Source organism: Coptis chinensis, chromosome 7 (assembly GCF_015680905.1).
Source record: "Coptis chinensis isolate HL-2020 chromosome 7, ASM1568090v1, whole genome shotgun sequence".
NCBI classification, from domain to species: domain Eukaryota; kingdom Viridiplantae; phylum Streptophyta; class Magnoliopsida; order Ranunculales; family Ranunculaceae; genus Coptis; species Coptis chinensis.
This window is the reverse complement of record NC_141462.1, coordinates 22,838,493-22,910,581: the sequence shown is the minus strand read 5'-3', so window position 1 is coordinate 22,910,581 and position 72,089 is coordinate 22,838,493. Positions and strand designations below refer to the sequence as shown.

At 36.0% G+C, this 72,089-nt stretch overlaps 3 protein-coding genes, 2 long non-coding RNA genes and 1 pseudogene across 11 annotated transcripts; 4 read left to right on the top strand and 2 right to left on the bottom strand.

Annotated features, from left to right (window-relative positions):
- Positions 1-23,139: 23,139 nt before the first annotated feature.
- On the bottom strand, positions 23,140-26,439 carry LOC147486666 (uncharacterized). The gene is made up of 4 exons (XR_015202071.1): positions 26,308-26,439; positions 24,854-26,115; positions 24,598-24,721; positions 23,140-23,468 (listed from the first exon to the last, which is right to left on the bottom strand). It is a non-coding gene; the product is annotated as an uncharacterized LOC147486666 (long non-coding RNA).
- An 11,749-nt stretch (positions 26,440-38,188) lies between these two features.
- LOC147486665 (uncharacterized) lies at positions 38,189-42,553 on the top strand. 6 transcript variants are annotated; one of them, XR_015203186.1, is made up of 6 exons: positions 38,348-39,433; positions 39,521-39,571; positions 39,668-39,780; positions 40,245-40,434; positions 41,936-42,020; positions 42,152-42,553. It is a non-coding gene; the product is annotated as an uncharacterized LOC147486665 (long non-coding RNA). The 6 variants fall into 6 exon arrangements; XR_015203183.1 differs by adding an exon at positions 38,189-38,293 and having other exon boundaries at positions 39,293-39,780; XR_015203184.1 differs by having other exon boundaries at positions 38,346-39,433; positions 39,521-39,780.
- Positions 42,554-43,091: 538 nt separating this feature from the next.
- Positions 43,092-43,664, top strand: LOC147486664 (uncharacterized). Its single transcript, XM_086573808.1, has one exon. The coding sequence runs from the start codon at positions 43,092-43,094 to the stop codon at positions 43,662-43,664; it is 573 nt and encodes a 190-aa protein (XP_086429934.1).
- Positions 43,665-50,523: 6,859 nt separating this feature from the next.
- On the top strand, positions 50,524-55,851 carry LOC147486663 (glycosyltransferase (DUF604)). Its single transcript, XM_086571374.1, has 3 exons — positions 50,524-51,728; positions 54,863-55,408; positions 55,501-55,851. The coding sequence occupies exons 1-3, from the start codon at positions 50,874-50,876 to the stop codon at positions 55,600-55,602; spliced, it is 1,503 nt and encodes a 500-aa protein (XP_086427500.1). The 5' UTR covers positions 50,524-50,873; the 3' UTR covers positions 55,603-55,851.
- A 1,801-nt stretch (positions 55,852-57,652) lies between these two features.
- Positions 57,653-59,878, bottom strand: LOC147486662 (tyrosine--tRNA ligase, chloroplastic/mitochondrial-like). Its single transcript, XM_086571373.1, has 2 exons — positions 58,163-59,878; positions 57,653-58,070 (listed from the first exon to the last, which is right to left on the bottom strand). The coding sequence occupies exon 1, from the start codon at positions 59,813-59,815 to the stop codon at positions 58,271-58,273; it is 1,545 nt and encodes a 514-aa protein (XP_086427499.1). The 5' UTR covers positions 59,816-59,878; the 3' UTR covers positions 57,653-58,070; positions 58,163-58,270.
- Positions 59,879-67,021: 7,143 nt separating this feature from the next.
- On the top strand, positions 67,022-69,603 carry LOC147486661 (AT-hook motif nuclear-localized protein 20 pseudogene; annotated as a pseudogene). The gene has a single exon (XR_015200680.1). The product of XR_015200680.1 is annotated as an AT-hook motif nuclear-localized protein 20 pseudogene (transcript).
- The last annotated feature ends 2,486 nt before the right edge of the window (positions 69,604-72,089 follow it).

Sequence of the window (72,089 nt, the reverse complement as noted above, 5' to 3'; positions counted from 1 at the left end):
TTTGATAAGAGCCCAAAACTGTAGTTTTAACCCCTCAATAATCATACTTTTAGACCAATTATGCGAGTAATAAATAAGAGTTAATGCTGATTACGTGTTTTTATGTATTTCAGGCAGTGAAGTCAATTATGTGCAGAAATGTGCCACTTTGGCAAGATAAAGGAGCAAGGGTTGGTTGCTAAGAAGTTCTGTGATAAAGGCCAAGATTCAAGGAGACAAAGCCTTTGTAAATCCCGGTCAAAAGCTAAAAAGTCAACACGGGCGTAAGCTTGAGGATTGCACAAGTCGGCAGAACTTCCGAAGACCATATCTTTGGACTCAGACCTCGGAATTGGGCCTACCTTACATCAAAACGACCGGCTCGGAAAGAGATTTCCAATGGTTTAAGCCTTGACCAAATCAGAGGAGTAGAATTGAATGAAAAGTCAGCTGAAGTTGAAGCCAGCTGAAACGGGCTCTGTGGACTGAAGAAATTGGGATTTAGGCTCGATTTTCCGGCCCAAAACATGGCTCCTCAGCCCATGCAAGAAATTGTGGATCTGGTCTCCTCTTTTGTATAAAATAAGACTTAGCTCTTAAGTTAGATAGGTTAAAGTAAAAAGTAACCATTAAAATAGCTTCTAGATCTAGTTTTATTTGAATTCAATTAGTTAAATTAATTAGTTTCAATTCATTGTTTTAGATTAATCCTTTGAATCATTATTCTTCATTTAGTTAGATAAATAAAATAGTTATTCTTGTCAATTCAATTTTTGTCATTTCAATTTATTAGATCTAATTTCAATTGTTGTTATTCAATTCTTAGTCATTAATTAGATTTGAAGTATTGGTTAATTAAAAGTAGTAAAGTTCACATCTTTATATATGTCATTTTTCGTTATTAAGTATCTTGTCGTTCGAATTCACGTCGTAGTATAAAACCTCCACCATTGCTCTCATTAAACTTTGGATTACTAGTCAATTGTAGAAAACTTCAATACTAAGGAACTGAGAGTGGAGCGAACTTTTTACTCCACTCTATTTCGATAGAATTGAGAGTATAGAAATCTTTGATAGCTTTTCGTAATTTAGTTTAGTTTTCTTGCGTTTTGAGTTTAACGTTCATTTCGTAGGTAAACTACTCTTTTTACGTTTATCACCAAGTTCCTAAAAGATCTAGTAAAGAAGAATACCAACATTCCAAAAGAAGCTTTTCTCGCTCAAAGATGTTCATCGTACCTACAGAATCAAGCGGTTGTGAAACTGAAAGATCCTGGAAGTCCAACTGTTACATGCAGAATTGGAGATTCTTTGGAGGAGCAAGCTTTATTAGATTTGGGTGTCAGTGTGAATACTCTACCATATTTCGTCTACGAGAAGTTAGGCTTGAAGGATCTAAAACCGACTGATGTTACTTTATAGTTCGCAGATAGATCAGTAAAGATACCTAAAGGAATCATTGAAGACGTCATAGTCAAGATCGAAGATTTCTATTATCCAGTTGATTTCATAGTACTCAACACAGCACCTACATCTGGTAGGCAGATACCAATCATTCTAGGCAGACCATTCTTGGCCACTGCAAATGCACTCATCAACTGTCGAAACAATAATATGACGTTATCCTTTGGTAATATGAAAGTCGAGACCAATGTTTTCATATGTTACAGCAACCACAGGAGGTGTGTGCTGTGAACGAGGTATGCATGATTGAAGCGTTAGCACAGGATTATCTGACTCATTCATATCCTGCTGAAGAGTTGTTGAAAGCTCTAACAGACTTAGATTGTGAGGAACTTAATGTCGAGGCAATCAATGCGATTTCGGAATCATCACCTGTCATGGATGACAGCAAGTTCAGAGAAAAGTTTGAATCGCCTATGCCTGATGGACCATCTAAAGAGCTTAAGAAGGAGTTGCCTAAGCTAGAATTGAAGCCTTTGCCGTCTACACTCAAGTATGTTTTCTTGGGAGATTTGGAAACCTACCCAGTAGTCATTGCATCAGATTTGACTGAGGAGCAGGAATCCAGGTTAGTAGCACTTTTAAAGGAATACAAGTCAGCCATAGGTTGGACAATTGATGATATCAAGGGGATCAACCCTATAATAGTTCAACATAGGATTCATTTGGAAGAGGATTCCAAGACTTCTAAGCAACTACAGAGGAGGCTTAATCCGAAGATGAAGGAAGTAGTTCGAGAAGAGGACGTCAAACTCCTTGATGCCAGCATTATCTACCCTATTTCTGATAGTCAATAGGTTAGTCCAGTTCAAGTTGTGCCGAAGAAGTCTGGAACCACAGTAATCGAGAACGAGAACAATGAGTTAATTCCAACCAGGATTCAGACTGGATGGAGAGTTTGCATCGATTATAGGAAGTTGAATAGCTCATTGAGGAAAGATCATTTTCCATGGCCTTTCATCGATTAGATGTTAGAAAGATTAGCTGGACAAGCTTGCTACTGCTTTCTTGATGGTTACTCAGGATATTTTTAGATCCATATTCACCCTGAGGACCAAGAGAAGACCACATTCACATGTCCTTTTAATGATTGTCTGTACCATCTCTCCTTACTCCTTAAATGCTGTTGCGATACCAACTTAGTTCTGAATTGGGAAAAGTGTCACTTCATGGTAAAGGAAGGGATAGTGTGGGGCCACCAAGTTTCAAAGGAAGGAATTCTAGTAGATCAAGAGAAAATGTCTACAGGAAGTAAGCTAGGTTGCTGTAAGAATTCCCATTCTGAAACTTGTCCTGGGTTACAGCCATTAAGAGAAAATTATTGGTACAAGATATACTTTTGTCAATCACATGCTGAGAGAGATCAGAAGAATTCCTACAAAGTGGAACCTAGCGGGTGGGAATACTAGTCTTGAGGATCTGACTATAAAGGACTCAAAAGTCTTGAGGATCTGACTTTAAAAGACTCACATTACGTCTTGGGGATCTGACATAAAAAGACCTAAAAAAATTGTTTCTTGAACTAATTCTGATATTCGGCATCAATGGTAATATCCTACCTTTTTCTCATCCATTTCATTTACTTCTTTATACATTAAGGTCAATGGATGCATAATTAGGGGGAGGGTGTACTTGAGAAATGAATTTCGAAATTAGTTTTCAAAAACAAAAATATTTTTGTTTCTATATCAATAGCATGAGAAAAATGGATTTTAATGATGAGTCTAGGATATATATTCTATACTGCTTAGTGTTGAGTTTGATAGATAGTTGATATTGTTGATTTCATTACCGCTTAGACTATTTATTATGCTCGGACATAGTTCTTGTTGATAGAATTCTTTATCAAGGCACCACCATAATACTTGGTCAGTTTTGTGTACTTTTGATAGAAGAGAGATTTAAACCCCTAGTAAACTGGAAGTAAAATTTTTAGACTTAGCCCGTGAGACTTGAGCTTTATACCCATTCTTTGGAGAGTTCTTATTTAAAAATCCGAAGTCTTAGTGACTCAACATCTTTCAGTTCTTTTTATATCGTTGTAATATAGTCTCATTATTCGTTGATTTGGTTAATCCGCAGTATGACATCAACTGGGGAGATAGCCATTAGGTCTTGTAGTCTATTCGAAACAGAGTATCATATTGATAAGTCAAGTAGTGAACCCATTCAGCCTTTATCCCACCTAGTAGGACCATCATGTTAAACCCTTTTGAGCCTTACAATAACCCATTTTCTTTCATAAAACCCTTTACCCTTTACCCAACTCGGACAAGGTATATAGCCAAAATCTTTATCAGCCATACCCATATATTTCTGAGAATACGAGGGGCACAAAGCGGAAGAAATAGCACAAAAGGAAGATTACAAGGAAATACCATAGAGATACAATGAAGACCGTCATTCTGTTCTAAGTGAAAGAAGCTAGTGGAAAACAAGCATATCCAGTACTAATCAAGGATATACCACTGAGTTTAAAAAAAAAAAAAAAAAAAAGTTGAACAGAATGGATGGAAAAGCTAAGACAAAAGAAGAATTTTCTCTGCAATACAGAATTTGAAGAAATCTTCCAAAGAATGAAGTAAAACCCTTAGTGTTTTTCAGAATCAACCTTAGAATCCTTTTTATCTTTCCTTCATAAACCAATACCCAAGCCAAGTTACAACCCATGACTTATCACTACAATATGGTACAAAGTCTAGAATAGGTGAGAGGATGCTAAAGTGAAGGACCCGACACTTCATATGTGATTGACATTCTTTCCATGAGACTACTTTTATTTAAGTCCATTTTTTCAAGGTAGTATGTGGGATGTTCGTATGCATTATTCTTTTCCCCACATACATGAGGTAAAATAGTAGACCATCTTTTGAGAGATTCTTTTATGAGAGTATGACTGGTGAGGATTGAAAGAAGAGATTATCTACCTATGGTAAACTAGGGATTCCGTTTCTTGGATAGGAGAGTATAGGAGATTGACTAAGTACACACATAAGCCTTGATTAAGAATTTTATCAATTTTTACTATCTCCCATCATAATTTATGAGTCTTTGCAGCAATGTAGTTAGCAATGGAGATTGTCTATTGGAGTAAGCACTAAGTCGGTAAGGAATTTTTCTCTCTGAAAAATACTATCATTCTTGAACATGCTATTGATTGATTGTGGGTATATCACCTGAAAACCCTCATGAGACTATAACTCATCCTTTTTGGGGAACTTAAAAGTTTAAAGCCTTGTTGCATATGGTAAATGCAATCGCGATGCCTGCGAAAATGAGTTAGGATTTTATTTTTGTTATTAGGATGTGATTTTGATCACTTATCTATTTTTTTATTTTATTTGCTAAGAGACTAGCAAAAGGCTAGTTGGGAGTTGTGATAAGTGCTCAAAAAGTGCTATTTAACCCTCGATTATGCCTCTTGTTTAGCCATCTTAGTAGACTAATAGTGTTTGTAAGTTATGTTTTATGATTCTACAGGTCAAAGAGAGAGTTTTGTGGAATATTAGAGAAAAAGGGATTAAAAGGAGCAATTCGGAGCATTAAGGATCACATGGGAAGCTCGTGGACAATCATGGAGAAGGCCAAGGAATTGGAGCTATTAAAGATGCGACTTTGACCTATTTTAAAGCCTATTTGGAAGCCCAATGCCAAAGGATTCGTTGCTTGGACCAAAGCCCAAAAAAGAGGATAGAAGGATAGAGCAGAAGAGACAAAATCGGCTTATGCGTCTGGGACACATGGATCGAGCATCCAGATGCATTGATTATGTTTGAGACGCATAAATAGTGCATCCAAATGAATGAATCAACATTGTAGCCAATTCCTTCTTAGTTTTGGAGACGAAGTTGGACTCTGAAAGAAGTTTATTTGTATTAGGAAACAAATGACGGTTTGGAATGCTTCTAGTGCTTATTGTAACCTCTATAAATAGAGGACCTAAGTGCCTCATGTAATTTTCCAATTTACGTATACTCTTGTCTCCATAACTTGAGGCAAAGAAAGATTAATAATCAAAGATCGGTTTTAACTAGCTGAGTCTTAATAAATTAGTCTTTCTAGTCTTATGTTCTTCAACTCTTCTTCTTCTCGTTCTTCGTGTTCTTCTTTCTTTATGGAAGGCTAATCTTCTCCTTCAAGGGAGGAGATGAAGCCAGTGCTTAAGGTTTAATGATTCTTCTGGTTCATGGTGTTCTTCAATCAGGTTAGTTCTTTATGTTTTTAGTTATTAGTTCCATTGCCCACACCAGGGGATGGAAGTATAGAATAGGGTTTATGTTTTGCAATATTAATATCATGCTAGTGTTCTTTATTTTTCTTCTAGTAGTATAGTTATTTTTAGAGTTAGGAAGTATTCTTTTGTGTTGCCTTAGAATGGGTAGCTCAGGGAGTGGCTGCCTAGGGGAAGTATTCTTTGTGTTTGCCTTAAGTGGTGATTCATTGAATGGCCGCCCTATTAGGAAGTACTCCTTGATGTTGCTCTCGGTAATACATTGAATGGCTGCCCGAGCTTACATAAAAGGAAAAAAAGATATTAATAGCATAAACATAGAAACAACCTTAAGTAGAGTTAATTGTTAACGATGTTTCATTCAAGAGGGCATCGGCACTATTTCGATTGCCTAATTGTAGTCTACTTGTAAGAACAACCATGAAGCAGAAGGTCATAGATTAAAAGTATTGGTGGATTCTAATCTCTTGAATTCCCTCTCTTATAAATTCTCAACAGTTTAGTTAATTTAGTTTAGTTTAGCATTAGAATCTAAAATCTCCACAATCATAGTTTTTAATCCCTTAAACCCCCTTTCCAGTCCTGTCCTTCACATAACATACACTTAAAAGTGGAACGATACCCTACTCATCCTTTACTTATTAAAGGATAGTTAGGTTTTGATACGCTTCTGTTTTGTTCAACGACCATACACCATCTACATACACAAAAAGAAAGATGGTCAACAACACAAATTAATGCAAGAACACAAAACAGAACAACACTACTACAGAAGAACTACTACTACTATTACTACTTTCCATTTTCCTTCTTTGTTTTTTCTTTCATTTATTATTAGGGACCCTTATTATTATTATTGTGAAAATAAATTAGTCAGTTCAACAGCTCAACACCAGTATCAATGAAAGAGAGTTTAGGGTAACTTACAGGCTTGGGCCAGTCTCTTGAATCTTCCATTGGCTTGATGTGTCCCTTGTAAGCCATTCGATATGTAGACACCCAGAAGTAGGAACTGCAATGCTCTCTCCAATCAGCTCTCATTTTGTATAAAATAACTACTGCATGCACACAAACAATCCCAGAGAGTTTCCATCTCCTACAACTGCACTCTTGATCTACTATGTTCACAGTGTATCTATAATCAGACTTGACATCCCTGATACAATACTGACTGCTATTACTTGCTTCCAAATCCCAGTTAGGAATGTCTTCTATCATCTTCTCTTCACAACTGCAGGAACTAACCCATTTATATCCCAATCTTTTGCCTTCTCTCTCCTCTTATACAAAAAGGACATCAACAATGTATGATACTTATCTAAGAAAGGAACAATGGGCATATCCCTCAAGTCCAAAATCCAGTTGTTAAATGATTCAGAAAAATTGTTTGTGATATGATCACATTTTGTATAATCATCAAAGTGTGCCTTTACCCAACTCTCCACTTTCTCTCTCATAAGCCAGGCCCTAGCTTCTGGACATTCAGCTTCTAGTTGAGCCATACACCTATCAAAATCAGTTATCTTATAACATTTTGCAGCACCCCAGACTAGCAACTCCAAATGTTTTGCCTTGAAAACTTTCTTAAAGTTTTTGTACATATGCAAAACCTGTGGGGATTGTTAGGGAACATAATTGACACAGCTTCAATTAATCCCTTTTGTCTATCAGACACAAATGTCAACTTGTACATATGACAATCTGATCCATTCCTTTTCATTGTTTGTAAAAAAATTAGTCCAACTCTCTTTCCCCTCAGATCTTGTGATATAGACTGCTATAGGAAACAAACCATTGTTCCCATCCAATGCTACCATGCTTAGACATTGTCCTCTATACTTACCCTTCAGAAAACACCCATCTAATCCAATAATGGGTCTACAAGCAGTCAAGAATCCTGACAAAGAAGTAGTAAAACACACACATACATCTTCAAACTACAAGGTTTGATCATTTCTAGAACAAAAAGCAATTGACCCTGGATTACTTCTCATTATCTGATAAAAAATGGAGTACACGCAATATATAAGTAACAATAACAATATATAAGTAACAATAACAATGCATAAGTAACACACATATAGATAACAAACAATATATAAACACAAAACCAACATTTAGGGTTTATCTGATCACATAACACAAGTACTAGTTTGTAACTCTCTACAAAATCTCCATGAATCTATTGCAAGCATCTAATTCTTGCACTCCATGCAGTCTAGTAAGAGATTGCCACATGCTGCTTCTGCCTAATGTCATCAATGATGTTTTGTGGAGTACAAGTCTTGTGATGTACCTTCATATGTTCCAACATAACAATGGCCACCCAAACTGCATCAGCCATCCTATTCTTGTGGTATGTATCAGCAACACATCTATGTTCATTGTTAAAGGTGCTCAGTCTCATTGTAAAACCATCACTCTTCTTCTTCCTCCAGTAAGCTCTCCAAGGACACCCACTAGCCTCACAGATAGCTAGAATTCTGTATGACTCATTCACAACCATCCTACCCTCAAATCTATTCTTAATGCAGTAATCCTTAATCTCCTGCTTCAATATTTTGATATTAGGCCATTCCATACCTCTTTCACACTCATCTTCACCAATGTGTGGCCTAACATCATTGGCCTCAGTTCTATACACATCTACAGTCTCACCTTCATAGTTATAGTACTCTGCAGAACTTGGAATCATATACTCCAATTCATCTTCAGATGAGTGTGCACTGTGATACTCCTCTTCAAGTTCCAATTCTTCAACATTTGGAGGTGGAGGCTTTGCTGCTACTTTTCTCACAACAGGAAATTCAATACCTTCATCATCATCTATCTCGTCTTCAGACAGGACATTGTATGTGTTGACATCAAAGGTCCCCACATTAGACCAAAACGGGTCATCTTCATCAACAATGACACCCTTTCCTTTGACTATTCTCCCACCCTTTCTCTTCTCAGTTGTCTCTCCAGACTTGGCATACTTAGTTGGTTGTCTCTTTGCTGGTGTGGACTGCTTCCTTTTTCCTTTCCTACCAACTTTTTCTTGCACAATTTCTTTTCCTTTTGCATTCAAAGCTTCAACTGTGGGGTCTTTAACTTCTACTTCAGGTATGGCTTCAGTCATGTCATAAACTTTATTTTCAACATAAACATCACAGTACCCATCTAGATTGCTAACCAACTGTCTCCACATCTCCAATAAATCAGCATCAGTCACTACACGAACTACTTTACCACCAACAATGTAAGCCAGCTTGACCTCTTCCATGTTGACATCCAACAATAAATCCTTCAAGTCTGATTGCATGTCCAACATATTTAGTTTATCACCATCTACATTCATCATCCAAACTTCCTTTTTACCAATGAAATATTTTTTTGACAGTGTTAACCTTCTACGAGGTGTCTTAAAGAAACCCCCATAGTGAATCAACAGGTTTCTCACTTCATCAGCAGCCATGACTGTACAGAATGAAGAAGAAAATCATTGTTAAACAACTATTTTAGAAGCAAACAAGTCTAAAAGCATTAATAAATCATGAATTTCAATTGATTACCTTCGGATCTAAGACAAAGATGATGCCTTGTAGTTGATAACACCTTCAAGTTGATGAGGCTTGCACGGTTCTACTGAATAATGTATATAACTACATCTTCTTTGACAAATTAAAATGCCTACAACTTTAAACATACAGTTCTATAACAATAATTAAGTGTTGTTATGATGTTCTAACAAGCACGCTCAAACACTAGATCAGTGATAAATCCTCACAACAATGGAGAAAACAATGGAGTTTCTTCCCGCTTAAAAAAATAGACTTAGCTCTTTATACAAGGTGATTGGACGTAAAACTGCAGTTTAGTTTCGATCCATTAGATAGAATGCACTGGATGACTCCACGTATCTATCTACTATGACTGAGAAGTAATTTCTTTGGTAATCTATTATGACCGTTGGATTACTTTCACAGGATGGCGACACGTGTTTCACAATTCAAGCTTTGGTAAATAGTCCGGTGGCAAAAGAGTAATTACAAGAGCAAGGGTAGTTGGTGTCTTTTTCTTTGGATCAATTCTGACCTTTGATTTTTTCGTTGGAGATCGTGACACGTGTCTAATTTGACCTGGTGTGATGACTCAAAGTCAAGGGGTTTTTTGCGTCATTACTCATGGCTAAGGGTAGTTTGGTCTTTTCACTACAATTGACTTTCGAGATAACAGTCAAGACTTGTTGACTTGGACGGCACGTGAAAATGGGGGGGTGACCCTAATATTTTTTAAAATGGGGGGGTATCCCTAGTTGGAACTAGTGGGGGGGGTAAGTCTAACTAACCCTAAATTTAATTCACATTGATTATTATATACTGGCTAACCATCTAATGCTGCGTGTTAGAGAGTGCTCACAGGGACGAACAAGTTCTTTATAAGACAGAGAAGGCATACGTGCTTGTTAAGACAACTTTAACGTGCAGCGCATTCTGATTGCTACATAGCGGTTCCTTAGCTATGTCTTTTAGTTATAAATTAATTTCTTTTAAGTTGTTTTGTAATAATTTAGTTATAATGTTAGTTGTTTGTAATTATAAATCCATGTTAGAATGAACTCATTCTTTAGAAATTATGACGTTAATTAGCGTCCAAGGGTGAAATACCAATCTAGGGTAAAAGATCGGTTTCGGGGTGCTACCGCTACTTCATTTAACTAGCATTTGTCGAGATGGTTAAGTAGTCGGTGCCACGAATCAGTATCTTTTAGTAGTCGGGTTTACAGCTGAGGTTTTCATATATTAAATGGAAGTATACTACAAGAAAATTGAGCTTTGGCCACAGGTACACGCAAGCTTTGGCCCCTTGCCAGGGTCCAACGGCCCATAGCCATGGCCAAGTTTTTCAGTGGCCATGGGGTATTGTTTGTGTATTTGGGTTTCACTTCCCATTTTGGCCACGGTTGTGTCTATTGTGAAAATAAAAGATGTAAAACATTTATCAAATATTGAAGGAGAGCTCCAGAAAAACTCGAAATTTAAGAAACAACAAGGTATGGTCTTCCATCTTTCTCGTCTCTAAAATGAAATTATCTTCTCTTCTCTCCTCTCCTCTAACGAATCTTTCCTCACCCTTCGTCTCTTACTCCAGGACAAGTATATATTCTTTCCCTCACACACGCTAAGGTCGCATGGACCAGGTTCAATTTCTCTCTCATATCTGTTTTTCTTAGTTTTTTTTTTCGATTTTAGTTGCTAATTTAGGGTTTTCTAATTTTAATTGTTGTAAGAAACATGTGAAAGTTTAGGGTTTGGTCACTTTTAGGGTTTTAAGACCGCAATTATCAGATCTAGGGTTCAGGGAATATCAATTGTATGTTTTGCAAAATAAAAAATTGTTTTAATCTATAATTTTTACAAAGGAGGAGTTTATAGTAATCCAGAAATTAATTAAGGGAAATTTAATTTGACTAGGATATTGTAGTATTTTTTTATTTTTTACTACATCCAGCTCATTTACTATACTCATTTTAGCATGATAACTATTAATTTTAAAGTCTCGTCTCTGTTAAATATTGGTTGCACCAAGGTTGTATTGGTAATTAGTTCTTTTAGAAACATTTCGATTTTGTTTCGTTTGCTTGGTTTATGGTTAATTCAGTATACTTTTGTTAAGTTGTATTATTGCGGTACACTCGATCTGTTTATGCTTGTGTTTAGTATTAAATATTTGGGTTGCTTGGTGTTTGAGCACCGCGTATTGGACGCCCAGTAAGTATAATAAATGGTAGATACGGTGACATGGGTACGGGGTTGTGTGGTGTGTCGAACACCTCAGTCTAGTACATAAGTAGAAGGTGGCCATGGATGTATGCAAGGAAGGAGGCGGTGTCTTAAATTCTGGATGTTGAGAAAACCTTGAGTATAAGCTAGTGGTGCCTAAGCTTAGTGAGCACATTATAGCTTTACACTCTATAGCTAAGACCACTAAATCCCGAGGTATTGTTTTACATAGTTTAAGAGCTTGAGAATATTATATCAAGGTTTATTAATTCTACATATAGATAAGTGGCCGATTACTCATCTTTATGTTGTTTTAGCATATGACGACTAATACGTTAAGTGACAAGTATCAAGCCTTGTTGGACAACATCAATGGGGATTTCTTAGAAACCCTAAGTTAGAAATCCTACACTATCCCATTCATCAAGGTACTCTTCTATCTCTTAATTTTTATTATTTTGGATACACCGACTAACCTAGAAATTAACCTCTAGATGGTCGTCCTTTTACTGGTTATTATTGTTTGCTTTTAATGCGGTTATTTGTATTCTTTGCAGGTTATGAACACTGGTCCCTTTTGTTCATTGGGGGGTTTTACTTCTTTTGAGATGCTTTGTGGTTTATTGATGAAGGTATATATCCGTTTACTTATAAAGTTATAAATGCTTAATTCTCTGTGAACTGAAGTTTGACTTCAATTCTAAAATTTCCTTTTAGCTTGATCTATACGACTATACTACTAACTTCACATGCAACTTACCATGTGGTGAAATTAATCATTCTTATGCGGAAATAACATTTGAATCATCATGGATAGGTTAACAACATTTCACCTTAAAATCTGTTCTACTAGGTTTACATTTTATACATAGGATGGTCCTTAAAAAAAACTATAGCATTGCAAGGAAACAATTGGTGGTGGTCCTTCTTTGTGTAGTGGTGAATTGCCTTGCATCTATTGGGTTTATTTTATAAAATTTTCAGTAACAAGTTAGCTTATTGGATTCAACTATTATGAGTTTTTCCATATAGTTTTGCTTATCTACAAAGTTTAGGGATGTCACTTGGAGGGTTGTATATATGAACTACAACTTTGGTTAGTTTGATAATTACTAACACTTGAGTCGTTGTTTAGTTTAAGCTCAAAATGGCAAAAGGAACAATCTGAATGCACGTCCATGTGCTTGACATGCTGTTGTTTGAAGGAAAATAGTTCTTCTAGGTATTTTTATTTATGGATTCGTTGACATTGAGGTCGCCATTTGAATGAGTGGGTGCGCCCTTTCGTTTAGCTATTTTGATTTTGGCTTTTAATGTTATGAACAAAAATGTTCTGGTTTAAAGATTGTGAGGTTCACAAAAATGGAAGTTGAAGCGCACACCACGTCACTTAACTTTATTGGCGTTTAATTTTTATTGGATTAGTAGGTTCTCTTTCTCTTCTGCTATACTATATTTTTAAGTGTGATTTTTCATTTCTGCTAATTATTTGTTTTTTGTTTAATTGGTTCATTTATGGGGAATCAGCATGGTGTGTTCTGTGTTTACTGAAATCATCTCAAATCCTTGGTGCATAGCTAGTAAATTCGCATTTAATACCCATTTTATACATGTTTTATACATTTTTACATATAATACGAATAATAAGGCGAATGTTTCAAACCTAGGGATTGATACACGAATTCTATGATCCAGGCTTATAATTGCCAAATAATAAGGTCCGTATTTTTTAAATGAAAAAAACGTACTATAAAATGTATGATGAAACTTCAAAATGGAAGGTTTTGAAAATCCACTTAAGTTAGAACCTTCCATACCTAAAAAATATCGAAAAACTAAAGTGTTAACAAGTAAATATAAATGAAAATTTGAGTTATGTATGTGTAGTTAATGAGCAATTATGACAAATTATTACATTCTAAACTTGTAATGCAGCAAAGTATGCCCGATTTTTTTTGTATTATATGGGTATAAAAGACGAATTGTATGTTTGGCGTTTTTTTCGTTTTTTTGGCCGAATTTTTAAACGTATTATTATTCAAAATTTTGAATTTTTAACGAATAATTTCCGTATCGAATTTTTGTCGTCCATGAATTTACTAGCTATGCCTTGGTGTGGAATAAGTTCTTGGAATAATTCTTTTGGGAGTGTTGGTCCAAATATATATGGGTTTAGCAACATAGATTCAAAGATACATTTAGACACATCTACTGACCTTTTAAAGTACTAATTTCGTTAGACACATCTGCCCACCCCTTGTACACATTAGAACTCACCACTTTGCAAATCTGCTATGGACTTAATAGAAATCATAGAAATGTATTGACTGTTGCTATTTTGTTTGATGAATATGATTCAACACCTTAGCAGCCAATGAGCTTTCTTTTGATCCTTTGCTCTTGTGTGTGGGATGAATTCAAATTGTTACGGGATCTTTTAGTGCAGCTAATAATACTAGCCAAGGAATCTGGTCTAAAGCATGTGCTTCTGTAAATCGGAATACAACTTGTACCGGAGCCATGCACTACAAGTAAGAAAAACAATGAAAACCAAACACTCAATTTGGTTTGGTGCAGTTAGATTGATAAGGAGCACCTAAATTGTTTTTCTTCGTTCTGAATTTTCAATTGTGCATATTCAGTGGTGCATATGTATTTTTTTATGCTTAGTAGTACATTAGTGGTGTTGTATTCTCTTGATGTGAAGCAATTCGGATGAGTTATGTATTTTCCAAATACATGATATCTCTTGTGGCTGTGTTAAGTTTGGTGGAACCTTGACACTAATGTTGCCTGAAGCTCACATTTACACCTAGGAATCCGAAAAAGCAAATAGGTACAATGGTTTGCATTATAGTATGATGCATGTGTTTGGGAATTTTCATTCATTCTTAGGTTAGTTATAATGATGTTAGTATAGTTAACTTACTACTAGAACTAACCTTTCTAGTAAATTGCAAGTGAACATATGAGAGCAAGTCAGGTCTATTAGATATCCCCCTAATTCAAATGAGAACTCACCAAAGGCAATACCATACCTTGGTTGATGTTGTAACTGCCTAGGTGAAATATAAGATGAAGAGTATGTACCTTTGAACGATACCTGCTAGTATGGTATTGTAACAGAACTTGGATTGAATTCTGCACATTCATTTCCTCTCTCTCAACTGAAACTATAAATAAGGTTGGCTTTTACAGTTTTCATATTCCATGATTTTGGCTTTTATTATATCTCATTTAGATTTACTCACCCAGGCCGTTTGAAATATAAGTTGAGCAAAGAATTGAAGTTGGTGTCAACGACTGATTACAATTATGACTTTGGCAATGGTTACAACATGTAATGGTTAGTGATTTTTCCTTGTATTTGAATTGCTATATCACACAATTTTCTATGAGAATATATGTAGTTCAAGTTCTAATGTTTGCTTTTATATGGCTGTAGATATATTTTCAAAGCCTACTCTCTAAGGCAGGATACATGATGAGGTACAGAGAAGTGAACCAAAATATGTAGATTTTGATCAGAAGTAGTTGATGCATTGTGTATATATGGCTGGGAACATAGTCCAACGAGTTTAGGTGCCATTTATGGTGAAGTTTTCATATTTTTTGAGAGTTATTCTTAATAGTATATTTCCAATTTCTTATATTTGTTCTTTATTCAAGTTTCGATTGTTGATGGGTTCAATGATATGTACAATGTTTATGTACAATACATATTGTGTATGAAACCCATGTTTAATTGTTGAGAATTATTGTTCCAGTGGGTTTGCTTAGATTGTTGTATGAACAGCAAGTGTCATAAAAAAGTGTGGGACCAATTATTTTTTAAATAATTTAAAACATTTGCCACAGCCTTAAACCGTGGTCAAACAATACACTCAGCAAAAAATAAATACCCATGGTTCATGTAAGGATTAGCCACGGGCATCAACTGTAGCAAAAGGATTATTTACCACGGCTCTTGGGACAGTTCAAAACCGTGGGAAAAAGGCAAGCTTTGGCCACAGCCATTAGCCGTGGCAAAGGGTTAGCCACATGCACATTGGCTACGGTCGCGTAACGGCTTTTGACTGTGGCAAAAAATCTTTAGCCACGGTTAATGGCCGTGGCGAATACTCAGTATTCTTGTAATGTATATTATGTGATTTTCAGGTTAAGACAGGTTGTAAATTTATGAAATGTTGGAAATGCAGAGGAAATTCTGTTGAAATTTCTTTGAACGCAATGTTCAAAGAGGTTGTTTATATTTTAGTTCTAGTTTGGACTCGTGTGAGTCAAACCTGCTCACGTCTTGGTTTATCAGACGGTTGAATAATTGAATCAAGCTCTTTTATCTAAATATTCGATTGTCTGGAAAATTGGGGCGCTACACCTTTATATAGGTATACATAGAAAAAGGTGAGAAAATAGACTTTGGGCCGAAATTTAAACTGTCAAAATTTCGGAAAGGTGGAGTGCGGGCGCGCCGTCTTCGTGTCCAACCTCCAGTAGTTTCAGCGCATGCACCCCTTGGTTTTAGCTATAGTCAAGCGCATGCACGCTCTCTTCTCCAAGTTGAAAAACATATTGAAGGCAACATGGTCAGACATCGGAGCAAAGCTCGATGGTTCCACAAACCCAACAATCTCTATGTCGGTAGGTCACTCAAGATCTATCTTCAAGATAAATTGTATACTTATCTCATTTAAGGATTGCAAGCGACTTGATGGTTTTAGCATTTTACGATGGCATTCAACGTCTTGATAGGTCATTCCTTTCCGAATGTTTATTTCATTGATGATGAAGTTTTGTGAAATTTGGTTGCTTTTCTCTTCAATTACCACGCTTCATGAGCTTGGAACAAAAAATCAAAATTGGATATTAAGATTTCTCCAAAAAATTGAACCGCAAACGACGCCAATGTAAAAAAATAAAACTTTACGTATAAACTAAGGTCGTGATAATGAAAAAGTGGTTGCACTCTTCCTTGGGAGAAGAGTTGCCTACGTATCAAGTCTTTTTGCCATACTCGAATCAAGTCAATCGTTGTTCCTACTTCCCTTTTATGGTTATAGGATTGTCCTTTCTTTTTATGCTTTTTTTTTTTTGTAACTAAAAACACACAAACTTTTTTTTTGGTAACTAAAAACATATAACTTTTGCTTTGGGATTCTTACTACGCAATCATATATTGCACTAGCAAACATGCACACTCAATGAGCGTGGTATGTGATAAGAACACAAAACTGTAATATTAAACCCCGAGAGACATAACATTTTGATCAATTATGTGTTTAATAATCATGTAATAATTATATTTTCGTACTTTTACAGGTTTCCGCAGTTAACATGAATATAATGATAAAACATGCATAGAAGTACGGGAATACTGGAATATTTGAAGTCCTCCCACTCAGCCCAGTGAAGCCTAACAAAGCCTGACTAGAGCCGAAGTTTCCAAAGGAACAAAACCAGTGCAGAACGGGTCCACATATAAAGAAGCTGCAAACTTCCGAAGCTCATATATGATAAATCTGGATGCCGACGTTAGCTAGTGAACTGCCAGAGCGACCAAGGCGACAAACTCTACGCAAAGACAAAAAGTTGTAAAAATGCCAAAATTGGCGCCGCCACTAGACATACCATGTGGACCCACTCTACAGGCCCAAAGGCATGACGAGTCAGCATAGGCAGGTGGCAAGTGATAGTCCCAATTTTGTGCCACCTCACAAAATGAAAGACAAAACAAAACTTAATGTTTGGTTTGATATGGAGCAACAAGACAAAAATGAAAGGAAACAAGTTTGAGACAAAACTTTGTATTCCAAAATTTTGAATGTCTCAAATTAACAAAAAGACAAAACCAATTTAAAGGCTTCACGAGAGACCAGCCTATATATATGTAAAGGGAGTCTTCGATATTCCTCCTTCAGCATTTTTATGCTTTAGCTTCCGCTCAATAGTTAGTTAGCTTTCATTCCAGCACTTTACATTCCGTCATTTTCTCTTCCAGCAATTTAAATACTGTAAGTTATTTCTTCTTAATAAAAGTCATTTCTTTTCAAGTTTAATTCCTGTCCTGTATTTATTTATTTAATGTATACAGCAAGTTTAATTATTCCTTCAATGACCATGAGCTAATCCCCCACCCTCAGGGGGAGGGTTATGCTGCTCGTGTGAGAATCCGGATTGACACTTTAATGTTCTAGAATCACTGCTTAGGAATTAGGTGTAGATTAGACATCCGGTTCCAAAATGACTGGGACTGTACAAATTTGGAGTGTTGATACTCCATAACAGTCTCGGGAGAGACCCAAAATATCTCGCGCGCCACTTTATGGTGTCAGACAGCTCTCCAATTTGTCCAGCTGATGTAGAATCGAACCAAGAGCTGAAATGATATTCCAGAGATGAAATATTAGTTCAACTCCTTATGCTAGTGCAATGCGACTCAGAGATGTGGGCATTTCGCTAGGAATCAATACTCGACGTCGTCTCGGGTTTGTCTATGAACTCGAGACGAATTAGAGATGTAGTGATGTGGTAATATAAACTATTAAAAAAATGATTCTTGCATGAGTATGATTAACCCTCTCCCTGTTTCTCTATCTTTGTTTATTTACATCGAAATCACCGTTAGTAATTTACATTATTTACATTACCGTTTATTTAATTAAACCAACTAAGAAACCTAAAATCTTACTCACAAAAAGTTGTAATTCCAGTTGTGAACCTTGCCGAGCCCTAAGGTTTGGACGATCCCTTACTCGACCTATCCTACCAAACCCACGTGAGTAAGGTAACTTGACTAAACGGATGACTATACGGACTTTGGACTTTGGTCTTCGGACTTCGGACTGTGGACCACGGACTTAAGTATAAAACCAAAACGTGGATTTATGCGTTTATCAGTATGCATATAGTTACAAATTTCAAAATTAGCAGAATTCTAAAAGGTTGAAAAATATAAATTTCATTTCCATTCAGAATTCCAACAGCAGTATCTAAATTTGCAAGGTATTAAAAACAATTGGAACACGTCTTGATCGTCAGATTTTAGATATTATCATTGTCCATCCATATGAGTTTAAGAGTTTATAGTTAGGGTTTTAACATAACAATGGTGGCTGTTAAGATGGAGCAACAGTGGTGGCTGTTAAGGTGAAATTGATCGATGGTGATGACGAAGATGAAGTTTATGATGAATGATAATCTCCATTTTCCATCTACCTTCTTCAATTTCATCATCTTTTTCTAAACTATTCTTTAATTTCATAATGTATCCTCTATTTGTTCTTTAATTTCATCATATATCCTCCAAGATCAGTGAATTTGGAGCTAGGGTTAAATTAGACAATTTGAGGAGAAGTATGCGTATGTTGATGTAACTAGAGCATCTTCGTTGGTAGGGCTTGGGAATGGAGTCTTTGAGGCGAGAGATTTTTATGGCTAACCAGCATTGTTTCACTCTGTTCAGTTTCGACATTTTTGTTTCTTGGCACAACGGTCTATTGAGCTCCTTAAGAGGTTGCAGAAAGTTATGGACAGTAACGTAATGATAGTTGGTTCTAACGATTTTGTATTTATGAGGATAGGATTTGTCATTCAGAAAGGACTTGTGGCATAACTTGTTGCACGCTTGTCTTAATTATTTGTAAAACTCGTTATCATTATTAATAAAATTTTCCTCTTTAAAAAAAATTGAGGAAAATGTCCATGGGCGTGACGTAGAATCACTATTCCTCGCCCCCACATTTTTTTATATAGTAAAGATATATACATGCCACTCACTTAAAAATTAAAATACACAACTTTAATTTTGTACGTACTGAAACTCTTACAATCAAGTACTTCTTAATCTAAAAAAATCACGAAAATCAAACTAGATATTAGAATGGGGACCAGTTTAGGGGTGACTTGCAGCGAGATAACTTAGGTTGCATTTATGATCCTGTGCTCTATTCTCTTTCCTTAAACAGCATAATATATTAGGTAGAAACTTCTTATCCAAAACCCTTACATGTTTCCTTCTACTTTTGGTAAAATCCTCCTTCACAGTGAGAGTTCATTAGTGGAAGCAAACAAGTACCAATTCGTATGTGCCTTGAGATCTATTTGATGGCGTCTACACCATTTGGATTTGGGGAAGGCAGGCATCAATGTCGCTACTCTAGGGATATTCCTTCAAGAGAGGAAAATGTTCAACAACCAGCTCAGACTACACAGTCTTATGCTATGGCAGCTCAACCCAAGGTGGGTAGAGATATTGATAGCGCAACTCTACCTACACCAGGTTGGCATGGTGAGTTTCCAACCATCAAGCTACCTAAAGCAGAAGTTCATAAAGGCTTGGACTACTGCAAGTTTGCATTGGTGGGCAGAATCGATCTTCAACTCCTGAAGTTTGACAGAGTTCGTGAGCTAGTTTCACAAAAATGGCCAACTAAAGGGGAGGTAAAAATCACATCCTTAGGAAGAGGCTACTTAATGTTTAAATTTTCATATAAGGATGATTTCAATCTCGTTTGGGGACAAGGCTCTTGGCTTTTTGACAAACAGGTGTTGCGCCTCAACAAATGGAGCCCAAATTTTTCTATCAACAAACAAACTTAATCTAATGCTTTAGTATGGGTTAAATTCCTGGGCTAAGCATGGAGTATTGGAAGGTCAAAACTCTAATGGCTTTGGGCAAAACGGTGGGTAGACCATTACAAATCGATGATACCACTGCAAATAGAACTAATGGGTTATATGCCATAGTCCTTTGTGACATGGATCTATCGAAGCCGGTACCTGAGAGAATCTGGGTGGAAGTAGAGGATTCTGACATCCAATCCTGGCAAAAAGTGGAAGTCAAAAAGATGCCCAAATTTTGTTCACATTGTAAGTGTAACGCCCGTATTTATAATCAGTATTTATTTATTTATTTATTAATTTATTTATTTTTATTTATTTAAAATCTCTTGGATTGGATTTGGGATATGTGGGCCTGATTTCTGGGCTCGAGTCTGTGTTGGGCTTAGGTTTCAAACCCAGGTATATATTCATATTTTTCTAGAATAGGGTTTTTGGGATAAAAATAAAATAAAATGGAGGGGGCTCGTTTGCTAGAGAGTTGGAGTGCAACGATTCAAACTAGGAAGGATTCGTGGAGCTTTTAATTAAGGTAAGTAGATTAGTTTTTCTATTTCACGTATAACTTTACTGTTCAAGGTTTCCGATCATGTTTTCTGCTCATTCTTCTGTCATTATTGTTCGTCTTGTCGTTGTTAAAACTTGTTAAATTGTCATTGTTAAAACTTGTTAAACTGTCATGAAACTCGGATATTGAAATGGAACTATCAAAGCTTTATGGGCCCGTTAATGGCGGCTAAAGCCCAAAGAAAGTAGCGTCCAGTAAATGGGTTAAACTAGTATACAGTTTTGATGTGTGGTTGATGTCAAGGTTTAGGGATGGATGTTGGGTTGTGGTGGTACATAGGTTAGGGAGCTGTTCAAGCTCTGAAGGGACGTCATTGGCGATAACCGTAAAAATAGTAGAATCCTAAATATTAATGTTAACAACACTAATACGTAATTCTACCGTTCTTAAATCAATTCTTCTTACACTCAAAACATAATAATGCAATATAATGAGTAAGGATTCGTTCCACTCTTAACTGTCTAGACTTAAATTGAATTCAACTAATCAAACCCAAAAGGAACAATGGTGAGAGTAATGATTTGATGTGAAATTTCTATACTACCATTCCCAACACAATAACAATAATAAGAACATGTCATTATGGAATAAGTAATTAACTTTATAAATCTAATAGAACAATAAGAACAAGATATGATTGAATGAATAACAACTACTTATTAATCTAATGAACAATAAAAACAATGATTCAATACTCAAGAAATAAACTAATCAATTAATGTAAAACTAGATCTGGATCTAAAAACTAATCTCTAATGGCTACTTTCTACCTAACCTAATTTAACTACCTAACCTCCCTCCCTACCAAAGAGTCAAACTTTTGTTTTTATACTTTCATATCCAAAAATCGTGCATGGGCTTGGAGCCATGTTTTGGGCCGGAAAATCGGGCCCAAAATCCAATTTCTTTAGTCCAAAATGGGCTTTTCAGCTGCAGTTGGCTTCGACAGATATTTCATCCACTTTTGCTCCTCTAATTGGGTCAAGGCTTGGACCATTGGAAAGCTTTCCGAGCCGGTCGTTTTGACATAAGATACTCCCAATTCCGAGGTCTGAGTCCAAAGATACGGCTTTCGAAAGTTCTCACGACTTGTGCAATTTTGTTTACGCCGTGTTGACTTTTCAGCTTTTGACCAGGCTTTACAAAGGCTTTGTCTCCTTGAATCTTGGCCTTTATTCACAGAACTCCTTAGCAACCGACCTTTGCTCCTTTATCTCGCTAAAGTGGCACATTTGTGCACATAATGGACTTTGAAGCCTGAAATGCATAAAAACACGTAATCAGTATTAACTCTTAATTATTACTCACATAATTGGTCTAAAAGTATGATGGTTAAGGGGTTAAAACTACAGTTTTGGGCTCTTATCAAACCACCCCAAACAGCATTTTGCTTGTCCTCAAGCAAAGATGAGAAATTAGAATAAGTGACCAAAAATGGAGTTCTATCTACTCGTTTATTTGAGTGCGATTGCATTGACCATATGCAACAAGGCCTTAAACCACTAGGAATTCCCTAGTGGACGAAGTTATAACCTCGTGAGAGTTTTTGATGAAGGTACTCACAAACTTCATCTATACTACAAACGACTAAGAAATAAAACTATTGTTTCCTTATTTATGTCCCAATTATCTATACATCTCACTAGCAATGAATACGGAATAATCATGTCGAAACCTAAGCTAATATATGCATAATAATCAATCATCTACTTAATAAACATATATACAATGAGTAATGCTATGAAATGCGAAGCAGTCCGTTTCGAAACTTTGGAATAAGCGTCCTTAAGTAGGTTCTCACATAAAGTCAAGACAAAAATCACTCTGATTTTTCCACTCAAGTTTTGCTACTCCAGTGTGCAGTGGGCATACTTTACCTTACAATCTCAATGACACACAAGGAAGCCGAAGTTGATCAAACACATCTGCCACCACTACAACAGAACATATTTTTAGCAGCGCCATACCCCATCGCTAAAGATGCCTTTGAGCGTGGCAAAAGATCTGTCGCAACGTACTAGATGGCATTGCAAAGGCGTGGCTAAAAAGTGCGTTTCAAATACTCAAATGCAACGCCAAAAGTGGCGTGGCAAATGTTCCTAGTTTGTTGCGACACCTATGGGCGCTGCTAATACACTAATTCCGTTGCTACTTCATTTATGAAAATTTAAATTAATTACAAATTTATTTCAGACTATTTGCAGCGCTTGGCGTCGTAAAAGAGAGCTTGTAACAACTAAGCTGGCGTTGCAAAAGTGATACCTTTAGCTGCACAACTAGGCGTCACAAAAGGCAACCTTTTGCTACACTATTTTCGTTGCGAAAAGTTTGAATTTTTAGCTGTACATTTGGCGTGGCAACAGACATCCATAAATTTAGCGACACACCAAGCAAAAGGTGTCTACGTTACGGTAGAATCAAATCTTTTAGCTACACCAAAATTGTTACGAATGATATAAATTCCAAAAAAACACATGCTTTATTTGGGACGCATTTAGCATTACAAATGGTGCAATTCATACATATACCTGTACATTTTCATTTACATAATCCTGCCCAAAACAAATTTTATAGAACACAGTAACCCTATAACAATTCACCACAAATCATAACAAAATGAATTTCATTACTAAATCATTCAATACAAAAGATCTTAAAGAATTCACATAACTATTTTTGTGAAAAAATATCATCTCACATAATCTTAACAACATTCAACTAAATTTAAACGAATTATTCAAAACTAAAATTTCACAAATAATGTCTATAACATGCTAATTTGAGCAGCATCCACTCGGAGCTTCTTCTTGATTCTACTACTTCTGGCAACCAATTGACCAATCTGGCACAACAAATTAAAAAAAAAAAAATCAATTTAGTAAATTTATTAGAAACATTAATAAACCTAATATACACAAGTTGGCAATGCATGTGAAACTATGCACCTCCTATATGCGTAAATTGGTGCCTATGGCCAAAAGCTTAAAAAGAACTTATCAAAGTTATAACTCGATCATATTCATGAAAGTACAGATCAAATAAGAAGACAAAAATAGCCAAAAGCTAATGGATTTTGAACTAAATTGTACATGTAAATGCCAAACTTGTTAATAAATAGCAACCTTAAAATAGCAAAAATAGCAAAACTTAAAATAAACAAGAAACAATATGATAGACAGTTCATAACTTCACAACCTTAAAACTTGTTAATAAATAGCAAAAAGAAACCCAATCTTCAAGTTCAATTATGATAGACAGAAACAATTAATTGAAATAATGAATAAAAATTCAATATTTTTTTTTTGGTTGGTATAAAAATTCAATATTTCAGTTCATCTGACATGAAATCTTTACTGAATCACAACAAAATCGATAGAAACTCAAACTTTACACACCCAATTAATCAAAAACTTAAACAAAGTGCTAATACTCTCAAGTACCCAAACAATCTGCACGAAACAATAAACAAAAAAAAACAAAACAAGCCACTCACCACTTCAATTAGCAAGATATCCTATGTGAACTATATCTAGTAAAAAAAGGATTCTGTCCTTTATTAAGAAGTACGGAAAACTAATACAGATGAAAACAAAAATATATAATAAAACAAGTATTAATGTGTAAAAATATGAAGAACATAGAGACAAGACATAACTAAATGACATGAAATCCCAATAAAGTTGTCAATGGGTATTCCAAAGGAGCGTTATGCTGGTTCAGCCACATATACAGTGATACAGATGGTGCTTCGATAGATTAGCCATGTCAAAATCATAGTCATGGAAGAATTGGATTTGTGTTGGATGAAGAGGGTGTTGAATATAAGTTTTAATATATTTCGGACCAACCAAAAAGAATGGAGGAATGTGCCTCGAGAACCGGACATGGATGATGGACTGGGATCATTTGCAAGAAGTTGCACATGGATATTTAAAATAGGTAAACAGAGACATGTGAGCCATTCAATATACCTATAGCAAGATACTCAGGAGCAGCATATCCATATGTCCCCATTACCCTAGTAGAGACATGGCTCTTATCACCAGTTGGTCCATCCTTGGCCAGCCCAAAATCAGAAAGCTTTGCATTGTAGTTCTGTGAATGAAAATTATAAAAAGTTTAGAAGTTAATAGGAGATTGTGTGTGTCTCATGTGTTTGTGTGTGTGCGACAGAGAGAGGGAGAAATGTATGACTGTACAAATAAATTATGCATTAAAGCCACATACCGAATCCAAAAGTATATTAGAAGTTTTAAAATCCTAATATATAACTTTTGTTTCAAAGCACTGTGAAGAAATGCAAGCCCCTTCGCAGCCCCAAGTGCAACCTTCATACGAAGGTTCCAGGATAATGGTTGGAAATAAGAACCCCCGCATTCACAAGAAATTGGATATTAATGCCATATAAACAATGCCCATCCGATTGCGGTTTGTTTTGGACCATTTTGTCCAGAGTGCATTGGTCGAGTTGCACTCCTTTTTATATGAAAGAACATAAAAAGCAAGTAAAGGGAATGGTGGTTTGGTTGATCTTTGAAGAAAGTGGAATGGAGAACAAGAACACTAGCAACCGCAGCAAAGAATAGCCGGGATCTTGTTCCAAGAGTAAGCGTTAGTGGCGTTCTTGTTAAAAGGAAAAAGTGTACTCTTAGGGAAAGACTTTCTTCCATTGGTCACTCCACCTTTGCTCTTCCCGGTGGTCACCGGAATTCGGAGAAACTTTGAGGATCGTGGCAAAGAAGAGAGGTGAAGGAAGAAACTGGGTTAGACATTCAGAAAATTGAGTTCTTAACAGTTACTAACAACGTCTTTCTCGGAAGAACCAAAGCCATATCATTATGTCACCATTTTTGCGCGTCGTCTTTGAAGGATCCTCTACAAACTCCTCAAAATCTGGAGCCTAACAAGTCTTATTTGGTTGGGATTGGTATCAATGGAATGACCTCCCCGCCGCTTCTCTTTCGATCCTTGGAAGTAATGGTGCAAAGTGTTTTCAATCCTTTTCCAGAAAGCCTAGTAATGATGCTGCGAAAACACTAATATGTCCTATCTTTAGTATTCATTCTACTTAATCAGACTACATTGTGACACTAGTGCTTAAGAAAATCTTTGCCGTTTCTTTCAGAAATATTAAGTATTGACTATGTGGTGTTCTGATTTGAGCTTTGGCCATGAATCTGGTTATTATGGGAATGGGCATTCTCTATGTAAATGAAACTGTTATGCCTGACTAAAAAAAAAACAATGCCCATCTCCAAGAAATAACACACATGCAAAGGAGCAGAGCATATGCTGATACATTTATGAAGCATATAAACTGGGAATATCAAAATGTGACAACGCGGTAACCTACTCCGGAAGAGATGATTCTCCAAGCTCCCTCTAGGCATGAACTCATAGACTAGTAGGCGGTGTTCATCCTCTAAGCAATATCCCACCAACCTGACAAGATTAGGATGGTAGAACTATCCCAAATAATTAACTTCCGCCTGCAAAGGGATGACAAATATTGAGTAAACTTCCAAAACACAAACACCCTCAAAAAGCTACTATGAGAAAATTTTGTTAAAATTATAGTAGGATGCCAGTTTGGTCCATCATCAATCATTGCATCCAGCTTCTAAACTCACATGCATTGCTAAACATGAATACGTCATAGAAGCAGAGTAAGCGGTTCTTACCAACCATTCTTTGTGTCCCTGGAACCCTTCTTGGTTAAGCCTTTTAACAGCAATAACAATACCGGTCCCAGGCTTGGTAGCAGTTAGCAAATTTTCATCAATCCAGCCCTTAAACACACTCTTAAAATCTGAAATAAAATAAGTAAAGATTAAAATTTGAACTTTTAAAGACGAAATGAAGATGAAATTAAGTGAAATGAATATGAAAACGTATAGAAAAGTGAGTAGAATCTAGTGGAAGGTAGATCTGATGGTGTATGTGAATGTTAGTTAATCTAAATTAGATATTGTGTATGAAAGCTTCGTTTACGAGCTCGTTGAAGGAATGAAGCGAGATTGGGAGAGATAAGATTGCGAGATGTGGAAAGAAAGAGGACGTGTAATGGAGATGGAGGAAAGAAGTTTTGGTTGAGATAGAAGAGGGAGAATGGAATCTAGGGTTTTTTTTGTTCTTTCTAATTTTATTTTCTAATTTTTGAGGAATTTGGAAGCGGGAACATGAAAACTCTAGCGGGCTGAAAAATATTTTCAGCCAAAAACTATATGTCCGGCCCAAACCAAAGCCAATTAGCAACACCCGAAGGTCGCAAACAAAGGGACTACACCAAATGGCAATGCCCGGTCGGTCGCAATAGGGATTTAATTTATAGCAGCACCACAGTCGTTGCCAACAACAAATATTTTCAATTTAATTATCTTTTTAAATTTAAGTGCACATTTTTGCAACGCACAAGGTGTCGCTCTAGGTATTTTCCAAATTGAAAATTCTATTAAGATGGATGATCTTTAGCAACGCCAAATGGTGTTGTAAAAGATGGTTTTTTGCAACAAATTTTAGGCGTGGCAAAAGAGTGCGCTGCAACAGACCCCTTTTGTTGTAGTGCACTTACTATCCCACTAACCTATTCCTAATTGAGCTAGAGGTCTTTATTAGGTGTTGTGGGGATTAGGAGATGGTTTAAGAATGAAGGAAATGGATATTCAAAAAGACAAGTCTGAGATAATAGGGTCTTCATATTATGTAACTAGAAAAAACCTTGTTCTTTTGCTTCTACACTTTGTTTCCATCCTTAGCCTTTTTCTTTTTTGCTTTTTTAGACTCCTTTTATTCTATTTTTGGAGTTTTTATTTTATTTCTATTTTTCTTTTTCTTTTCTTTTCTTTGGATGGAAACTTCTTTTCTTTTTCTTTTCTGAAGCAACTAACTAATTTCTGTTTACACAGGTTTTTCTCTTCTCTTTTCTTCACTCATCCTATTCTCAGACTTATTCTAAAATGGGTAGGTTGATTTTTTTATTTTTTTTATATATTTTGTTTTGTTTTTGTAACAGGGTAAAGGAATTGTGGTTTATGGAAGGGCTAATGAAAGGCTCATTGGGGCGACTAGCGGAAAATATACTTAGGTCAGAATTTCTAGCTATATTGATCCAAAAAGGGCATAAATTCTCTCTTAGGACATGGTATAGTGGTCAAGCAAGTGGACGTGTGATTTCTCTATTCGGAATATACTTCTCCCTTGTGTCATTTCTCAAATGTTTCACTCATATAAGGCTTTAGGCTATATTCTCACAGGATTTGTAGAATAAGTACTCGAGCCTAGATTTCAGAAACTTACTGCCAAACAATCATAGATACTCATGTAATATATTTATAGATAGATGCAAAGATTATTACCTACATATTAACCAAAGTTTCTAAAAACTATTCCAATGCAAAAGTTACGTGAGACTTCTAGATTATTAAGAGCATAGAGAAAGAAACAATACCAATATTTCTAAGTGTATAGCATAAACTTTTTATTTTTATTTTTATTTTTATTTTTATTATTTTTAAGACAAATAATACATAATATATACAACCTAATATGTGCTTAACATTTACATCGTGTTTCTATACCACCCTCAAACAATTTGGGAGAAGGGGGTTCATGAAACAATTCAATAGCACAATTAAATTATGTAACTAACTAATTTTTATAATTTTTAACATTTTATAAATAAAAGTGCATAATTTATATCCTAAAAGTGTCTAATTTTTTGCAAATGTTTCTATCCCACCCCCAAACAATCGAACGCTTTGTCCTCAAAGTGTAAAGAGATAAGGAAAGAATTTACCATAGAAACGTGGCAAAAATTTGCGATTACTGTGAATGTAAATATTGTAAAGATGATATGATAATATGAAGCACAATTAAAGGGTGCGTACATTAACTAACACAAACTCTCTTTGGAGTAAACATGACAGGCTTAGGGTGGCAACATGATTTGAAATGAATACCAAAAATCATGCCACCCCCAAACAAAATTGGAAAACTCTTTTTAAGTTTGAAAATTTTTGTTTGGCCTATACTCCGTAAAGTTGGTATTGTGTACGAAAACTTGGGTCTTTTTAAAGTCGATTCCCTAGACTTACTAATATATGTTTATGTTTTTATTTTATTTAGTTTTTTTATATGTTTGATTTTTAGAAAAACAAAACAAAATTATGATAAAGAAATAAAAATGAAACTCACTCCATAGAGAAGCACTACTCAATCCACGAGAAAAAGTGCAAGAGATAAATCGTGAGTCACATGAAATGTGTAGACTAAGAATCTAACACTTACAACCACTCACTCCAAAAGGAGGGTCCGGTTGTTTTTAATGGTGCACTCCCATAACATAAGATTGGAATGGAGTACAATCAAGAATAAAATGAGTCTTTTATAGTTAGATACTCGAGACTTTATCTAATATATATGTATTAAAATGCAGTTTACTATATATCAACAATCAAAAAAGTTGTGGGTCTTTCCACAAATAATTAACATGGAATGCACCATCAAACATAATTAAGCACCAAGATTTTCTATGACGTAGCTTAGTGGAATGAGAGCAAAGCCTTATAGATCTAAAACCTAATCGAGCATACAGTTTCTTCTTTGTCCTCCTACAAAGGGGATGCCAAGTAAATGAACGTGGGAAAATTGATGGTTGTGGAAGATACGTAGGATGTGGATAATTTTGAGAAGGAAAAAATAGAAAAAATGAAAAAGTGTCAGGTGGCTTGTCCTTGGGTATTACTTCTTCACCAGTTGGTTTTAGATAGTTATGAAGCATAGGAGAAACGCCAAGGTCAAGTACAAACTCAATGGTTCTTTGAAAAGGTAGAGGGCGAGGAACATTCGTGATGGAAGGTGAATGAGTGACATGAGGATGTGAGGTGGGTGAATGGTGTTCAACTAGTGTTCTTAGGTCTATATCATTAGAGGCCTTGAGATATGCAAGACATTCCTCAATAGGTGGGTAAGAAGAATCACTGGGATAGAGGGCGAAAAATTCTTCTTCCGTCATGGCGTCAAGAGATGAATGGATGTCAATAGGAGAGAACTTCTTGAGGTGACAAAAGAAGGGTTACAAAAGAGTCGAAAGAAATCCTCTTTGATGTTATCTACGTCTAGGGAGTAGAAATTGTGATCATTGTCTTCTTCTATAAGAGGGGTAACTACTAGTGTGGGGACTAAAGTGTCAGCCGCACTAATGTGAGGTACAAAACTCTCAATGGACTTCACTTCCCCTTCTACAGGCAAACCTAGTTGTCCCTATTTTTGTCTAAACATGTTAACTTCTACAGAAAGATTTCCAAAAGAAAGAGTCATTGAGCCATCCTGACAATTGATTTGGGCATATCAAGGTTGCCAAGAAAGGGCGCCCTAAGATGATGGGAATGGAATCATGAGCAACTTCGCGGTCAAGAATAACAAAGTCGGCTGGATAGTAAAAATCCTAAACTTTTTGAGAATATTTTCAACTACACCCTTGGGATACTTAATAGAACGATCGGCTAACTGCAAAGTCATTTTGGTTGGTTGAAGTTTTGTTAGACCTAGTTGTTTATATAAATAAAAATGGAGTAAGTTAAACACCGCCCGTGTCTAATAAAACAGTTGTTATGAAGGTATCACCTAAGGTGCATTGTCTGAAGAGGGCGACCAAGGTCCTTGTACTTAACAATTCCGTTATGTTCGGATAAAGAGGGATATTGTTGGATTAAGAATGCTTTGTGGGGTATGTTGGTTTTCCTCTTCTTGGTGCACAACTCTTTTAGAAACTTAGCGTGTCCAGGTAGACTTTTTATAGCTTCTAGAAAAGGTAGGTTTATAGTCAAATTTTTAAACACTTTCCTAATCTCATCAAAATTCTCGTCCTTTTTAAACACAACTAGTCTTTGGGGATATGGTGGCTTTTTATCTATTATTTTTAGCGAGAAGGGATAAAAGTATTATTAGTCTTTGCTTTATCTCTAGCCGTTTTCCATCTAGGTGTCCATATTGCAACCTCTACAGGTGTTGGGTCTTCACTTTCTATTATTGGGTCTTGTAATGTTTTCCCCCTTTGATTGTGGTTTAACCGGGTACTTCTACGGTTGTAGGGTCTTCAATTTCTATTATAGTATTTGGTATGGTATCATTTTTAGTTTGGGGTAATCTTTAGGCATAGTCACTTGGTTATCAACTACTCGCCTACGAAGCGAAGTAGCGAGTGCCTGTAGGTCCCCTTTGGTTTATATTACCATTACAAGAATATCTTGCTTTTATTTCAAAGGCGGTGTTTGTTGACTTAGGATTAGGTAATCGCTTGACTTGGAAAACACGCCCGGTTTTGGTTATTATTTTGGTTAGAAAACATGTCAATAACCTTTTGGCACAAAGACGCATCATTTGCATCGTTTGTTTCATCATATTAGAGTTTTGATCATGCCGATCTTTCATCAAGTTAGAGTTTTGTTGCATAATTTGATTTTGTTTCTCCAACAAGGTCACTACTACTTTGTCTGTAGATGGTTGTATTGGAATTAAAGCTTGTTGAGCGTTCATGTCTTGATGTTGATAGTTTTGGGTTATGGGTACTAAACCTCTATTCTGGTCACCTAAGTTCCCTTGTCCTTGATGTTGAGTTAACTGGTTGAAGTGTGATGGTTATGGTGGTGTTTGTGCATAGACAAGAGGACAATAGAAGTCGGAATGCTCAAGACTACAACAGACATTACAACGAGTAGAGTTAATGTTCATGACTGGAGTGGGTTGTTGTTGAACAGAGATGGCATCTACCTTTTTAGTGAGGGGCATCGATAAGAGTTTTAAGCTCGGGATCATATTTAACCTCAAGAGAAGAAGGAGAGGAGCAGGTGGAATCGTTACCTCCCCAATTGTTGTTCTTCTTAGATTGATCTTCTAAGAATTTTTAAGCCTCCAAGGCTCCTTTACTAAGAAAACTACCCCCAGTCATGATATCTAGAACCTCCTTATGATAATGTGAAAGCCCCTTGAAGAAAGCACGAACAAGCGTGTCTTTCACAAGATTATGATGCGGGCATTCAATGAGAAGATAAGTGAAACGATTCCAGGCCTCTGAAAAGGATTCATGAGGATTCTAGCTGAAGAAATGAATCTTGTAAAGCATTTCATCTACCTTCAGTGGTGGGTAAAACTGTTCCATGAACAATTGAACAAGTTGAGCCCATGAGTCCACAAAGTTTGGCGTTTGGGCAGTTAACCAAGACGCCGCCTTATCGGCTAAGGTGAAAGGGAATACCCTCAGTTTAATTTGTTCCGCACCAACCGTGGGATGGTGGAATGTTGTTAGAACTTGTTCAATCCTACGCATGTGCTGATAAGGTTTTTCATGGTCTAAACCATGAAAAACGGGTAACAAATTAAAAACATTTGGGGGATTCGAAATCCCCTAATCGGGTCTGCTAGAACGATGCAAGATTTGGGGCTATCGCTCAAGGCTTTGTAGAAGTCAGAGAGAAGAGTCTCTCTTTCTTCAGCCATTATATCAGGTGGTGTGTGTGGAATAGTAGCTAAAGGTGTAGTGATTGGTATACTTGATAGACGTGTTTGTCGACGTTGCCGTGTAATTACGTTAGTTGTTTTTCTTCGACCAGACCTTAATCTCATGCAAGACTAAGTCAAACTTAACTAAACATGCAACACTCCAAACAATTCTGATATACTAGTAGAAACCTCTAACTGGAGATGCGAGGTATGGAAGAAAAAAATACTTGATTGCGTCCTTGCTTCGCTTATGAATAGCGCCTTGTTTTACGCTGTTCGTTGTATATATAACAAGTTAGAACACTGAAAAACTTAAAAATCGGGTTCAAAACAAACCCCGTGGAAATCCGACAAAATTCAGCTTAGGACGCGGGTGCGCTCACTTTGGGCGCAGGTGCACTCAGTGTAAACTTCGAGTTACAGTGTTTGAGCGCGGGTCGCGCTCAGTGTAAACTTCGAGTTACGGTATTTGAGCGCGGGTCGGTTTTCGGTTTAAGGTGGTCGCTCGGCTTCCAAGAACTTTTAGCGCGCAGGCCCGCAATTTTTTTTTTTTTTTTCGAGGAAGTTTAATGCTTCACCGCAGTGTTTTTCTCTATGAATCCGCAGCCCCTATGCCTAAAACAGTGAACAGTTCCGAAAATTCAAAAAATAAGAATGAAAAATTAAAAGGGTGGGTGGGTAGAGAATGGGGGATTGCCCCTTGGATTTAAGTAATTGAATTCTTGTCTTGAACGAGATTAAGATGGCAGCGGTGCCATTTGATAACCATAAAAATAGTAGAATCCTAAATATTAATGTTAACAACACTAATACGTAACCCTACCGTTCTTACGTTTAAATCCATTCTTCTTACTCTCAAAACATAATCATGCAATATAATGAGTAAGGATTCATTCCACTCTTAACTGTCTAGACTTAAATTGAATTCAACTAATCAAATCCAAAAGGAACAATGGTGAGAGTAATGATTTGATGTGAAATTTCTATACTATCATTCCCAACACAAGAACAATAATAAGAACATGTCATTATGGAATAAATAATTAACTTTATAAATCTAATAGAACAATAAGAACAAGATATGATTGAATGAATAACAACTACTTATTAATCTAATGAATAATAAAAACAATGATTCAATACTCAAGAAATAAACTAATCAATTAATGTAAAACTAGATCTGGATCTAAAAACTAATCTCTAATGGCTACTTTCTACCTAACCTAATTTAACTACCTAACCTCCCTCCCTACCAAAGAGTCAAACTTTTGTTTTTATACTTTCAGATCCAAAAATCGTGCATGGGCTTGGAGCCATGTTTTGGGCTGGAAAATCGGGCCCAAAACCCAATTTCTTTAGTCCAAAATGGGCTCTTCAGCTGCAGTTGGCTTCGACAGATATTTCGTCCACTTTTGCTCCTCTGATTGGGTCGAAGCTTGGACCATTGGAAAGCGCTTTCCGAGCCGGTCGTTTTGACATAAGATACTCCCAATTCCGAGGTCTGAGTCTAAAGATACGGCCTTCGGAAGTTCTGCTAACTTGTGCACTATTTCTGCCCGTGTTGACTTTTCAGCTTTTGACCGGGCTTTACAAAGACTTTGTCTCCTTGAATCTTGGCCCTTATTCACAGAACTCCTTAGCAACCGACCTTTGCTCATTTATCTCGCTTAAAGTGGCACATTTACGCATTATAATGGACTTTGAAGCCTGAAATGCATAAAAACACGTAATCAGTATTAACTCTTAATTATTACTCACATAATTGGTCTAAAAGTATGATGGTTAAGGGGTTAAAACTACAGTTTTAGGCTCTTATCAATTGGCGTCGCCCAGCCAAAGGAACGGAATAGGCCTAATGGATTTGTTTGAACTCTGTTTTGTTGTGATGTTAAATTGTTGTATTGTGTTATGGGATTGGTGGTGGTGGAAGGTTGAGTGTTGTTTAGAGTTGGAAGGACACGTTAATGGGGGCGCGAGTGTGATACTGTGATACTGTTGTGGTGGTGGTGGTATATTAATTGAACTGTTATATTTGTGTTATGGCTTGGTTAATTTATGTTTGGTGGTATGGGGTGATGGAGTGCTTGAGATTGGGTGTTGTTCGGAGCTTTGAAGGGTTAGTAATGGCAGTTGAGATATGTTAAGGAGTGTTTTCGAAAGTTACTGAAATCGATTGTTGTGTGTATTAAAGTCTTAGGGGTATTCACTAGGAGTCCAACCGCGGGGATGAGAGTGGGGGAGGAGAAAAGCTTATGGTGGCTGATTCCGGTGGTGGAGGAGAGCTACTGGAGGTGGGGGACGACCTGGTTCTATTCTTAGTTGGGCTTCGGCCTTAGTTGTTTTCTTTGGGTCGGGTTATAACCTTTTGGATCTTAGATTGTTTTGTTTGGGCCCAGTTTAGTTTAAGTTGTTTTGGGCCAAAACTAATTAGTTTTCCTTGGGCCAGTTTCTCTATTTGGTTTTTTGGCCCGGTCCACATTAGTTTAAGTTGTTGGGCCAGTTTAGTTTAATTTTTGGGCGGTTTCAATTATGTCCCCAATTGGGTCAGGTTGGATAAATTGGTTGGATTTTGACTTTTGGATTTTGGTTTTGGGCTTTGATTGTGGACTTTTGATTGTTTAATTGTGCTACTTTTTATGTTGTAAATTGTACGGACAAATCAAATGATAGAATGTTGTGGAAGCCTGTATAAACTTGGTTGTCATTATCTAAGACAGATGTGACGTTGATATTTTGTATTCTTGACACGTGACGAGATAGAAATTTTAGGAGACATAATATTCCTAAAACGCTATAAAAATGTTATGTGATACGTTTGAAGCAATTGTGACATCATGTGGTATGTTGAAATTGTTGTTCTGTTAAATGATTTCATATGTTAGAATATCTATTAAATACAATATTTTTGGAGAAATAAATATAAACGCTCCATCATTATATCTGGGAGATGCTACTATGAGGTAGTATAGTATTTGTGAATATTTTCTACGGGATTATGGTTTAGTGCAATAATATATTGGCACGTGAAAGAATGAAAGGTGTTATGAGATGTATTGAGATATTTCTAAATATTGTGGCTTAGTGCAATAATGTATTTGACATGCATGTGATATAGTGCAATGGTTATGAGATATAAATGTATGACACCTGAATAAATTGCGTAACGAAAATCCTAGAACCTAGCTACCACAACTCATGTGATTTGGCCCTTGTGAGGGGCATATGTGATATGATTAGCCCTTCTGGTGTTTCAGTGAATCTGAATCGCTCTTCTGGCGTAAGTAATTTGATTGGCCCTTCTAGCGTTTCAGTGAATCTGAATGGCCCTTCTGGCATAGCCGAATAGTGGCTTGATTATTCTGTTCGCAAAACTAGAACGAGACGCGCGATATTTTATGTCGAATAGTGGCAGTACTCACATAATGGCTTTCGTGTGAGGGTTACCTGGTATGCGATATCCCGCTTAGGGTAGCTACGCATGGAGTGGTTCATTATGTGAGGGGAGGCATGTGGATGTACATGTTCGGTGTTGGGTAGCGATTGTGGTAGCTAAGGAAACTAGGTAAAACATAGAGACGACGTGATTTTAGAGACACTTGAAAAAACCCTAAACAATAATTGTGACGATATATCGAAGCGTACGTTAAATTGATAATAAATGATTTATGGTGGTTGTGAAATTAGTCTTTGAGATGGTTCTTGTTGGTTCAAATGAGATGTTTGGAATTAGGTATATGATATGCTTGTTCTATTATAACTTAGGTTGCATTCACAAGATTTTGCATAAGGGGTGGGTTGAATTGATTAGTTATGCAGGTGTGACCCACTCTATGATTTGGCCTATACCAGTGTAAGTAAAGAGTAAATTTATGTTTATTATTTGATTATTAGATATAGTTTATATAGTACGGTTTGAAACTAAGGCGCCTCAATGGAGGAACTAAATGTCTTACTATTGTTGAATTGGAAGCTAAGGCGCCTAGCTCAGTAGAGGAACTATCTGCCTTAACTATGATATTTAAGAATGTTGTATTATTCATTAGAAGTTAAGGCGCCTCGGTGGAGGAACTAACTGCCTTATAGATTGTGTATATATATGTATAAGTATATGTTGTATTTTAGGGCTACTCACACCAGCATTGTTTATAATGCTGACCCGATTTGCATGTTTGATTATCGGGTGTGTTCATTAAATGAACATAGTTGATAAGTCTTGACAGGATTAGTGTTGAAGAAGGTTGGTTGCTGCTTGTGGTTTGCATTAGCGTCGCATTCAGGATATGTTTTGTTTTCCCTTAAGGTGTAATAGATTTTAGTTGAGACAATGTTGTTTTGTATTTTTCAGTTGTAATTATAATTAAAGAGTTGTTGAAAGGAGATTTGTAAGTTAATCAGATTTGTGAATTTTTGAAATGAAGAGGACTTTTGTTTATTTAAAATTTTTATTGGTTTCAAATTATTATAATAATTAGATAGATGATGGGTTTTTGGAAGTTGAGAGTGCATCACACCTCGAAAATTGAAGAGTCGAGAACAAATATTGTTTTTCCGATTTTGTCGAAATTCGGGGTGTGACAGTAAGGGTATTGGGCATTTCGTCTCGGAGTGCAGACATCTTAAAGTTGCACTGGATAAGGATAAAACCAACAACCCCAATCCATCAGTCCAAGCTTATGCTCCCAACAAAGGAAAATCGGCTAAGGAGGCATCAACTCGGGTTGAGGGGGCTGAGTTTACCCAACATCTCTCAAAAAATCAGAGGAAAAAACTAAAGAGGAAGCAGAGGCAACAAGGAACAAAGGAACATGGTGAGACGTCAGGTGAGCATGATGAGGTGCACGAAGTTCATCAGGTGCCTGAATCTGATAGGGAAAATGAACAGCAAGAGCCGAATCAGGAAAAAGATGATGATTCTACAGAACACTTTGAAGATGCACAGCCAGAGCCACAACAACAGTCTGATGGGGAATTTTTAGAGGATCTAGATCACCAGGAATCGAGCGTTAACGAGGCGTTAGTAACTGCCATTGTACCTTTTGTTTTAGAGGTACCGCTAAGGTGTGAAGTGAATATCAGTAACAACTTCAGTACTCTTGACACTGAGGACAATGTCCCCGAGATGCAGGATGAGTTGGTTAGAGAAGTTGGCTTCGTGTCAGGGAGGTGGGGTGATCAAGTTGAAACTACCCCAGTCCAATTACCAATGAAAAGAGGTAGGGGAAGACCAAAAAAAGGTGAAGGTACAAGTTTACAAGCTCGATCTTTACCGAAAGTACAAGTGCAAAAATATAAACCATCCCATTAATGACGCCACTCTATTGGAACATTAGGGGAGTTACAAAGGATCAAGCCATGGAGAGGATCCGTAGCATGGTTAAGAAATTTCAGTTTGATGTTTTTGTTTGGCTGAACCTTTGCTAAAGCCAAAGACAGACTCAGTTTTGAAAATAGGTTTGCCTGACTATGATGAGTGCTTTTTCCACAATGATGAAGTCGATAGAACAGGCAACCTTTGGATATTGTATAAGAGAGGTTTGCAAATAAACCTTGTACACTCTTCAAGGCAGGAAATAACAATTGAGGTAGAAGGTGTTATCATGTCTTTTGTTCATGCCCACAGCCTAATGTTCCACTACACCATAACAAGGATTTTCTAACAATTGCAATTTCACGTTTGTAACACATGTACATCCGTTAGTAAATTAATAACAGTTAGGCTTCCATTACAATGTTACTTAACCATTAGTGAATTATCCAAATTATTTTGTGACGTTTATCGAGATATTAGCTGACGGATGCACAAGTGTGACCAATGTTAAAATTTAAATAGAAAAATTGAGAATGAATTATAAAACACCAAAAGAAAAAGAAAAGTGGTCAACTAGGTCTCGAGTAAACAAAAGGGGAAAATGGGTGAAGTGTTGGTCGGTTGGTTCTTCTCACGCCGCCGCCCGCCACCGCCACCGAGAGCCAAATGAGGTCTTTTTTTCTTCATTTTCCTTCTCTTTTCTCCTCTATCTTTCTCAATTCACGACTGATGAGATTTTTTTTGGTCGATCTGCTAGGGTTTTTCAAGTTAGTTTCTTGGTCATCCAAAAGGACAAACTTTTATTCATTATTTCAACACAAAATTGCTCAATCTATGGAAGAAAGATTGTTTTAACCAAGGTAACAAATATTTATGGTTTCAATTTGGTTTTCGCTAAGCATACAAGTGTGTGATTTGTTTCATTTTAAATAGTTGTTTGTTGTTGTTATTTCACCTTATACTCGGTTATCAATTATCAGTTGAGATCGTGCTTACTTCGAATTAGTTCAGTATATAATTATTATTATGCTTTTTAGTGTTTGATTTTCTAGTTTTAATGGTGTTCTTGTATTTAATTATCCTGTAAAGGATGTAAAGAAACCAACAAAGATCGACTGGTTTGTCAGTATAATTACTGGTTTTTTTATTTTACTTTGTATTTATCTCTTGCATCACAAGATCATCGATCTTATGCAAGGTGAAAACTGTGAAGTTATGAAGGTCATGGAAGGGTGAATAGAGAGAAGCCTATAACAATGCTAGTGTCATTCTGTTGGTACTGTTCCAATGTCTCTTGCAGGGTACATATGGCCAAATTATAAGTTTAGTGCAACACATCCTTGTAATAGCTTTTCCCCTATCTTGTCTTCTACCAGCCCATTAAATTGCATAATTTAGTTTGGAATGATCCAATTTGAATTAGTTTATTGTTAAATAATGGATGTGTATAGATCTGCAAGCCAAGTTAATTTCATATACTCTAAGTAGTGCATATATAACTATACCAAGGTGAATGGCGCATGTGAAGAGTGATTGAGAAATTTGTTTGTTTGTGTGGAGGGGCTACCATCAGTTATCAATTTTTGTGTGCATTAGTGAGTTAGGAATTAGCAACTGCATAAGTTTAGAACACAGTAGATGACGTATAAGTTGCATTATTTCTTGATCATCTTTTAAAGACTTCTCTTTAATTTCCAGGTTGTTCATGGTTACATATGATTAGAATTTATGCTAGATCAGTCTTTTGTGTTAGATCTTGTTGAATACTTCGCTTGAAATGGCTATTGTTTGTAGCACGTGTTGTTTGGGCAATTTTTGGTCTTTACTAAATAATTTGTGTGTGTCTCGAAACTGGATAGGTAGTATAGCATATCACTCCTTTTTGCTCAATATTTGTGCAAAATTCCTGATTATTGGGAGGCACCTTAGACGGGTCAAGGCTAGGTTGGATCATCTACGCTTGCATTGCCTTTAGAAGGAGGAAAAGTATTGAAACAATAGTAAGTGTGAGTTTTTTGTTTCAAAGTGCTTAATTTCCTCATTTGCATCTCTTAACTAATTTTTTTTGTTTTCAACGAGCTAAACAGTTGAAAGGGCATAAGCCGAGGTAATAAAGTTGATAGGATTGTTTGAGGAAGGTATGATTTGGGAATGTCTCACATGGTGCATAGTATCGTTTATTGGTGTTAGGGATTTTAATTTTGGTGTTGATTTTATTGGTTTATGTACCCAAGTTTTATTGATGCGCCTAGAGGCTTGGATGCTTGTTTAACAATGGTGCATTTGTTTGCGGCCTAGCCTACACAAGTGTCTAAAGTATGTATATAGTCTTTTCACTTGCCCAAAGGTAAGCTACTCTTCTTAGTTTGTTTTTTTTCACTTACATTCATTCAAGTACTTGTGTTAGCTCTTGTAGTCATTGAGTTAGATACTTACAATATATTATTACGTGTTGTCCATAAACATTAGTTATATATAGTTTCACTCTGTTTTGTTGTGTATGTACAAAAGTTGTTTGTTGAAAATATTATCTAGAAGTTCTATTATATGAAACAGATGAGTAAATAACTAAGGGACTTACAAGTTGTTTTGAATAATGAGTGCTAGTGGGGGTATTCCAAACTTTGGTAGTGAAATGGGCTTTTGTAGGGTGTGTTTATATATGATTTTTAAAATGACTTGACGAGTGTAATTTTTTTTTTGTCCAGCTCAAGTTTATAAACTTTATTTATTCTTTGTTTATTAGATTTAACTTTAGAACTAGATGATGCTTTGGTAAAGGTTGTTGCTCAGCTTCTTTGTGTTATTAAGTGATGATAGAAGGTCCAAGATTCCAAGTGGAGTTCACTGATGATGGACAAGCTACTAGACAATATCGAGCAAGTATGCCACAATAGTCAGGAAGGTGCAGCTAGGACACACTGCCCACCTATTTGAACAAGGACTAGGTAGATGTTCCAGAATTAATTAAAAAACAGATGATTTGTGGAAGGCTGTCTAGGTAAGTACAAGTCACTCTACCTGATTTTATTTCAGTAGGCACTCTTAATTTCAGGTCTATGTAACCATTAACATCAGTGATCTGTGGCATGCTAATTTCAGGTCTTCTGTATCTTTTCTTTATATTTATTGATTTGAAATCCTACTTAAAACCTCATAGATATAATTGAAGTTTGATAGGTCTAGAATATATAAGAAAGTATATACAAAACAAGACAAAACTGTGAACGACTATGTCCCACAATATATTATATGATGTGTCTTCCCGATGATCCTTTTGACATGGAAAATAGTCAGATGGCCTTATTGTACTCTCGATAGACATGGTACAAGTAACTCTTTCTAGTTGGCTCTGTAACTATGATAGACAATGTTCCAACACAGCCATGGTATAACCTTTCTAATGATGATATAGATTGCCCTAAGTGAATCTAACACTACCTAAACCCTTGGATATCCCGCCTTCAAACATATTTCCAGCTTGCTCTGAATAGCTACCATCTCCACCTTGAGTATTGAACTGCTTTACCCTTGAGGTACATGTAGTTAGATAATTAGAGCAGTAATTTGATGGAACTCTTCATCCACATATTTGTGTTGCTTTGGCGTACACGCCACACACTTCAAGATACGCAGGGGGGACAAGAGATCCACATTTAAAGGTTTTATCAAGTTCTTACAAGGGAGGGTTTCGTCAAATATGTATGCTAAATCAAATCACACAAGAGAGTATGGTGAGATAGTGGGTCTCAACTCAAGTTCTTGGGCATCTTATTAAAGAATGTTGTCTAGCTAAATAGAAATACATTCGTATGTCATTTTACTCATTTAACTTAGTTTAACCTTTAGTTGAACACTCTTTTTATACATTCTTTGCTGCATTTTTATATATTTCCCATACTTCAAAAATAGACTTCGATGAGAATTGCTTTTGGTAAGCCACTAGGGACCTATGCTAGGGTATGTATTGGACATGTTATTCTTTCAATACGATGCAAGGATGGTAACAGATTATGTACTTTGGTGATCTATTTCTTGCATACTCTTTGTTTGTTGCAAGTAGCTAGCTATAGTTTTGGTACTTTGGTCTATTTTTTGTTGTTCGATTGTTTATTCAATTTAGAGTGTATTAGAATTTGAGGTTTGCAACTTTTGGTAGTTGTCTTTGATTTTCTGCCTAAAATTTGAAGAACAAGCTAGGAGTTGTATCAGACTAGTTTCAGCAATTGTTTGATATTTTTCTAGTTTTCTGGAGTTGGAACTTATCACTATAAACCTGATAAGTTTCAACAGAATTGAGTGGGACTCCAAGTTCTAAAAGTTGAAATACAACGTTAGTTTGTTTATATTATGCCTAAAAGTAGTAGTTTGATCTGTTATGCTTCTTCTCAGTTCTCAATACATGAAGCGATATACCATTGTGGTTTATTTTAAATTCATTTTAGCTAATGCTTGCATTAGATTGTCTAGAAACTTGATGATTTCTTTTGTATGTAATACAGGGGAGAGGATCGAGGATGATGATACGCATCATAGTGTCATTCTTGGATCATGGTGTTGTTTTGAACTTTCCACTGTTCTAAGTAGGTCGGTACTAGGATTTTTATTTCCTTGTGATTTTGTCTTCGTCTTGAACTTCATTATGTCGAGGCACATTTGTCCTTCAATTTCTTGTTTATGTTGGAATAATTGAGCATTTTCGTTATTGTTTTTTAAAGGTGAAAATGAAGAATCAAACGATTTTGAATGAGTAGATCACATGTTTTCTACAACATTTTACCGAGACGAAATGTGTGTTAGCGTGAATGAAGTCATAGGAAGTTATGCGATGGAGCTTGGTGTTGAAGACTAGTAGAAAACAAATTGGTATTCATAAATGAGGCATTGGTTGTTGATATTTATTAAGTCTTTAGAGGTTAGTGCAGAGTTTAATTATTTGTTTGGCTAAAGTGTTGATAGGCCTTGATCAATGTCGACAACTTATTTAATTTATTGTATTCTTGCTACCATACTTGTATGTTTTGGGGGTTGTTTTTATATATATTTGAACGTGGCGAAAATCCCCACTATTTATTTTTGAAACTCTTCTTCACACTTATTGATAAAAGGTATATTGTATTTGTGATTGTGCAATGTTGGAAATGGTGTTGTGACTAGTGGTAGGGATTGTTAATGGATGAATAGAAGAATTTGGCTTGATATATTATTGTGTGAACAGGTGTAGGTGGCCAGACCAGAAAAATGCCCAGAGAATTATTTTTTTAATACAACAAACTATTAGTAACGGATATAACTGTTACAAATATTTGAACCTTCCATTTGGCAACAGTTAATAGAAGAATACTAACAGTTATATCCGTTAGAAATGGATAATTGCCAACAATTAATCAAATGCATACAAATTATTAACCGTTACTAATATATTGTAACGGTTGATATCTGTTACTGAAATTAAATTTAGTAACACTTATTAACTGTGAGTAAATTTTGTAACGGATAATAAGTGTTACTAATTTCCGTTACTATTTATTTGTCACGCTTTTGTGTCAACGCAAGATAACCGTTACTAATATTTTTTGTAACGGATGTATATCCGTTACAAATTAATAGTTATGGTGTAGTGCTCCACATAAGGCAACTCTAGCTGAATTGGTGGCTATGAAGACGGATTTGCCATGGATGGTTGCAGGGGACTTTAACTGTGTCCTAAACTACTCAGAGAAAAGGGGAGGGAGACTTCTGATAAGGTTGGCAATGGAAGAATTCCACAATATGATCAATGATTGTTGCCTCATGCAGGCCAATTCCCAGGGCCAAACTTTCACTTGGTGTAATAATCAAGCAGGAGCTAGCAGAATAGTGTCTATGATAGATTGCATTCTGGTCAATAATTCTTGGAATTGCAAGCTCACGGGCTGGAGGTGCAAAGTGCTTAGCAGAGTGGCGTCTGGTCATTCCCCCCTATGCGGTGATTTTGTACAGGTTCCCAAACCAGGTAACGTTCCTTTTAGATTCAATAAATTTTGGATTACTCATGCAACTTTCCTGCAGACTGACTTTACCAGGTGGAACCAGTACTTGTACGAAACCCCAATGGTAGTGCTCATGAAAAAGCTTCAAAGACTCAAAAAAGAACTTAAAATTTGGAACCTTGCAATGTTTGGGAATGTTGAAATAAATCTCTCCAAAGCCCAGGAGGAACTAAGTCAGCTCAACAAGAAGTGGATATGAACTTGGAGGATAGTCAAGCAGTGAACCAAGCTATGCTTAAAGAAGCCCAACTTTGTCAAGCTATGTCTGACCACCAGCAATTGTGGAGAATAAAAAGCAAAGATAAATGGGTTGGAGAAGGCGAAAGAAATTCGGCCTATTTTCACGCTCTGTATAAAACTAGACAAAGTAAAGTTATGATTCATGAGCTGCAAAACGAGGAGGGTGTGCTACTCTCTACACAAACTCAAATTCAAGAATACGCGGTGAATTCGTATACACAAAAATTCTTGAAAAATCCTGTGATTCAAGATGATGCTCTACTAGAATCCATCCAGCCTTCTTTGTTGGCCATGGATGCAATGTTCTTGTCCCAAACCCCCAGTTATGAAGAAATCCAACAAGTGGTGTTTATGATGAACCCGGACAGTTCTCCAAGGCCAGATCTCAGGTTGCTTCTATCATGTTTGTTGGTCTATTATAAGGATTGATATGTGTTTTGCAATACAGTCCTTCTTTGTTGATCCAAGAATTCCTCAAGGTTTCAACTCCAATTTCTTGTCACTCATCCCTAAGGAGAGAAATGCAGTCAAACTGAACCAATTCAAGCCAATATGTTTAAGTAACTTCAACATGAAGATTATTTCTAAGATCTTCCAACTCAAACTGAATAAGTTCATTGGGGCGATCATATCTCCGCAGCAAGCAGGTTTTATTCTAGGTAAAAGTGTACACTCTTATATAGGGCTTGCATCAGAAATGGTGAATGAGCTAGACATAAAAAGATATGGAGGGAATGTGGTTATAAAGATTGATATTTCTCAAGCCTTCGATACTATAAGTTGGGAATTCTTATTTCAAGTTCTCGCCCGATTTGGTTTCCCAATTAGATTCATTAACTGGATTCACTGTATTCTAAAGTCAGCTAAAATGTCAGTCCTTATTAATGGTGGGCCTTGCGACTTCTTTTTAGTGGAAAGGGGTCTCAGGCAGGGAGACCCCTTGCACCTCTCCTCTTTGCATTAGCTGAAGAGGTTCTGAGTAAAAGTATCCTAGAATTGAGAAACAAGAGACTGTTGGGATCGATGGTGATTAACAAGGGGCATATGGGTCATTCACACCTACTCTTTACTAACGACATAATCCTCTTTGCGAATGGTAAGATCAGAGGGCTGAGACATATTTCAGACTTGCTCATTAGATACCAACAATCAATGGGGCAGTTTCTTAACAAAGCCAAATGCAAGCTCATTATGGGTGGCATTACACTTGCGCGGAGAAGGGCCATATCTGAGGAGTTCGGTATAGCAGAGGGGGCTCTTCTGAAAAATATTTGGGTGTATCGTTGTTGAGGGGAAGAGTTACTAGAGCAGGGGTTCACATTTTGCTTGACAAAATCAGATCTAAAATGGCCAATTAGAGGGGAAGGCTATTGTCCTTTCAAGGGAGAAGCATCATGATCAAGGCAATGCTTTCCAGTATACCTATACATAACATGGCACTGTATAAGTGGCCAGCGAGCATCATTAAAAAAGCAGAGCAGGCTATGAGAAACTTCTTATGGTGGTGGGGATCGAGTAAAAAGAAGGCAATCACAGTAAAATGGGAACAGGTTTGTAAACCAGTTGAGGAAGGAGGCTTGAGGATCAAAAAGCTTAAAGAAATTAACCTTGCCATGTCTATGAAACTTGCCTGGAATTTTAAATGTGGTTCGGATGACTTTGCACAGTTTATGCGACTCAAGTACCTAACGACGGATGGTGCCCAAATTGGTTATCATAAGAACTCTTCTATATGGCCTGGTATTAGGAAAGCCTTGAATGAAGTTGATTCAAGAAGCCAATGGGTAGTGTGGTCAAGTAATAGGATTGATTTTTGGAGGGATAGATGGGCAGGCACACGCTCTATCCAGGAAGCACTCCATCTTTCTGACAGGGAACTCAGAGGCTGCTCATCTAGAGTAAGCTCCATCATTGGCAACAGACACATATCATGCCCACCTGCTGTCCAGGAGCTGATTCAAAATGCTGGCCTAAGCATTAACGACATGAAAAGGCTGAAGATGATACACTAATATGGCTACCTGACTTAAAGGGTGATTTCTCTACAGCCTCGGCTTTTGAAGCTATAAGAAATAAAGGAGTAAGGGTTCACTGGCATGGAGCTATATGGAATCGCTTTACTCATCCCAAGCTAGCAGCTAACGCTTGGAAACTTCATAGTGGAAGAGCAGTAACCGATTTAGCAGTAAAGAAAAAGGGTATCCATCTACCGTCAAAATGTAAGCTATGTGGACTGCAAAAAGAGGACCTGAACCATCTCTTGTGGCAATGCTTGTTTGCCGAAAAGACTTGGAATTGGCTGGCAGGAAAGTTCAAATTCAGAGCAGGCTTTAGCAACAGCAAAGGTGCAATGAGTCGGTCCCAACAAGTAAGTCCCTTTCTGAAACAGTTGTGGACGTACGGTGGTAGTTAGTGGTGGCATGGTTGCTATTTGGAAAGTCAAAAATAGAGCAAAGGAAGAACTCCCGCACTTCGGTATTGCTTCAATCTGATTCGAAAAGAGATACATAATGCGGCTACTCTCTCGAAAGCTCACACCCACAACTCTTTACAAGACTTGGAGATTACTCGAAATTGGGGACTGAGCATGAAACCCACAGCAGCTCCGAGGGTTCAGCAGGGCATCTGGCTACCGTCGGCTTCTAGTTAGATCAAAATCAATATCGATGGTGCTGCTAAAGGTAATCTAGGTCAGGCGGGGTATGGGTCATCCTTAAGGGATTTTCTTCTTATTCGTGGAAAAAGACTGGGTGAAGCTACAAGTTATTGGGCCGAGTGCATTTGTATTTTGGAAAGTGTGGAAATAGCTATTGAGAAGGGTTGGCTGAATATGTGGGTAGAATCGGATGCAGCTACTACGGTTACTGCTTTCACCTCCAATTCAATGTCTTGGCAGATGAGGTACAGATGGCAAATTTGCATGAAGAGACTTCATTTTTTCTACCTCTCTCACATATGGAGGGAAGGGAATACCATGGCGGATTCCATAGCCAAAAAAGCCTCAAACCTAGAGAAAGATATGTTAATTATTTGTAATGAGAAACCCCCATGGATTCATAAATGGGAGGTGCCTTACCAAACCTTTAAGAGATTTGCTTGAACCAAGTAGATTAGGGGGAGTGATGTCCTGTTAATGTACTTGTATAATACTTTACTTTGATAGAATTTTTAACTTATTTAGCAAAAAAGTGTTTGATTGGTTTTATATGGAAATGGCATGTACGCAAAACTCATAAGCTAGTAAGTTGCCTAATATCATTATATATTCCTTATTGTTGAAAGTGAAGAAAACAACCAATCAACAAGCAACTAGAACTATATGCACTTTTTTATGTTTAATTGTTTATGAGCTAATGGTTACTGATAATTAATTCAGTCCTCCGTCATTAGTAGTCAATAGGAGTATATGACCAAGTGACCAACTTTGGACTTAACGAGAGCTCAAAACTACTACCATTTACAATTCATCAAAATAAAATTGGAGAAAAAAAAATCGTTCATAATTGATAAGTACAAAAAACTGTAGTTTTAATCCCTTAATAGTATTTAACTTAGGCCAATTATGTTATTAATTAATAATATGAGTTTATTACTATTTATATATTTGCTTTTGTGTATTTCAGGCTTTGTAGTTGAATAAGTATTGAAATTATATCAATTGTGCGTGAAAATAAGCTGAATTGATTGCTAGGTGAAAAACATGGATAAAAGCCAAAATTTATGAAGAAAAATCTCTCAAAAAGCCCGAGTCAAAGGAGTCAAGAGAAATTCAACCTGGATTAGAAAACTGCTGAAAAGTTAATAGAACTTTAAATGTGTATATCTTTGGACTTAGAGTTCTGACTGAGGCCCATTTTATATCAAAATGACCGGCTCGGAAATAGTTTTATAATGGTTCAAGCCCCGACCCATTTGGAGTAGTAACAGTCAACGAAAATAGCAATACAATAAAATGCTACAAATTTGGCTGAAGTTAAATTTTATATATTTAACCCTAGTGTGACTTTGAAGCCCATGAGCCTATGGAGAGATAGAATTTTGACCATAATATCTAAAACTTTACTTGTGCGCTATAAAAGCATATATTAACTTCATATCTAAGCATTCAATGTATTAGTCATCTTTAGTTTAGTTTTTAGGGTTAGAAAATTAAGATTTTGTAGTCACCATCATTCCATCATTAATAAATTAAAGCTTTCATTTTTCTGCATTTTTTAGTATTATGTCTTATTATTATTATTGTTTTGATATATAATAATCCTATGACACAAGACTAATCCTCCCATTAGAGGGGGTAATTATGTAGCCTAATGAGAATTCATTGTGTATGTTTTAATAAGTTTAGTTTCTTATACATATTTAGAGATAAAATGTATATTGAATTAAACCAATGATTATTATGATTAGAACATAGATGTTTAGTTGTAGTTATCCTACATACTACTAATAATGACTATAGAGAAGTAGGTTGTTGCTATGAATGATAAAGTTTGAGGTTTTAGATTAGACCATTGGGGGAAAACCTAAAGAAGATTACATACTTTTCAATGAGTAATTTGAATTTGGCATAAAATAAATCATTAGGTGGATTATCATTCTCTCTAGTTTCTTTTCATTCATTCTCATACCATATTTTATTGTCTTAGTTAAATTAGATTAAAGTTGAATTTGTAGTATAATCACACAGAATAGAAATTCTTCAAATAATTATTACTCTCTCCGTTTTTTATTTTTTATTTAATTAGTTGAATTCTATTTAGTTTTAGTAGTTTAAGAATTGATTCAAACATTTACTAGATCTATCTTGGTAGTTTAAGAGTGGCAATTTGTCTTCCTCTACTTTGAACAAGGTTTGAAGCATTATCTTGAAAAGTTGAAGATGCATTAGACATAGAACGGGTAGTCGGGTACACACCAATGAAGCAACCTCGAAGGCCCTCACAGTGGATACATAATTGAACAAATAACCCAAACAGAGATTACAGCCCAAGGACAAAGCCTAATAATAATTTCGCAATAAGTCCACCTTGATTTTTCATTTCACCATAAGTCCCAAACCGAGCTGACGTCATCATTTTTTATTTATAATTTCGGCTCAACGATACATTTTCAATTTTAATTTCACCATAAGTCTTATGTAAATTTAAATTTTCATATGTAAAATATAATTTTTCTTATATATTTTACATATAAAAATTTAAATTTATATAGTTTCTTTTTCATATGTAAATTTAAATTTGCATATGAAAATATAAATTTACATATAGTTTCATTTTCATATGTAAATTTAAATTTACATATAGTATTTTACATATGAAAATTAAAATATAATTTTTTTTTTCATATACAAATTTAAATTTATATAGGACTTATAGCGAAACTAAAATTGAAGTGGACTTAGGACGAAAATATTTGGAAAAATTAGGCTCTCCTCCCAATTGCTTGTAACCCAAACCTGTCAAATCATATCTAGATGAGGAGTCCTCATTTTACGGACTGTGTCAATGCCCGAAGTCTTATTTCAAGCCGACCCAAACCACTCCGAGTTGATTATATACGTATTCCAATTTCCTTATCCACGGCCGAACTGGATAATTAGGCTCGGGTTGGAACATAGCCCATTGACGATTAACTGAATAGATTCCATCACTCCAGATTTCCAGCACATGATTTGCAGTTTGTGATGGTGACATGGTGAATCGTCCAACGAAATGAATAGCTTTTGGGCTGGTCACAAAAGTACAAAACTAGCCTCTCTAGGCAAACAGGATTCATGGTCAGGTTCAGGAACAACCAAATTGGTTTGGCATTGTTTCTGTCAACTGTATGGATCTTATATGCTCAGATGCAAAGTTTAACCAAAAGATTTACTTTTAGGAAGAAATAAAAACGTATAAGTGCAACATTAGTATCGAATCCTTGTTGTTCGATTTTGTATTATCAGGAGCAACTACGGAGCAAGTGTTTTTGACATAAACATTCATATTGAATTGCCAACATTTCACAATCGCAGAAACATCAATGGTTCAGTCACTTCAGTGTACCAAAAATAATGTGGGGGGCACGGTAGTTTCTTGACGTGGGGTCATTAAGGAATCAATAGCTGCAGAGCGCAATCATGTGCAACTGAAAACTGTTTATTTTGTTCTCTGGAATTACCTCGGGAATTAATACCAGTAGTTAATCTTGTTATTAATGGGCCTAAAACACCAAGTTCATTTGGTAGGAACTTAGGACTTAACACACCCAAATGCGGAATGCTGAAAGTCTGAAACTGACTCCCAAGTCCCAACAAATGTGCGTCTATGAAAGGCCCTTGGAAGTCATGGTTTGGTACCGGCCAAAAACCACCATTTGAATGAGCTTTACACCTGTTAAACATTGGTAAAAGTGTAAAACTAATCTGAGAACCGAGCTTCAGTTGCCCTTTAGAAGAAACTATTCTCATTTATTACTATGGACATATGGACTAGCAAATACTCCACTTTCAGAGTTTATTCCCAGTTCTCACCCTTTCGAATCCAGTTTATTTTCATTTCAAATGAAATGGAACTGATTTTACTTTGGTCAGTTAAGCCCTGCTATGCAATTTGACTATTTTTACAACTAATTACAGAACGATAACAACCTCCATGTAGTAGCAAGTCCCAAATAATTTATATATAGTCCTATATATTGGACACTTTTTTTGTCCATAATGAAAGAGATAATCAGCATTGCAAATTTGCAATGTTCTTGAAGTCTAGTTCAAATGCTTCCAATTGTTTCCCATTTGGTGCTCAATTGCTCATCAGCTCACAACACTGAAGGGCATTTCAGCAAGAATATTAGTACCCAAGGGACAATTTCGTATTTTCAAACTAACCATAGCAAAGAGGTTGTTACTAGGTTGTTATTACATATCAGAGTTTTGATTTTCTAAGACTTCATTCCCACAAATTTAATCCAAAAAATTTCCTTCCCGAAAACCTTCTCTCATCATTAAAACCCTAAACACATTTCCTTTGCATAAACTTTCCATTCCAGCTAACACACCACTAAATTTTACTAATAAACATCATACTTCCCGAAAATTAAATTCTTCTTTATGCACAAACAGAAATAAACCATATTCAATCAACTCTCTCTTTCTTTCTTCTATCTAAAAAAAATTCCCATCAACAAAAACATGTCTCAAATCCGTGACACCACCACTACACATGACTCACCACTCAAATTCTTGAAACCTTGCACCACACCAGAAAAAAGTGGTGAGTTAATCTCATTTTTCATGAAAGGAGCACTGTCCATTTCTCTTCTTGTTTCAATATATTTTGTCTTCTTTTCCAACTTCTCCGGCCAATCAAGATGGCTAATACGTTATTGCCCGTCTTGCGAAAACTTCTCAGCTGTCCACCATCGTTCCATTGATCGTCTCGAAAAAACTAACATATCCCACATTCTGTTTGGAATTGGTGGTTCAGTTAAAACATGGAAAGATAGAAGGCATTACAGTGAGCTATGGTGGAAACCGAACACGACTCGTGGGTACGTTTGGCTAGACGAAAAGCCGAATGAGAACGAACCATGGCTGGTAAATTCACCACCGTATCGAGTTTCTGAAGACACGTCGAAATTTAAGTATACAAATTGGTATGGGTCAAGATCAGCTATACGTATAGCTAGAATTGTATTGGAAAGTTTTCGACTAGGGAATGATAATGTGAGGTGGCTCGTATTGGGTGATGATGATACCGTATTTTTCCCGGAGAATTTAATTGATGTTTTATCGAGATACGATCATAATCAGATGTATTATATTGGTGGGAATTCTGAAAGTGTTGAACAAGATGTCATACATTCTTATGGTATGGCATTTGGGGGTGGTGGTATGGCTTTAAGTTATCCTTTAGTGGTGCAGCTTGTTAAGTTGTTAGATGGTTGTATTGATCGTTATCATTATTTATACGGTTCTGATGAAAGGATTTGCGCTTGCGTTGCTGAAATTGGTGTATCCATTACTAAAGAGCTTGGTTTCCATCAGGTATGTTACTTTCTTATCTTACTTACTGGCTTACTGCTGCATTTGAATTTAGAATGCAGTGGAATTTTGGGATAGTCATAAAAGTGAGTTCTGGTGAAATTTGTTGCCTTAGCTAGACACGCGGCGAAATGTTGCGGTAGGTGCACGGATTGTTTATAGATCGGGGTTGTACAATTTGCGTTGAAAGATTGACTAGTGTGGGTCCAATGATTAGTTTGTTTTGCGTATAAGTTAGGGGACGTGTGATGGGAAATGATTTCTTTATGGTTTACTGTTGCGTAGTACAGCAGACTTTTCTTAACTCTGCAAATAATACTCCGTCGACAAGGGTCAAACCTAGTCTAAGTTTTAGTATGTTCCGAACTTTAGATCATTACCTAGTTACTCACTTACTCCAATTCAATACCCGCTTTATACACGTTTTTTTTTCTTCGTATAATACGAATAATAATAAGGCCAATGTTTCAAACCTAAGCATTAATTCGCCAAATTCTATGGTCAAAATTTTATAATTGCCGAATAATAAGGTGTATTTTTTTTAAATAAAATAGATAGACTATAAAAAGTATGTTGAAACTTTGAAATTGAAGGTTTTGAAAATCTATTTAAGTTGGAACTTTCAATACATAAAGAATATAAAAAAACTAAAGTGTTAGCAAGTAAGTATAAACAAAAAAGTGAATTATGTATGTGTAGTTCATGAACGATTCCGGGAAAAAAATATTACATTCTAAACTTAAAATATAAAAAAAATATAGCCGATTTTTTCATATTATATTTGTATAAAGGGCGGATTGTATGTTTAGCATTTTTTTCGTTTTTAGACCGAATTTTTAAACAAATTATTATCTAAAATTTCAATTTTTTGACGAATAATTTCCGTTTCGAATTTTTGTTGTCCATGAAATTACTCGTTATGTTTTAGATTGACATTTTTGGAAGACTAAAATGTGTTCAAGGTTGATATATATATATATATATATAAAAGATCAGTAACTCTTTGATACTGGCGGGGTCGAGCCCCAAACTTCTGGTATCATCACCCAAAAGTTTTATCGACTTCGTTAGTCAGCACATGTAAGGTCAACTTATATTGTAACACGATCTAGCTGAAAATTTAATTCATCCTGAGTTCAACTCGACTCAATTACCAGCTCAACCTGAATTTCTTTGGCCAATATTGCTTTACGTTGTATCATCATAAGTGTTGTGCTCTTGGCTTAAAGTTTCCTGTAACTCACATCGAAAACAACTTCTTCTCAATTGTGGAGCATGGGGCAAAGATGCTAGGGTTAAACACGTATTAGAAACATGGTTCAAACTTTTTAATGGGTAGATAAGAAATTAAATGATTAGAGGACAAAAATGGGTGAAAAAAACTAAGTAGTGGACGGAGATTTAGAGAAAGAAGACGAGTAGGTGGGCTACAGTCATAAAAGAAACAAAATGGGAGCAAAAGTTTGTTTTTCTTCCCCTCCTAAATTTATAATGAAAGAGAAACCACAAATACTGTTGGCATTTTTAGGCGGGTTTTGTTCCAATATATCGTATTGTTTTATTCGACAGTCCATGTGTGAGAATCTATTATACTTACTAGCTACTGTGCACGTGGTATCCACGTGGGATCTATATATTTTTTTTAAAACTTATAAATATTAAATTACTATTTTACCTCTCAAAAATTAAAATAAAAATATAAAAAATGTGAAATGATTAAAATGCCCTCTACATCTACACATATTCACTATTCACTCGACTCTTCGTTTTTATATATATTAAAGATTAATGAGGCGTGGTTCCGATGAAATGGCATTTTCTTCATGTCTGCTAATATTTTTTTCCTGTTTTCTTACTTGGCTTATATGTTTTCTAATTAAATCAATTAATTTAAGCCATATAATTAATAATTGATAAATAAATATAAAATTAATTATAAATATTATTAAAATGACATTTTATTAGGTGGAGTGCAAATCCAAAACCAAATCAAATCAATAGAGAGAAAAAATTATCAAAATTCAAACAGTTTTTTATAGATTTAGTTTGAATCGGTTATCGGTTTATCGTAACCATTCACAATCGTACCCCATATGTCGCATATTTTTATTATTTTTTGGTTTTCTCTATTTATGCCCCCACTTCTGAGTTTGTTTTGTTCCTCCTGGTTCCACTCAAAAGTCAAAACCCTCGCAGTTCTCACCGCACATTTGTTATTCCCTCCCACGTGTCTAAAAGAATCGTGCGAAGCACATGCAAAAAAGCTAGTTGATATTAATATCTCCTACCGCCATAGACACCAACTCCATTTTTAATTGTGATATTAATATCTCCTACCATGGTAGACACCATCACACCAACTCCCTTTTGTTAGCAACTCGGCTAATGATTTCTTTATAGATTATATATTTATATCCAGATTAGACGGCAAAATACTTTGACAAATTTCTAGTCATACACTCAAACTGCTTTGGGAGACTCGTTAACTGAATCAAATTTGTGCAAATGGGTCCATTTTGCAAACAAATCAATAGTGCCCTTCCCATCTCTAATGAGTGTAAACCTTATACACTGAAAATTTTACACTCTAAATGTCAAAATATTCTTTTCAATAAGAGTGTTATACTATAGATAATAGAGTATTAGTTGATAGAGAGAGTGGAGAATTTCTCCTCTCACTATCAGCTAATAAAAATCCCGAATGACACTTGAACAGACGTCTAAGTAAAAAAAAATTCGGACATCACTTTAAGTAATGTCCCTTTCTAATTCCAAAGAATTTTTTTAACTCGGATGTCCCAGTTTAAATTAAAGAGGTTTAAGTGACGTCCGAGTTTTAAAATATATTTTTTTACACTTTTCTATTAGAGAGTATAGAGTGTAGATATTTATAGGCTATACAATAATATACAATTAGAAATGTAAAATCCTAATAGGACCTACGTAGAGCCTAGGTGGAGGTGTAATTTTATACCCCCATTGGAGATGCCCTAATCCAATCAACGTATAGAGTTTGGTTGGTTTGAAATTGTTCCTAATCTGACTCAGGATAATTTTGAAGCTCGTGTAAGAGAATGTATGTTATTGTAAATACCATAAAAAAAAATTGTAATTCCAATTGTTTACGCCTTTTGCAGTTTGACATACGTGATGATCCTTATGGTTTACTAGCAGCGCATCCAGTGGCACCATTGGTTTCACTTCACCATTTAGATTATGTGAAGCCATTATTCCCTGAAAAGGATCAGTTAGACTCGCTGAGATCACTAATGGGTGTGTACAAAATGGACCCTGTTCGAACTCTGCAACATAGTTTTTGCTACGATCTGAAACAGAATTGGAGTGTTTCAATATCTTGGGGTTATACTGTACAGATATACCCAACTCTGTTAACAGCTAAACAGTTGGAGACCCCATTGCAAACGTTTAGAACATGGAAAAGTTGGAGCAATGGACCCTTCACGTTTAATACCCGGCTTCCTAATAACGAAGCCTGCGAACGACCTGTTATATTCTATTTGGACCGCGTGGATGAGGTTGGGCGCGGTAAGATGTTCACTTCCTACAAGAGGATTTCGAGTTTGGGTGGAGATGAATGTGGACTTGCGACACATGCTACGGTGCTGGCACTGCAGACCGTTGAGGTTTCTAGTTCTAAAATGATTGGAAAGGATTGGAAACGGGTGAGAACTTTTATATATTTTTTTCTCATTTCTCGTTCCATTTTTATTTTTAAAAAAACGCAACGTTAAACATTTACCGTTTTTATATATAGGTGCGACGTAGACAGTGTTGTGAGATCGTTAAGCATGAAAGCAGTGCTCTTCAGATTATGATAAGAAGATGTGGAAGTGGAGAAACCGTAACTCTTCCATAGAATGGTCATATTATTCAGTTTAGTCCTTGTAAATATTGATTTATACGCACGTTAAAAAAGAGATAAAGATTGCAAGAGGCGCGCACCCGATATACATAATTCCACGTTCCAAGTTGGTGTACCCCTGGCCCGTGTGTTATTCCTCGAGGAACCCTTGTGTAATTGATACAATGAGATGTAGCGTTTACTGTTTACTGAACATATTTTGCAGTCTGTTCAAATTATGCACTTGATTATACTCAGGTTCAATCTTCCGGTGTGGCGGTGTACTACTTTGTCACGACAACAATATTATGCTATTGTTATTCATGGATGAGCAAACTAAGTCTACCCAACTTTGAGATAACGTTGTTGCTGGATGAGCAACTTCAAATCAACTCTATATCAGTACATAAATAAACGGGGTCTGGATTGTGACGTGATGTGCTAGTGTTCAGTGCGACTTGTGATTCATTGTGTGAAAACTGCCACTAAAAGATTCCATATCTGGATGAAACATCAATCTGTATTCTGTAATGGGTTACACATGCCAAAAGACATCTTAAAGAACTCGAAGAATAATCTGAACTAATGTTTGACAGACGATTCTGTAGTCAAAAAGAAAAATGGATGCACCCTAAACTACATGCTATGCTTAAGGGTCTTTAAAATACAACTGCAAAATTTATCAGCTAATAAAAAGCTTCCTGTGTGTCTGTGACTCTGGAATGTAAAAAGTTGCATTGGAAGCTTAAACTTTGCCTGACCATACAAAACTGTGTCAGAGGCATGTCAATAGGTCTTCTTCAAAGCTAGTGAAGCCACTTCCTACTTTCCTAGACAGCAGCATGATTTAAATCTATTTTTCTTTTGATGCAATGGATGTTTAGCCTAGACAGAGATTCAAAAGGAATGGACAAGAGAGCCATTCCCTCACTACCTAATTATATGCGGCCCAGCACCATGGACTTCATTGGCACAACCTTATATCAGAGCATCGTGCAGCAGAGAAGAGTGAGACCACCAGTTGGAGGTGCTCAATGACGATTAGTACTCAAATATACTTGGCATCTATACCAAGTGAGTGAGATGCGCCTTAAAATGACCCTTTTTTCTTTCTTTCTTACAACTGCTTTTATAGTATAGTTTCATTTGTTTAACACCCAGACACCATAAGTGTAAATTTAGTTAGAACTAGTTATAACTTCTAACTGCAACAAGCTGAAGAAGTTATGTTCCAGTCCTCCTTACGAGCAGGAGAGCGATTCATGCTAAGAAGTTTCCAATTTTAGGGTCAGAAAGTAAGGAGGGAGAGTTCAAGCTTATAGTTGATTTCTTCAATATCCAAACCTAATGTTGTGTGACCTCTGACAAGAGCACAACATTCTCCCCACTCATCACCACCATAAACAACAAGTCAACAATACCACTAAATTGGGAGGATGTGGGGGAAAATTCATCAGTTCCTTACATTCTCATGGCAAAAATGGAACATCAAAAAGGAGGGTCTGATGCACATCATGTGCTAGGCCAGTTATGTGAGCTATAAGATGAAAAAAACAGGAGAGGAATGATAGTTAATAAATAAATATAATATTGATATTATAACAAACACGCAACAACATTCACGAATAAACAAATAAAAATAAAATCACAACCCAGGAGAACCAAGATGGGCACTGAAATATTATCGGTAAGTAGTTACTTAGGAAAACATTTGCAACTCATGGTAAGAACAACAATAACACTGATAAAATACTGACACTAGTGGAGTAGTGGATCTAACTTCACATGCCGTATAGTGGTTTCTCTAGCTACAATGGTTACACAACGGTGAAGCTAATAATCTGCACAAATTTCATTCTCCAGTCAAAAATTCGGGAAACTACAGTTGCTTTCTACCTTTGCCAACTTAGTTAAGTAAAAAAAGAATGTCAAAACAAAACATTCACATAAGTCAAACAGAGTTGCAGATTTTTCTCCGTTATAGAGAGCGTCAATAAAAAAAAGAGTACTTAATGAATCTGAAGAAAAAAGGGCCCAAGAGAAAACAGGTCTGTAAGAAAACAAAGAGGAATACAAAACCATTCCTAATATTTTTGGAAGGAGAAGAAATTAAATTTACATAGAGGTTCAAAGCACTATTTGGAATGAAATTGTTTATAAAATTATAAGAACTGCTGCAAGGTTCAATTTCAACCCCAATTAAATGAAAATTAAAATTAACTTCAAAACTACTATTATAGGATGAATCTTTGTAAAAAAGAAAAAAGAAAAGAGAAAAGAGAGCCTACAATATAATTTAAAATTGTACCAGAGACGCTTTTGAAACAGCAGCGGTTCCAGTGCTTGATGCATTAGCAGCGTGACAACTTCGGACAAAACAAGGCAACAACTCCCAGGGATTACTTTTAAGCTGTAAAACTCCATTTTCAGATTACTTTGATGATGACTACATTGGTGGTCTTTGAAATGGTGTTAATTGGTACCTTTCGCACAAAAGAATTGCAATCACCCCTTGTTAGAAATCTAATACATTGATTTGTTATCCGACTATATATTGCTTCTGATATATACATACCTCTTTCTACAAACACGCAAGCAATAAATACAAAAGAATTCAGAGCTCCTTTCGTCTCTTCTCCAGTCCCCTTTGAAGGGAATGTTTAGTAAAGTTTAAAACTGATAATTAAGATATCCTCACAACCATCTTATTCTTTTTCCCAGCAGACAACAAGAGTATTTTTCCGTCAACAATATCTTCTGCCTCTATGGTCTTCCCTTCACTAGCAACCTTGATGTTATTCAAGTAAAGTCCCCCTTGCTTAACTAAGCGACGGGCAGCTGACTTACTGTCAAGCAAACCAGTAGAAACAGAAAGATCCAGAAGTGAAGCATTCAAAACCTGATCATAAACCAAAGAACAAGAAGGGACATCTTCAGCAATACCCTCAATTGTCTTCCAATCCAGCTTTGTCTCAGCTCCAGGTCTTAGTGCTTCAGTAGCTTTCAAAGCCTCTAAAAGACCTTCTTCACCATGAACGAAACGAGTAACTTCTTCGGCAAGCTTCCTTTGGACTGAATTAGGAACATATCCAGTCCTTTTCATTTCCTCTTCCAGCACACTGATTTCCTCAATGCTCAAAAATGTAAGAATCCTGAGGAACCTCACTACATCCACATCCGGGACAGAAAAGAAATACTGATAAAACTTATAAGGTGATAACATCGCCGGTGACAACCAAATTGCACCATCCTCCGATTTTCCAAACTTGGTTCCATCACTCTTCAACAAAAGAGGAAATGTCAAACCATAAGCTCCATCTACTTGAAGAATTTTTCGAATTAAATCAGTCCCAGCAGTTATATTTCCCCATTGATCACTTCCCCCTATTTCAACATTAATTCCCTCATTCTTAAACAAATATAGAAAATCATAACCCTGTAATAACTGATACGTAAACTCAGTATAACTCATTCCTTGTTCTGATTCCAACCTTTTCTTTACACTCTCTTTCCCCATCATCGTACCAACTCTCGCAAACCTACCAACTTCTTTTAAAAAATCTAACAATGTAATATCCTTCCACCAATCATAATTATTCATAATCACAAAAGAATCACATAGACCAACAGAGCCCACATTTAAATGTTTATTCTGATTCCATCTACTTAAAACTTTACTAACTATATTCACAATGCCTAGTGTATTCTTCTCTAATGTTTCAACATCAAGTTCAGGCCTCTCTATACTTTTCCCAGAAGGGTCACCAATTCTAGCTGTTGCACCACCAATTAAAGCAACAGCTTTATGACCACATCTTTGAAACCATGATAAAACAATAAGTCCAAGTAAATTACCTAAATGTAAACTTTCAGCTGTTGGATCAAAACCACAGTACACTTTCAAAGGTTTACTAGAACCAGTACAAACTGACCTGAGATTCTCACTTGTAACTGATTCAAGAAGTCCTCTTTCTTCAAGCATATCTACAACATTTTGTTTTTTATCAATACCCTTTTCTTGATTTTCTGTTTCAAGCTGTGTTTGAGTGGACTGAAGACATGTTATGGAAGTGAAAAAGTTTGGTTTTTTATGGTGTTTTTGAGAAAAGAGAGTGGTTTTGGAATGAAAGAGACAAATTTGAGGTTTGGGCATTAAAGGAAAGAAGATGAACTTGTTGTTTGTGTGGAGAAAGGTCCTTGAAACAATCATTGCTGCTATTGTTGCCATGCTTTTTTGCTTCAAAGCCTTAGCTATATCGTTAACTGTATTAACGAGATAAACTTCAACCTTTCTTTTTTGGGCTTGGGCTTAATATTGGGCTTGGACTTACTGAGAAAGAAACACCCATCATCTAAGTGGGCCTTTGGCTAGAGATTTTCTCACGGACTTTCCAAAACACTTGCTCGCTTCTGTTTTTGTGGTTGTCTACTTCTGACTTATGGTTAACAATGGCAAAAACATATGGCGGCAAGGTAATATTGAGTATATGCTTGTTGCAAGAATGAACAATATACAATTGCGCTAGTTAGTGATGATGTTCAATGTATTTACCGGCATCAAAACTCATTATTTTATTTGTACCATGTATATATCAGTGGATGGTGATTAGATATTCTCCTCTTTGGCTTAAGCGAACTCTAACACTAATCTACATTTTGTACAAGTAAAGCATAGCTTTATGGATGTAACAACTTTAAACATGCTCTTGACTTTTTGAACTTTAAAAGTTTGCCTAATTCCACTAATAATTTTATAGTTCATGAGTAGTTGTGCATGCATGTGCTCCCTAAATTATTTATGCATTATGTTTTTGGAAATGAAACAGTTCATAGTTCATACTCGAACCAAATGGATAAAAACCCATATACTTTACTTTTTCATCGGATATCCTCGAAGGGACTAAAAAACTATAGACGTATTGTAGTTTAGTTGTGTTCTCCTTACATTTTGTGGTGTAGTTGAATCATCATTTAACCCGGCCTTTAATCTTACTGCTTACATGCTTACAAATGCCCATTCCTTAATAGCTATAACTGGCTTGTAGAGATTGACTGATTTTAATGCATATTAAGAGGAATCATGCGGATAAAATACAAGTTAATTGGACTGTTCCTATTTTTTTATTTTTTTATTTTTTTTGCTAAGTGAGTTTGAAATTTTATTAATAAGAAGAAGAAAGATTACATGGTAGGTGAGGGTAAATATAAAATGAGAAAAACAAAAGAAGGAGAAAACACGCATATATAGTGAAATAATCTCCTAGAAACGGAGTGAAACAATCTCAACATTATCCTTTTGCTAAAACACGCTGCATAATGTTGTTTCTATATTAAAGCTTCAGTTGGTGGTGGATTGGCGAGAGAGTTGTCTCTAATGACGATTCACAACATACAATAACAATACCAAATATAAAATTCAAATTACGTTGAACACTCTTTTGGTAGAACATAGAGGCTATGGTTTAAATCACGTCTTAATTATTTAAGAATAATTTAATAGTACGTGTCTATAAATATAATATATGAGTTCTAGTAGTTTGAGAATGTTGGTATATTATTCATATGGGATAGGTTAGGAAAGTGTTTTTTTTGTGTTTTAAAAGATTTCTAAAATAATTACAAAAAAAAAAAAAAAAAAAAAAAAAAAAAAAAAAAAAAAGATTTCTAAAATGATTTGAAAGAGTTCTCAGTCTATATAAAGAGCTTCTAAGACGAAAATTAAAATAAATTCTTCGTCATTATCATCAATAATCTTCTAGTTCAATTTTTATATATATTTTTTTATGTACATTCTATTGAACTTTTTATATCTCTTCCGTCACGTCACGCTTAGACACAAGAGTCTATTCCGAGACCCTATAAGCATAGTACAAAATATCGCGATATATTACTATATGTCACGATAAATATCGAGATTTTAAGAAAAAATATATAAACATCGCAATATGTTTAGAGATATATAAGATTATAAATATCAATGATATTTTGATTATATTTACAATATTTGTGATATTTGTAGATATTTAGTGATATTTGGCAATATTTTATATAGGTAACAAATTTATTTAATATGTACCATTATATTTCAAATAAATATAAATAATAGATTCTGATTTATCAATAAAATATCTACAATATCTACGATATTTATCGATATTTTTTATATATCTACACTATTTGCATGTGAAACAATGTCAAATATTCCCAAAGTGAGATATATCCACGATACATATCGAGAAATTGAATATCGATAAATACTATATCCTGATATTTTGTACTATGTCTATAAGTATTGTTAATTATTTCCGTAGCTCAATATAGTAGATCGACCAACTATAGTTCCAATTTAGAAGGCAAAATCAAGATTCTAAAGGGTGACTGAGGACGTTCAAATCCTAATTAACATTATGGTTTTTATCTGATAGCCTAGGGGTGTTTGGATCCTATTTATTTATTGCCAAAAAGTGTTTATTAGTGAAAAAATAAATGTGTTTGATCTCTATTTAAAAAAAAATAAAATAGTTTTTCATCCAAAAAACATTTTTTGGTTCCAAAAACTCGTTTTATGATAATTAAGTAAAGGGAAGGGATTGGTTTACTCTCTAATGTTTACCCACTTTTGTACTCTCAATAATAGCCATCATATGGTTGGAATCAACGTTTAAAAATCTGCTGATGTGTCCCTTTGAAACTAGATAATTTGACCCGGCTAGAGACGAGCCACTTACACACCAAAATCATTACCACTACTTTCTAAACACGTGTCCCACGTTTCTCTCATATTTTCGGTCAAAACACAAAACTTTCAAGAGACCAGAGTTCTCTTTCTCAAAGTGAAGACACCATTTTTAACAACTAAGTGCCATGAACGAATCCATTGATCAATTTTGTGTTCTCTCTCTCTCTCGCAACAAATATATTTGCAACTTAGAGAAACAAAGACCTTCGAGTTTGTCGACAAGACATATCGTGACTTTTTGTTTCGTCAAGAAGTCACCTCACAATCATTCGATTGTGCAAGTTAAAGGCTATGATCGAGTTTGATGAATTTCGAACAAGAATATGCAAATCATCTTTTTCCCCCTCCATTTTACTTACTTTATTTTTAGGGCTTTTTAGACTTTGGTCCTACGCATAGTTGGTTTATTAGACTTTGGTCCAGAAAAGCTTGAATATTAGACTTTAGTCCTAGTTCTGTTTGTTCACCGTTAGTCAACTCAGTTGACTAACAGTCAACGTAGTCAATCTACCTACATACGACTGAGTTGACTGTTAGTTGACTAACGGTGAACAAATAGAACTAGGACTAAAGTCTAATATTCAAGCTTTTCTGGACCAAAGTCTAATAAACCAACTATGCGTAGGACCAAAGTCTAAAAAACCCTTATTTTTATTATTTTTTAATTATTATATTTTTTTTGTGGAGATGGAAACTAGATATATCAAATTTGGATATTGGGAAGTTCTTATTGCCATTAACAGATAATTTGTGGTGGCCTTTTCATTTTGTTTTTTCTTGTTTGGTTCTAATTAGCCAAAAATTTACCAATAAGAGTTTTTCAATAATATACTACCCTTCAAATACACCCATGAGTCCATGACGGTCTCAGAACAAGATTATATAGGCTTGGCGGCTTTCTCTTAAGTGGACATGTCAGTTAACAGATATGTTTGTGGGGGCAGCTTATATAGGGTCTTGAACAGCTTATATAGTGTCTCGAACAACTTTTTAATTTACGTTTATTAACTTATTCGTGGGCAGGTTATATATAACAATATATAAGCTGCGCATGACATTATATAAGCTTCTCAAGACGCTATATAACATGTCCGTAAACGGGAAATACGTTTAAGAGAGAGCTTGGACTATTTTTCAATTCAAAGAGCATGTAACATCACTGGTGTTCCCAATTCCTATACTTCTAATTTTCTTCTATTAACCTTTTGGCTAGTGGCATAATCACACCACCAATGCAGTGTCTAAGCTTATCATCGGAAAAAAAATGTGGTGTTTAATCTTTTATTTCACTGTGAGTTTGCAAACCATTTGCTATTAAACTTGGAAGCTTTCTCTTAAACGGACATGTCTGTTTCGTGGAACAGCTTATATAGTGTCTTGAACAACTTTTTAATTTAGGCTTCTTAACTTGTTCGTGGGCAGCTTATATATGACACTATATAAGCTGTTTAAGACACTATATAACATGTCTGTAAACGTTTAAGAGAAAACCTGATTAAACTTTAGGGACTTTATTATAACACACATTTCAAATGATTTGGGTGAAATGAGAACTTAACAAATTAATTTGGAAAACAATTATCGAATGAACAAAACAATTTGGAGAATTGATGCTCTTAGATTAAGATCATGTTTAATACAAAAAATCATCAATTTGTAACAAAATGACAGACTTTTCTGATTACACCTCCTACCATACACTATATCGATAACTTTTATAAAACTCTATCTACACAAAAAAAAACAGTCACCAATCATGACAACAAGCTTCAAACAGTTAAGCGAACTGGAACAGACTTTACTTTGCAAAACATACATCATCTCGAGAAACTTAAACACCATGCATGATTCGTCTCCATTCTCAACCAGAAATGGTACCACCTACAAAGTCAGAAAAATTAAATGGTTGAGCGTTACAAACAACAATTTTGTTGAAATTCCCATTCTTGACGAATGAAATATATTTAATGGAATTTTTTTTAAAAGGGCCCCATATTGAAATGTGGAAAGTGATACATACCATAAGTTTTGTTGTTGGGATTTTTAGGACTTGTACGCTTATCATGTCCTTCCTTCAAACACACCTGGCACTTTCTTTTCTTCTGGTTTTGAGCTATCTCCATTCCACCTTTATATCTTGTATCTTTGTCATCATTCCTTTTAGCCTCGCCATCTTTCTTTCTTCCTTTTGTTTGCGACACATTTGGATCTAGAAGCACTTGAGAAGGTTGACTATGACAATGGTGGGTTGGAGCCTTATCATGAACAACATTACTGGGCATAATTTGGGATATCTTTTTACCGATTTCTCTCATACCATCCATGAATATCTTGTAACCTTCATTTGTTTGGTTGGCAACACAAACCCAAAGAGTTGCCTCATGACACATATAACAAAGTTTCATGACATCGCTTTGTTCGGTGCAAATAGACTCTTCCTTGTCAGTCTTCCTGAACCTGTTAGCCCCCTTCAACCATCTTTCGTTAATAAAATATTTAGAAATTTCAACGAGAACAAACTTTGTGAACACTTGTAATATGTGGACACAAGGTATCCCAATGAACTCAAAATGGTGACATTCACACGTTCCCTCAAGGGTTTCTCGATTCATCTTTACCATCCACCTATTATTTCCTCCATGTATGTATTGCACAACATGCACATCAGGTTGACTCCATTTTCTTTGTGTACGTACACTAGCTAAAATTGAGTGCGTTTAATCAACTTTAGCTACCATCAATTCCAACCAATGGCATGATAATTTTACAATAAAAAGAGAGAGATTCGTACTCACATTGAGAGATAAGTGATAGAGAAAGGAAACAGAAAAACTAAAGAATGATTTTTTGTCTTCTTCTTAAAGATACGACTTCTTGATTTCTTGTTTGTAAAAAAATGGTGTTTTCACTTCTAACTCTAAGAAAGAGAACTCTGGTCTCTGGAAAGTTTTGTGTTTTGAGTTTTTGACCGAAAATGTGGGAGAAACGTAGACACGTGTTTAGAAAGTAGTGGTAATAATTTTGGTGTGTAAATGGCTTTGCTCTAGTTGGGTCAGATTATCCAGTTTCAAAGGGACACATCAACAGATTTTCAAACGTTGATTACAACCATCTAATGGCTATTATTGAGAGTAGGGGTGGGCAATGGGCCGGGTCGGGCTAGTCCGGCCCTAAACATTTAAAGCCTTTCAATTATTAGGGCCGGGCCAGCCCTGCCCTAAAGTCCCCATAGGGCCAGGTCGGGCCGGGTCATAAGTCTAAATTTCAAGCCCTGACCCTACCCTAAGCCCTCTTTAACAGTTTAGGGCGGTCGGCCGGGCCTATATATTTTTTTTCTTTTACTCGCATCGAGTTTAAAACTCATTTATATTACAAAAAAAATTTCAAAGATTTGCAAACTCAAAGTCCCACCACTTTAAAATTTGAATAACAACCAATCTAGTAATAATTCTTGATAAGTCCAACAATTTAAAATGCATATCTACAATCAAATAAACTGAAGTACATAGAGACTCATATTTATATTTCAAAATTACAGTTAAAATGCACAAGACACATTTTGGAATGAGCTTTCGACATAAATCCGTTATTTCTTGTACTTTCGGATCTCACCAAAATTACATTTAACATTGAAGAACACAAAGACAAATAAGAGTATGGAATGAGTTTTTACTGACGTCAACCTATTTTTCATTAGGCTAGTGCCCAGTGCTCATTATTGTTCTTGGCGACTAGGTTAGACAGAGAGTTGTGAGATGTACGTGAGTTGTGAGATAGAAACAATTAGGTTTACAAGTTTTTATGATATAAGACAAGTTATTAGAAGTACCCATACGGTAAGTGATAAATTACAAAGGACAGTGTTATTTTAATTGAAAATATGTAACAAGAAGTTGGATAGTTTTAGTTGTATATTTTATAGTGAAATTATAATTAGGGCTTGGTTAGGGCTTAGTTAGGGTCGGGCCTATGTTTCAGAACCTTAGCCCTAACCCTGCCTTAGAAGGCATTAGGGGCGGGTCAGCCCTGCCCTAAACTCTGTGAGGACTTTAGTTGTAAGGGCTTTATAGGGCTTAGGGTCGGGTCGGTTAGGGCCGGATTAGGGTCGTTATGACCAAATTTCCACCCTTAATTGAGAGTACAAATTAAAGTGAGTAAACATTAGATAGTAAATAGATCTCTTCTCTTAAGTAAAAATTGTTTTTCAAGTTAAAAAATTGTTTTTCTTTGAGGGAAACACTTTGGGCGCTTAAGGCAAATGAACTGCCATGATGTTTTAGACTTTAGTATTTTATACCGCAATATACTAAAATATGTCGAGAAATATAGTGTAAAATCTGGTTTGATAAAATAGTTTTAAAAAAAATCACAACTAATAAACATATTTATTCAAAAATTGTTTTTAGAATAAATATTTTTTTTATAAAAATACTTTTTAAGAAAAAATAATTTTTTAAAAAAAATGAGACCCAAACACCAACTCAGGTTTAGTCGGATGAATTTTATTTTGCCGATAACACAAATACCTGATTAATAGAAACAATAAATTAAATGTGCAGTAAATGTCAAAAGTTGGACCACAAAGTAATCATGAGAAATTCATCTCGCTCTAAGAAGTGACTTGCCTCCTTATCTCTAAGAAGTTCATTGATTACCTCCTTTTCAAACAAAATTTTCTTCCCCATTTCCTAGCGACTTTGCGAGTAGTAGTTGTTCAAAGTAACAGTGGGGAACAAAAGGGTAAAAAGATGTGATGGATGGGAGTAGGATTGTAGGAACATAGAGGGAGCATAAGAGAAGAGAGAGAGGTGAGATAATGAGGATCTTTACTATTAAATATATGCTGTTCCGACCTTGGCATTCGATACCATGTCGGAACTTGGGACAGTGACATGTTCCCACTCTCCCTTCCACCTCCCTCCCTCCCCCACCCACTTTCTCTCACGCGCACGTTACCCCACGCTCCCTTCCTCTAATACTACCTATGACTTCACCCCACCCTTCATTTCCTTAGTTTCGCTCTTACTTCCTGGTTTCTGGTTTTCAAAGAAAGCAACTCATCAACATAACACAAGACTAATAATATTGTGTCAAAACATAAGTGTGAGAGCTAGATTTGAGAAATAGAGAAAGAGAGAGAAAGAGGTGATGACGATGGAATGATATATTGTGTTGATAACAGCATCTCTAGGCTTCTTTCTTGTTTCATCTATCTTCACTGATCCAAAAACTGACACTATACCAAGAAAGAAAAAGAAGGCTGGTACTAGTATGAGGTTTTTTTGGTTAGTCATAGATTTATAGTACACCCAACAGACAGACTGGAGAAAGCAGCAGAATCCAACAACATTAACAACAACTGATCAAGGAGAGCCATTTATAGATCTTGTACTTGCCAGTCTTGCCTTATCTGGAAAGCTAAGTAAAACCATCTTTTAACTACTTCCAGATTTTGCTTTCTGCTTTCTCTCTCTTCAGAAACTTCAGAAGAAAAGAGGGGTGTCATCAAGAGACTGTTAGGTAGAATTATTACAATCAAAACTCCCCACAACTGCTTCATATATCACAAGCAAACTGTACACTTATCTTGATAATTTATGAGATTTTATGGCAAGTGGTTTGTGTGTTTTTGGATAACGCCAAGTTGTTGTTTCTGAGTTTCCAGAGCTGGGGGTTTTCTTCTTTGTTTTCTACACCTTGGATCTCTTTAAATCTTTCTCCCTAGCTTTGATTTCGAAGAAAACCCATTCACCTACTTATCCATGAGTTTCTTGTATTAGATTCATGCAAACTAGTTTTGTTGCTTGGAAATAGATAAGGTCTTGGGGTTTATCAGTTCTTGCTTTTATCATTCCAAGACTTTTTTTTTGTTGTTGTCAGATCTTCAAAACAGCAAAATAACAAAAATTGGAAGAAAACCCACTTCAGATTCTCTATATTCTTGGTTTGTTATCCTTTATTTGCCTTCAATTCATCATTGGAAAGAAGACAAGTGTGTGACTTTGTATCCTTTATCTAGGGTTATCTGGTATTTGACTAGATTAATTGGAGTTTGTTTGTAAGAAGTAGACATGGCGAATCGGTGGTGGACAGGAAATGTGGGAATGGGAGGTGGCGACCCGGTATCCTCCTCACCTTCCCTTCACCTTCGGAATCCTGATGATGAACATGGCAGTTTAGGCCGGCTTGGACCTAGGAGAGAGCAAGAACTAATGGATCCTACTGCCACAACCACCAATAGCAGTGGAAGCAACACAAATCCTAATCCTAACTCTAGCAATCAAAATCTAGATGACGATGGGGATAATGACCAAGGCGATGAACGGAATACTGGTCATGAACTCATAGAAGGGGGTAGCGGGAGAAGACCTCGTGGACGGCCTGCTGGATCTAAGAACAAGCCCAAACCTCCAATAATTATTACTCGAGAAAGTCCAAATGCACTTCGAAGCCATGTGTTAGAGATCAGTAGTGGTAATGATATTGCTGAGAGCATTGCAACCTTTGCTCGACGAAGACAACAGGGTGTCTCCATTCTAAGTGGTAATGGTGTTGTCACCAATGTTACTCTTCGGCAGCCTGCCTCACCAGGTGCGGTAGTGACTCTTCATGGACGGTTTGAGATACTATCACTCTCTGGCGCATTCTTACCAGCACCATCACCACCAAGTGCAACCGGACTAACTGTTTACCTAGCTGGCGGACAGGGGCAGGTAGTAGGAGGGAGCGTGGTTGGACCACTGGTTGCGTCTGGGCCAGTAATGGTGATTGCAGCGACATTCACAAATGCAACATATGAGAGGCTGCCTGTCGAAGATGAGCCCACTGGAGAGGGCGGTGAATTACCCCCACCATCAGGGGTAAATTCGGGAACTATTGGTGTCTCGGCACCTCAATCTCATGGTTTAGCTGATCCATCTTCCATGCCAATGTACAGTTTACCACCAAATCTTTTACCCAATGGTCAGATGCCACATGACGTGTATTGGGTACCTCCACCTCGTCCCCCTCCATCTTATTAAAACCAGAAGAAAAGAAACAGCCACCAAACCTTTTTCTTTTCTTTGGGTTTTTCTAACGTTTTGTCCACGTTATTTTCGAAGTCGTCTTTGTACACATAGGAAAGCAATTGTTTTGTGAATGTAAGGGTCCCAAATGGCTTTTATTCTATTGTGTACTTCGTTGGGTTTTATCTCTGTTGTCCCTAATCTTAGCTTGTTGTAGAACTCATTAATTTTCAAGTTTTTGTAGAAAAGAAGAAAGTAGTGTTCAAGAGAGGGAGTTGGCACCTTTACTTGTGAAATTTCTTTTGCCAGGGGTAGACAACATTGCTAGCTTGCACAAGGTAAGTGAAATTTCTTGTGTTCGATCAGTACTTCATTCATTTTTTTTTATAAGGATCAGTACTTCATTCTCTTCTTGCATTATGTTAATTTCAGTTTTGTCACATATCATTGTTGGAGTAAGTCAGGAACTTGGTTAGTTGAGTTTTAGTAGAATATGATAGCATAATATCCTTGTTTGTGTTAATTAATTTGTTTGGTTGAGACATTGAATACAGACAAAAACTAAAGCATTATTATTGATTAAACATCTTAACCCCTTTCAATATAAAAAAAGATTTCTATTATATATATAGTGTACTCACATCAGTTGATTGCAGTGAGCTGTCTAAAGAGTTAGCAAGGTCTACAGACATAATTTGATACATAACTCTTCACTATTCAAAAGTCAATGGGAACTTCAGTTGTTTTTTTCTCAAATAAGTCTTTCCACAGTAAGTTGGTATAGACTTTGGGATACTTAGAAACCGCCACTTGGGGGCCTTCACCATGAGGTTCATCCGGATAATCTTGCCATACCGGGTCATTTTCAATGCAAGCTGGTTTGAAAGTTCCTCTAGTTTGAGAATTTTTTGAGTCTTTGGAGAGCATGATATCTCACGAGATAAGTCCAATAGGTGAGCGTGTTGCTATACCCCCAATTTCTTGTCCGCTGCGGGGCACTTTTGGAACCCTCAAACAGTAGATTTTTGTTACAAAGGTGAGGCATGTTGATGACTTTTCAGCAATTTGATTGCAGTATTTGTTTTTTATATCCTTAATGGGATTAAATCTGCACTCATGCCCCCTAATAGAGAACAAATGAGAAATCGAAAATCCGAAGTAGCTCAAAGTCCCCAATATGTTGCTGATTTTAGGTGTTCAGTTTTAGCAATATGAGACAAAACAAGGGTCCTGATGTGTCAAACAAAAGCAACCAAGGGGAGTACAGAATTTCACTATGATTGATGGGTGCTTGTCATGAAGATAATCAATACAAACTTTTTGGGTAGATATTTTTTTGGTGATGATATGCGTCCATTCTACTAATAGTTCAAATAGCAGGTTAGGTACTTTAGAATTGATTGTAGTCCTGCTTTATCTTTTTCGCACTAGAGAAGTCAGAAGTGTTGGCTGTATCATGCCTACTCATTGATAGTAAGTCTTCTTTACGTGAGGGTTTTCATATGGGGTGACTATCAAGTGCAGGAAGTGCAGTGCACTGCATTTGACTCTCATCAATGTCCTTTTGAATTTGAAAAGTAGCAATGACCCTGGTGAATTTTCTTGAATGTAATTTAATTTTGAAGGAACCTAGATTATAAAAGATTAGATTCAATTCCTATTTGTATTTCGCCACACCAGCAGTTTGTCTTATAAAAATCCAAGACAGCCTCCAATTTCAAGGTCCCTCCTAACTTTTTATTTGAGTTTGTTGTTGTTTTTAACAATGATGAGGACTGAGACTCTGAGAGAACACCTATAGTTATGATGGACCTAGGAAAACTAAGAGACTTTTTAGCTTTTTTAGTACCGGTGGGAAAGAATTGGGGCCGGGGTAGTTATATAGGTATAGTAATCGTACAACTCGAAGGTTGCAGTTTGAATGAGATACTGAGATCAATGTCAATTTTAGTTCACTGTGTCGTAGCAATATATAGCTTTGTCAATTTTGACAAAAAATGTAGTCGTCACTTTGACAGTTGGACACTTAATTAGACGTACACTTGAAATCCAGGAATGCCATCTACTGCAGCACCGTGGTTACGATAGATAGAGGTATTGGGAGCCTCGCTGTCAGTGTGGATGATAACTGCTTTATCTTTATGCCCTTTATATGATAAGAGCCATGTTGTACTGCTCGTATATCCTTCTAGTACGTAATGTGAATCCTTAGGTAAAGCAGATGCTTTTTATTAGGGTTCAGATGGCATCGTCACACTTGTTATTAATCCGATTGTCTACTTGGCTAATTGTCGTGCAACCATGCTCTAGGCCGATTCTCACGTCTCACGTAATGTTACAGAAACTTCAAAGTGGATACACGAAAAACAACATTTGACTTCAGGAGGATGGGTAGTAAATGATTGAGTTTTGTGAAACATAATTCAATTAAGGTGAACATGTTGAGATCTATAGATTGGTCGTCACAAGATGGAGTTTATTGTATAATATTACTTTATATTTTCTTATTCGACTGAACATTGTTGTTAATGTACAACTATTACACAAGAACAGTTCCTCTACAACGGGTTGCAATCTTGCAGATTAAGCCTCTTCGTACATTTACGTCCACTGCCAAAGTGCATTGAGATATGCATACCTTGATACACTTTTGACGGTGGATGGAAACAGTTGTGGAATAGTCACACTAGAGTATTAGCTAGTCAAGCGACCATTTCTTCTTTATTCATGCAAATCAATCGACCTTTAAGGCACTG

Bases quoted from the DNA above. Each gene is read 5' to 3' on its own strand.
- LOC147486664 (XM_086573808.1), top strand. From the start codon at position 43,092: ATGAAGACGGATTTGCCATGGATGGTTGCAGGGGACTTTAACTGTGTC.
- LOC147486663 (XM_086571374.1), top strand. From the start codon at position 50,874: ATGTCTCAAATCCGTGACACCACCACTACACATGACTCACCACTCAAA. The intron at 51,729-54,862 runs GTATGTTACTTT...CGCCTTTTGCAG, and splicing joins AAGAGCTTGGTTTCCATCAG to TTTGACATACGTGATGATCC. The intron at 55,409-55,500 runs GTGAGAACTTTT...TTTTATATATAG, and splicing joins TTGGAAAGGATTGGAAACGG to GTGCGACGTAGACAGTGTTG.
- LOC147486662 (XM_086571373.1), bottom strand. From the start codon at position 59,815: ATGGCAACAATAGCAGCAATGATTGTTTCAAGGACCTTTCTCCACACA.